At 43.3% G+C, this 70,867-nt stretch overlaps 7 protein-coding genes across 7 annotated transcripts; all 7 read right to left on the bottom strand.

Annotated features, from left to right (window-relative positions):
- Positions 1-188: 188 nt before the first annotated feature.
- Positions 189-743, bottom strand: LOC114112844 (interferon tau-10). Its single transcript, XM_027963945.1, has one exon. It carries the CDS (start codon positions 741-743, stop codon positions 189-191), a length of 555 nt encoding a protein of 184 aa, XP_027819746.1.
- A 24,373-nt stretch (positions 744-25,116) lies between these two features.
- Positions 25,117-25,686, bottom strand: IFN1 (interferon-alpha 1). Its single transcript, XM_004005319.6, has one exon. The coding sequence runs from the start codon at positions 25,684-25,686 to the stop codon at positions 25,117-25,119; it is 570 nt and encodes a 189-aa protein (XP_004005368.4).
- Positions 25,687-36,005: 10,319 nt separating this feature from the next.
- LOC106990900 (interferon omega-1-like) lies at positions 36,006-36,569 on the bottom strand. The gene has a single exon (XM_027963944.1). It carries the CDS (start codon positions 36,567-36,569, stop codon positions 36,006-36,008), a length of 564 nt encoding a protein of 187 aa, XP_027819745.1.
- Positions 36,570-45,003: 8,434 nt separating this feature from the next.
- LOC114112843 (interferon omega-1-like) lies at positions 45,004-45,561 on the bottom strand. Its single transcript, XM_027963943.2, has one exon. It carries the CDS (start codon positions 45,559-45,561, stop codon positions 45,004-45,006), a length of 558 nt encoding a protein of 185 aa, XP_027819744.2.
- Positions 45,562-54,041: 8,480 nt separating this feature from the next.
- LOC114112842 (interferon omega-1-like) lies at positions 54,042-54,629 on the bottom strand. Its single transcript, XM_027963942.2, has one exon. It carries the CDS (start codon positions 54,627-54,629, stop codon positions 54,042-54,044), a length of 588 nt encoding a protein of 195 aa, XP_027819743.2.
- Positions 54,630-57,462: 2,833 nt separating this feature from the next.
- Positions 57,463-60,219, bottom strand: LOC121818512 (interferon alpha-2-like). The gene is made up of 2 exons (XM_042242700.1): positions 60,193-60,219; positions 57,463-58,095 (listed from the first exon to the last, which is right to left on the bottom strand). Exons 1-2 carry the CDS (start codon positions 60,217-60,219, stop codon positions 57,463-57,465), a joined length of 660 nt encoding a protein of 219 aa, XP_042098634.1.
- A 5,399-nt stretch (positions 60,220-65,618) lies between these two features.
- Positions 65,619-70,604, bottom strand: LOC121818657 (interferon beta-2-like). Its single transcript, XM_060411001.1, has one exon. It carries the CDS (start codon positions 68,919-68,921, stop codon positions 68,361-68,363), a length of 561 nt encoding a protein of 186 aa, XP_060266984.1. The 5' UTR covers positions 68,922-70,604; the 3' UTR covers positions 65,619-68,360.
- Positions 70,605-70,867: the final 263 nt, after the last annotated feature.

Here is a 70,867-nt window from a genome sequence, read left to right as displayed (position 1 = left end):
GCTGAATACTTTTATATCTACTTGCTTCTTACTACTGACAAAGTTTCAGCCAAAGTAATTCAATGAATTCGGTGGCTGGAGCAGAAATCAGAGTCTTCTGAAATGAACACAGGCAAGTATATGAGGGTGATGTGGCATCTTAGTTGGCGAGAGTCATCAAGGTGAGTTCAGATCTCCACCCGTCTTTGTTAACCTTTTTTCAAGGTGGTTGATGAAGTGAGGGCTCTCATCATCTCCACTCTGACGGTTTCCCAGGCACAGTCGCTGTATCCCTTCTCTTGCAGGTAGTCATGGATGCCCTGGAAGTACTTCTTCACGGTCACAATGGGGTCCATCTTTCCCAGTTCAGAGTCTTTCTCTCCCATCACGGGACCCCTGCAGGTGTCCAGGTCCTCCAGCTGCTGTTGGAGTCCAGTGCAGAGCTGCTCCAGGAGGGTGGTGTTCCAGGCAGCAGAGGAGCGCTCTGTGTGGAAGAGGTTGAAGCTCTGCTGGAGCATCTCATAGAGCACACAGAAGGCCTGGGCCTCCTGAAGCTGGTCGCCCTCCACCATCTCCTGGGGAAGACCAAAGTCTTTTCTGTCCTGCAGACAGGAATGAGGTGACAGTCTGTTCATTCGGTCCAGGAGCCTGAGGTTCTCCCTGGCATCCAGCATGAGTCTCTGAGATAGGTAACAACCCAGAGATCCTCCTGGGCCATAGCTGACCAGCACCAGGGCCATCAGTAGAGAGAGCACGAAGGCCATGGGGAAGATGCGGCTGCTGCCGGGCTGGCTGAGATGGGGTCCGGGGGAACCTTCAGGTAGGTTCTCTGATGAAGATTGTTCTAAGCAAGGCTTTTAAATAGGGAAGACGGTACTCATTATCCGAAAATTTCTCTCTCACTTTCATTTGTGTTTTCATTTAGATATTTTCTACTTGACCTAGAAAATGTAGTCAATCTGAACTCTTAATTTTTACAGAGGAAATTTAATTTTCCCAATAAAATTTGATTTGTCAATATAAATGTATATCAATTAAATGAGAAACTAAATAAAGGCTGAGGTTATGTAAGTATGGAAAGACTTATAGACCTGTACATAGTCATTATGTACAAATTTAGGTATAATATATATAAACATTCCTTTTGTTTATCGTATGTCAGGAATATAATTTTCCCTCGATTCTTAACTGCATTTTTCCCTCCTTTTCTTACACATAGGAATGCAGAGTCACTCAGGCCATGTTGATTTTTGTATTTTCTTTTCTGTCTCACAGAGGATAAGCTTGTAATTAAGGGTGAATGAACTACTTGGGTGTTTCTGTTCTTTTGAGAACATTCATTCGGGTTCCTGAGATTACATTTCACTGGGGCCACCAGGTCACGTGAGTGAAGTATCTCCTGCCATATCAGTAAACCAGGATGACACATTCATCAAGAGTTTCCAGCCCTCCAGGGTGCTCAGGAAGGGGGAATACACCTGTGGGCTCAGTTCACTTCAGTCGCTCAGTCATGTCTGACTGTTTGAGACCCCATGAATTGCAGCATGCCAAGCCTCCCTGTCCATTACCAACTCCCAGAGTTCACCCAAACTCACGTCCATCGAGTTGATGATGCCATCCAGCCATCTCATCCTCTGTAGGCCCCTTCTTCTCCTGCCCCCAATCCCTCTCAGCATCAGAGTCTTTTCCAATAGGTTAACTCTTCACATGAGGTGGCCAAAATATTGGAGTTTCAGCTTTAGCATCAGTCCTTCCAAAGATCACCCAAGACTGATCTCCTTTAGGATGGACTTGTTGGATCTCCTTGTAGTCCAAGGGACTCTCAAGAGTCTTCTCCAACACCACAGTTCAAAAGCATCAATTCTTCTGCGCTCAGCTTTCTTCACAGTCCAACTCTCACATCCATACATGACCACTGGAAAAACCATAGCCTTGACTAGACGGAACTTGTTGGCAAAGTAACGTCTCTGCTTTTGAATATGCTATCTAAGTTGGTCATAACTTTCCTTCCAAGGAGTAAGCGTCTTTTAATTTCATGGCTGCAATCACCATCTGCAGTGATTTTGGAGCCCCTAAAATAAAGTCTGACACTGTTTCCCATCTATTTCCCATGAGTGTGGGACCAGATGCCATGATCCTTGTTTTCTGAATGTTGAGCTTTAAGGCAAACTTTTTCTCTCTCCTCTTTCACTTTCATCAAGAGGCTTTTTAGTCTCTTCACTTTCTCCCATAAGGGTGATGTCATCTGCATATCTGAGGTTATTGATAGTTCTCCTGGCAATCTGGATTCAAGCTTGTGCTTCCTCCAGCCCACCATTTCTCATGATGTACTCGGCATATAAGTTAAATAAGCAAGGTGACAAATACAGCCTTAATGGACTCTTTTTCTGTTTGGAACCAATCTGTTGTTCCATGTCCAGTTCTAACTGTTGCTTCCTGATCTGCATATAGGTTTCTCAAGAGGCAGGTCAGGTGGTCTGGTATTCCTATCTCTTTCAGAATTTTCCACAGTTTTTTGTGATCCGCACAGTAAAAGGCTTTGGCATAGTCAATAAAGCAGAATAAATGATTTTCTGGAACTCTCTTCCTTTTTCCATGATGGCAGTTTGGTTGTTGGCAATTTGATCTCTGGTTCCTCTGCCTTTTCAGCAGCTACCAAATTGCAGCTAGTCCTTAAGGTGAGCCCAAGGCAACTCAGGATGTGAAAAAAGTGCAAGATGCAAGAAAATGCAAGGAAAACTGCCCCAGGAGAGCTGAGATGCAGGAAAGGAATGTTTTCAGTGAGTGCAGACACTTGCTTCTCCCAGACAAAGGAAAAGTGCTAAATTCCTTAACTTGAGATAACTGGTTTTCTTAAATTCTCAAAAATACTTTGATGTTCACACTACATCCTCTTTCTTGCAGATTCCTATATAACCTTACTCTTTCCCTTTCCTCCTCGGAGCCATCTCTCAGGGTGAAATGATATACCGCCTCCCGAATTCCCACCAAATAAAGCATAACTTTTAACTTTTAGGTTGTCACTATTTCTTATTTTTTTTTAGTTTATTTATTTTAATTGGAGGGTACTTACTTTAAAATATTGTAGTGGCCATACATTGACATGATCACCCATGGGTGTACATGTGTCCCCCATCCTGAAACCCCTCCCGCCTCCCTCCTTGTCCCATCCCTCAGTGTGGTCCCAGCGCACCAGCCCTGAGCGCCATGTTGCATTCATCATACCCGGACTGGCGATCTACTTCACATATGGTAAATTACATATTTCAATGGTATTCTCTCAAATTATCCCACCCTCACCTTCTCCCACGGAGTCCAAAATTTGGTTCCTTACATCTGTGTCTCTTTTGTTGTTTTTCTTTGTGACTTATTTATTCCAATTGTTTAATAGGCTCCCGATCAACAGTCAGGAACAGTATACGAGAGAGAATGGTTTCTTTCAACCTGATTTTTATGGTAGATCTATAGTCTTCCACAGGTTGTTCCAATACCCCCACCAGGAATCCTGCTTCTTTTCTAATGCATGTATGTGTGAATATTCTAAATGCAAGATAATTAATTGCTTCTCCAGCACCACCTCACTCACAAGGTGGTTATCACCTCCAGTTGCACTTTTCCTCTGGAATGACAGTGTCCTCAGCCAAACTCTCTGGGCTTCACCCATGAGGGCAGGCTAACCACTTCCTGAGAACTTCAGAATTCTACTGTGGAGGGGCTTGTCTCTTTGTGTGCAAAATCATTCATCTTCCAGCATCCCCATCCTCTCCCGTGCAGTATTTGTGTGAAGGAAGGGAGTTCTCAGTTTTGACCTCCTCTTCTCCTGATCCATGTCCCCAGATATCAAGTGTCAGCAGCCCTCAGATGCTGAGAGCTAAAGTGTGAAGAGCTAAGTAGATGGAGGCATTATGCCATGGCAATTGTTACATCTTTGGTAGACAATTTTTATTTTGCCACTACAGCTTTTATTGTTCAAGTCTTTTACTTAAAGTGTTCAAGATTTGTTTGGCTCAGAATTTCTGCGTCGGGTATAGGGAATTCAGGGAGGGTGTGATGTATTGTTGAAAGCCTGTGTCACAGAATCGGTGCCCTGCAGTTGTTCATTCAGGCCACACCCTTCTGTTGGGCTGACTTGTCGATCCATCTCTGTCTCGTGCTCAGAAGGCAGAGCAGTGAGGCCCAGGCTGTGACAGGGGGAAATAGCCTTGTTTCTTTACTTACTCATGATGTTTTGTTTTAAATTTAAAGAACAGCAAAAAACATTTAAGAACTTATTTTTTGCATTTTGATTTACTGGCCAGTTTATTTCTCTCCTACTGCGTTCCTTTACATTTCATCCTAGGGTTCATACAAAAGGAAGGAACAGAATGGCAGAGGGCGTCAGCATATTGTCTGTGATTTTTAAGATGAGAGATTTTTTGTTTTTCATTTCAACTTTCCTGAAAGGCAAAACTTGATGGCTGTTTGTGGACAAAAATAAAACAAATATAATTTTGAATTCCATGTTAGAGAATATAGACAAATGTCTTTTTTGCTGACTCTATGGCAAAGTGTAAGTTAAATCTAAAGAAAGTCAACCAAAAAATGGAAGGAATGAGACTATTTGAAAGTTGTCAAACAGTCTCCAAGACAGCCACGTGCACATGCTAAGTCGCTTCAGGCTTGTCTGACTCTTTGTGACCCTGTGGACAGGCTCCCCTGTCCATGGGATTCTCCAGGCAAGAATACCTGAGTGGGTTACCATTTCTCCTTCAGGGAATCTTCCTGACGCAGGGATCAAACCCTGGTGTTTATGTCTCCTGGATTGGCAGGCAGGTTCTTTACCACCGGTGTCACCTGGGAAGCCTCCACAAAGATGGCCAGGTGAGACCAAAAATTATACATGTAGTCTTGCCCCCAAAAGGGGCCGCAAAGTGTTAAATGGAGAAGAAAAGTAAGGAAACTTATATAGCATATGAATTAGAGAGCCCTCTCCTTTGTCATTTGGAGAGAAGCAATCTAAAGACAAGTCTATAAACTGAGGCAGACATTTGATAGATCTTGGCTAAATTGAAGCCCTTCCCCACTCTCTGAGCAAATGCACACACACACACACACACACTCATGCACACGCACACACATACACACCATGGTTAATTCCTGAATTACAATTAGATTTCTTTAATACTTCTCAATTCTACCTAAACACATCCCAGGCTATTGGTTGGCAACAGTTGTGTTCTCTGAAATCCCTTTATTTGTGTCTGTGTTCTCTCTCACTCCTGAGAAAATTGGAAGGGATGCAAGAGCAGTTATTATTCAAAGGGAATAATAAATTTAAAGCAAGGCTTTCAGTAGGGAAGACAGTACTCATTTTCAGAAGTTTTCTCTCTCACGTCCATTTTGTGTTTTCATTTAGACATTTTCTCTTTGGCCCAGAATTGGTTTTAATTTTTACAATAGAAGTTCAGTTTTCCCACTAAAGCTTGAATTTGTCACTCCAAATGGATTTCAAATAAATGAGAAACTAATTAAAGGGTGACGTTATGTAGGGATGGAAAGACTTATACGTATGTACATTATGTACATGTTTTAATATATGTAAAGATTCCTTTTCTTTGTGTCAGGAACAAAATATTTCCTTGACTCTGAACTGAATTTTTTCTCCTTATGTTATACAGAGGAGGTCAGAGTCCCTCAGCCCCTATAGGTTTCTGTATTTTGTTTTCCGTTTTAATCAGAGCAGAGGCTTGTGAGGCTTGTGAGTATTAGTGCATAAGCTAATCAGTTGTTTCTGCTCTTTTGAGAACATTCATTCAGGTTTCTGAGGTTTCATTTCATGGGTCCACAGGTCATGAGGAATGGAGTGTTTCCTGTCATAACCAGGATGACACAGTCCTCAGAGTTTGCAGCCGCACTGGCAACCCACTTCAGTACTATTGCCTGGAAAATCCCAGGGTGTAGGAGCCTGGTGGGCTGTAGTCTATGGGGTCGCAAAGAGTTGGACACGACTGAGTGACGTCACTTTCACTTTCCTGCACTGGAGATGGAAATGGCAACCCACCCCAGTGTTCTTGCCTGGAGAATCCCAGGGACGGGGGAGCCTGGTGGGCTGCTGTCTATGGGGTCACACAGAGTCAGACATGACTGAAGCAACTTAGCAGGGTGCTCAGGAAGGAGGGATATACCTGTGAGTTGGACTGTGACTATAATGTGAGAGTTGGACTGTGAAGAAAGCTGAGCGCTGAAGAATTGATGCTTTTGAACTGTGGTGTTGGAGAAGACTCTTGAGAGTCCCTTGGACTGCAAGGAGATCCAACCAGTCCATTCTAAAGGAGATCAATCCTGGGTGTTCTTTGGAAGGAATGATGCTAAAGCTGAAAGTCCAGTACTTTGACCACCTCATGCAAAGAGTTGACTCACTGGAAAAGACTCTGATGCTGAGAGGGATTGGGGGCAGGAGGAGAAGGGGACGACAGAGGATGAGATGGCTGGATGTCATCACCGACTCGATGGATGTGAGTTTGAGTGAAATCTGGGAGATGGTGATGGACAGGGAGGCCTGGCGTGCTGCAGTTCATGGGGTCTCAAAGAGTCAGACATGACTGAGTGACTGAACTGAACTAAACTGGTCTTAATCAAATAGAACAATGTATTTTGCTTGAGGACATGTTTCTCCTTAACAAGAACTTTCTGACTTATTTTAAGACGTATATTATTGGAGTGAGTCTGGTAAGATATTTCTATTGTTAGTTCTAATCCCATTATCTTAAAATATATTTGATGGGAGTGGGTCTAGTAAAATCTTTAAACTTTGAGACATTCTTTTGATTTATTGTAATAACCAATTTAAAAAGTATATAGCTCTCTTGCTAAGGCTAGCGAGTGGGGCACTCTGCACCCTGCTTCTGATGTCTATATCAGAAGCTTTCTCTGTCTCTTTTTATACTCTAATAAAACTCTGCTATACAAACGCTCTTGAGTGATCAAGCATGGTCCCTGTTCCCGGAGCTAAATCTTCGGAGATAATGAATCCGACACTGTTCACCATAAGCTATCAGCCCTCTCATCCATTAATTGGAGTGAAGCAATGTAAACAACGCAGTGTATAACCTGAAGCAGAGATTTAAGAGATCTAGTCTATATTGACAGAGAAGGCAATGGCGCCCCACTCCAGTACTCTTGCCTGGAAAATCCCATGGATGGAGGAGCCTGGTGGGCTGCAGTCCATGGGGTTGTGAAGAGTCGGACACAACTGAGCGACTTCACTTTCACTTTTCACTTTCATGCACTGGAGAAGGAAATGGCAACCCACTCCAGTGTTCTTGCCTGGAGAATCTCAGGGACGGTGGAGCCTGGTGGGCTGCCATCCATGGTGTCACACAGAATCGGACATGACTGAAGCAACTTAGCAGCAGCAGCAGCAGTCTATATTGAAGCCTTTCCCTGCTACTTGATCAGTACACAGACACGCACACACACTCTTGCTCTCCCTGGTTTACTTCCTCAATTACTGTAGTTCATTACCTTCAGTTCTGTTCAGTTGCTCAGTCATGTCTGACTCTTTGTGACCCCATGAATCGCAGCACACCAGGCCTCCCTATCCATCATCAACCCCCGAAGTTCACTCTAACTCATGTCCATCAAGTCGGTGATGCCATCCAGCCATCTCATCCTCTGTTGTCCCCTTCTCCTCCTGCCCCTAATCCCTCCCAGCATCAGAGTCTTTTCCAATGAGTCAACTCCTCACGTGAGGTGGCCAAAGTATTGGAGTTTTGGCTTTAGCATCAGTTCTTCCAACGAACACCAAGGACTGATCTCCTCTAGAATGGACTTGTTGGATCTCCTTGCAGTCCAAGGGATTCTCAAGAGTCTTCAACAACGCAGTTCAAAGACATCAATTCTTCGGTGCTCAGCTTTCTTTACAATCCAATTCTCACATCCATACACGACCACAGGAAAAACAATAGCCTTGACTAGGTGGACCTTTGTTGGTAAAGTAATGTCTCTGGTTTTCAATATGCTATCTAGTTTGGTCATAACTTTCCTTCCAAGGAGTGTCCTTTAATTTCATGGCTGCTATCACCATCTGCAGTGATTTTGGAGCCCCCAAAAATAAAGTCTGACACTGTTTCTACTGTTTCCCCATCTATTTCCCATGAAGTGTGGGACCAGATGCCATGATCTTCGTTTTCTGAATGCTGAGCTTTAAGCCAACTTTTTCACTCTTCTGTTTCACTTTCATCAAGAGGCTTTTTAGTTCTTCTTCACTTTCTGCCATAAGGGTGGTGTCATCTACATATCTGAGGTTATTGATATTTCTCCCAGCAATCTTGATTCCAGCTTGTGTTTCTTCCAGTGCAGCGTTTCTCATGATGTACTCTGCATGTAAGTTATATAAGCAGGGTGACAATATACAGCCTTGACAGACTCCTTTTCCTGTTTGGAACCAGTCTGTTGTTCCATGTCCAGTTTTAACTGTTGCTTCCTGACCTGCATATAGGTTTCTCAAGAGGCAAGTCAGGTGGTCTGGTATTCCCATCTCTTTCAAAATTTTCCACAGTTCATTGTGATCCACATAGTCAAAGGCTTTGGCATAGTCAATAAAGAAGAAATAGATGTTTTTCTGGAACTCTCTTGCATTTTTGATGATCCAGTGGATGCTGGCAATTTGATCTCTTGTTCTTCTGCTTTTTCTAAAACCAGCTTGAACATCAGGAAGTTTATGGTCCACGTATTCCTGAAGCCTGGTTTGGAGACTTTTGAGCATTACTTTACTAATGTGTGAGATGAGTGACATTGTGCGGTAATTTGAGCATTCTTTGGCATTGCCTTTCTTTGGGATTGGAGTGAAAACTGACCTTTTCCAGTCCTGTGGCCACTGATGAGTTTTCCAAATTTGCTGGCATATTGAGTGCAGCACTTTGACAGCATCATCTTTCTAGATTTGAAATAGCTCCACTGGAATGCCATCACCTCCACTAGCTTTGTTCATAGTGATGCTTCCTAAGGCCCACTTGACTTCACATTCCAGGATGCATGGCTCTAGGTCAGTGATCACACCATCAGGATTATCTGGGTTGTGATGATCGTTTTTGTCCAGTTCTTCTGTGTATTCTTGCCACCTCTTCTTAATATCTTCTGCTTCTGCTTCTGCTTCTGTTAGGTCCATACCATTTCTGTCCTTTATCGAGCCCATCTTTGCATGAAATGTTCCCTTGGTATCTCTAATTTTCTTGAAGAGATCTATAGTCTTTCCCATTCTGTTGTTTTCCTCTATTTCTTTGCGTTGATTGCTGAGGAAGGCTTTGTTATCTCTCCTTGCTATTCTTTGGAACTCTGCACTCATATGCTTATATCTTTCCTTTTCTCCTTTGCTCTTTGCTTCTCTTCTTTTCACAGCTATTTTTAAGGCCTCCCCAGACAGCCATGTACCTTAATTGTTCTCAATTCTACTCAAAAAGATAAACCCCAGGGTAATGGTTGGCAACAGTTGTGTTCTCTGAAATCTATTTGTGTCTGTGTTCTCTCTTACTACTGAGTCGAAGTGGAAAGGATGCAAGTGCAGTTATTATTGAAAGGGACGTTGAGAGTTTTCTCGTAATTATAAATTCAAGCAACAGGATCTCATACTGAGAATGGAATTTAAAAACTGACAACATACTCTTAAGAAAGATATAATGCACCTTCCATCAGGATCTTTTTCTTCTGACTTCTCTTACATTTCCAGACCAGAATGCCAGGCTCTAAGCCTCCAAGGGTCTTAAAGTATGTGAAGTGAATGAGAAATCTGGTACCTTTGCCAGATGAGCAGCCTGGAAGCAAGAAGCACATCCTGATCTTTCAGGCTGCTCATCTGGCATAGGTTCCTTCACCCAAAGACATGTCCTGACTGAAGCTGGGAGTATTTTCCCTCTCTAATATGAAAACCAAGGAAGCAGGCTTATTCAGATTACTGGCATCAGTTCTTTCCAGTAAAGACCCTCTTTTAGTTCTGAAGAAAATGTTAATGGAAGAAGACAGACTTCTGCCTAGAGGAGCAAGATGCCTGTTCTACAGACTTGGTCAATGTCCTAGTCCATCTTGGCCAGTAGAGGGCACTCTTCCTGTGTAATTATTTCAGCAGCCTTGAGAGGAAAATGGATCCCGCTTTCCAGTTCTTTTTTTCCCACAGGTGTTGTTATTGTATTATAACAAGGATGTTCTCTTATTCCCGAAAATATTCATTACAAGAAAAACAATAACCTCTTACATAAGCATTTCTGAAAAACCTATAGCTTTCACTCAAACTTTTATTGATGGCTTTTCACTCTTCAGTTCAGTTCAGTTCAGTTCAGTTGCTCAGTCAAGTCCGACTCTTTGCGACCCCATGAATTGCAGCACGCCAGGCCTCCCTGTCCATCACCAGTTCCCGGAGTTCACTCAGACTCACATCCATCGAGTCCATGATGCCATCCAGCCAGCTCATCCTCTGTCATCCCCTTCTCCTCCTGCCCCCAATCCCTCCCAGCATCAGAGTCTTTTCCAATCAGTCAACTCTTCGCATGAAGTGGCCAAAGTACTGGAGTTTCAGCTTCAAAATCATTCCTTCCAAAGAAATCCCAGGGTTGATCTCCTTCAGAATGGACTGGTTGGATCTCCTTGCAGTCCAAGGGATTCTCAAGAGTCTTCTCCAGCACCACAGTTCAAAAGCATCAGTTCTTCAGGGGAACTTATTAACCAGAACCACAAAGAAACAGGATATAGCTGTGTGAATGGCTGGGGCATGTGAAGATGGAGAGAATGAGGAGAGCGTTCTGGGAATTTCTACATTAGAGCAGAAGTACAGGCGTACTTTGCTTTATCTTGCTTCACAATTAATTCCAATTTTAACAGATTGAAAGTTTGTAACAACCCCATGTCAAGCAAGTCTATTGATGCCATTTTCCAACATCCCTTGCACACTCTCTGTCTCTGTATCACACACTGCAGTAATTCTTAGGCTAGTTCATACCTTCACAAGCAAAAAAATCTGAAGGCCCAGATGATCATTGGTGATTTTTAGCAATAAAGTATTTTTTAAATTAAGGTTTGTATGTATGGTCAGTTCTCTGTTGTCTGTTCTCTTACTCTCTGTACATCCCCTGCCCCACCAGTACACCTATGCACATGACTGGCCTTTCTCTGTACTTGTGTCCCAGCTGGTTATCTTTCTTATCAAAGGACTGGTTAGAGTGGGGAAATGAGCTCCCCTATAACTGGCAAGATACCCCCAATCCCCACTTCCCCAACCTCCCAGTCCCCCCATCCCTCCCAGTGCCACCATGTACTTCCAGCCACCAGTGCACCACATATGGTGTAGTGTTACTCCAGGGCCTTGCTTCAGACGTGTAAGTGCCCCCATCCATTAAGCTAGTGACGTGTCTGTTGCTGACACCAGTTTCTTGCTTTGTCTTGAAGCTGGGCAAACGTAGGCTTTGCAGCCTGCAGTGTGCAGCCTAACAATTGGTGGCAGCAGCCAGGAGACCACAGAAACTCCCGTGAGCGTCAAGACATCAGGAAATACAGGATGGGGCTGGAAAGTTGTGGCGGGCATCCGCCAGCAGGTGAGACCCAAAAGTTGAAGGTATTATATAGAAGTTCTACAACAAAGGCTATCTGAACAAAGGTAACCTGAACATCAAGAGATTATTGTGAATTAAAGAACACCAGATATCCCGAATTAAGGAATTTAGCACTTTTCTGCGTATGGGAAAATGGAAGCTCCTGGGCTCACTGCAACCATCCCTTTGGTGCATCTCAGCTACTTGTGGTCACTACCCTGTATTTTTCACATCCTGAGTTCCTCAGGGCTCATCGTAGGGAGTGGCTGCAGCTTGATGGCAACCAGATCACAGGCATTCTTCTCCTTTCTGAGTGCCCTTAAGGCTCAGGAATTCACATTTGGAGGGTGGAATTGCTGATGACTGTGATATCCTTGCTTTACTGATATGGCAGGAAATACTCCAGTTCTTAATAGCAATTTGGGAAACTACCCCTATGCTAGAATTAAAACGTTTTTCTTTTCTCTCTGCCTTTTCTCTCCAGAAATTGGGGACTTGAGTTCCAAGCAGCCTAATCAGGTGAATGGGAAAGCCTGTCTGCTGACATGTGCAAGAATCTCAGTATTTGGGGAACCAAGAAATCCACTGAGGCAGAGCTGCCTCACCATACCTGCCTGATGGTTCAGACAGTAAAGAATCTGCCTGCATTGTGGGAGATGAAGGTTTGATCCCTGGGTGGGGAAGATCCCCTGGAGAAGGAAATGATAACCCACTCCAGTGTTCTTGCCTGGAAAATCCTATGGACAGAGGAGCCTGGAAGGCTACAGTCCATGGGGTCACAAAGAGTTGGACATGACTGAGTGACTCCACTTTTACTTTACCATATTTAAGCTCTAACTCTGTGGAAAACAACCTATGAAGTGTTTTTAAATGTTCGTTTGTATGATAATTCTTAGAACATTTTCACCTTATTGTACATTTGTGAAACCTGAAGCTCGGAGAAGTTAGGTGAATTTCTAGGATCACACATAATTGCTGGCAGAATCATGATTCTATACAGAACCCTATGTTGCTTGTTATAAGCAATTTTAAAAGTTTCATTTTAGAATTCCATTAAGTTTTAAAATAAGATTTGATCCTCAAATTAAATAAATGTCTTGTTTCCTTGTCTTCTTTTTATTGGTGCATACAGTTACATATATGTAGCTGTTTTCACCTACTGTTTACCTTAGGTATTGGAAAAGAGAACTTCCTTGATCCAGTTTTACTCCTCTATCTTATGAAGGAATCATCCCAGACTATTATAATCATTGTGACTTAGTTATCTGTGCATACCCAGGAGTTTGTGATTTTCATAAAATTGATGCTCCACACTAAGGATGAAATATAAACTTAAACAGGAAAAATGCAAATAATGGTAGGAATAGAAAAATTCTTGGCATACCTATATTTTCTAGAAAATGAAATGAGATTATAGTAGTAATACTAAAAACAGTGTAATAAAGGGAAAATTAGGTGAACAAATGATTAAATTTCAATTCTGAAATTGAAATATCTGTATCAATTAGATTTAAGATAGAACATATATATTATGTTAACATGATGAAAAAAAATTTCAGGAGATGGTTCAAGATGAATAGTTAGTAATCTAGAAATTGAGTGTGTGTGTTAGTGTCTGACTTTTGCGACCCCATGGACTATAGCTCGCCAGGCTCCTCTGTCCGTGAAATTCTCCAGGCAAGAATACTGGAGTGGGTAGCCGTGCCCTTCTCCAAGAGATCTTCACAACCCAGGGATTGAACCTAGGTCTACTGCATTGCAGGCAGATTCTTGACCATCTGGGCTACCCTTCTCATCTCATCTATCAGTTCAGTGGCTCAGTCGTGTCCAACTCTTTGTGACCCTATGGACTGCAGCACGCCAGGCTTCCTTGTCCAGCACCAACTCTCGGAGCTTGCTCAAACTCATCTCCATCAAGTCAGTGATGCCATCCATTTCATCCTCTGTCATTCCCTTCTCTTCCTGCCTTCAATCTTTCCCAGCATCGGGGTCTTTTTCTAAGGAGTCAGTTCTTCACCTCTGGTGGCCAAAGTATTAGAGTTTCAGCATCAGTCCTTCCAGTGAATATTCAGGACTGATTTCCTTTAGAATTGACTGGTTTGATCTCCTTGAAGTCCAAGAAACTTTCAAGAGTCTTCTACAGCACCGCAGTTCAAAAGCATCAATTCTTTGGCACTCAGGTTTCTTTCTGGTCCAACTCTCACATCATGCATGACTACTAGAAAAACCATAGCTTTGATTAGACGGACCTTTGTTGGTAAAGGTCCTCTTTCTAATATACTGTCTAGGTTTGTCATAACTTTTCTTCCAAGGAGCAAGCGTCTTTTAATTTCATGGCTGCACTCACCATCTGCAGAGATTTTGGAACCCAAGAAAATAAAGTCTGTCACTGTTTCCATCGTTTCCATCTCTTTGCCATGAAGTGATGTGACCTGATGCTGTCATTGTAGTTTTCTGAATGTTGAATTTTAAGCCAGCTTTTTCATTCTCCTCTTTCACTTTCCTCAAGAGGCTCTTCAGTTTCTCTTCACTCTCTGCCATAAAGGTGGTGTCATCTATATATCTGAGGTTATTGATATTTCTCCCTGCGATCTTGATTCCAGCTTGTGCTTCATCCAGCCTGGCATTTCATATGATGTACTCTGCATATAAAAGTACATATCATATATGATAGTAAAATCTTGATGGAATGGAGAATTGGCATTGAGATTAGGTTTAAAAAGGAGAGAGGGGATCGGGGGTAACATTGTAACCATGAGAAATAGCTAACCAAAAAAAAAGTTGGTTTTCTAAAAATATATATATAGGTTTTTAACTTCAAACGATAAAGGACGTGGCTATAGAGACTTACCTGGCAAGTTGACTGAATGAAGCCTGATCTCAGAATTTCCCCACCCAGAAACCAATAAAATAAGGAAATTAAGTAAAATATACAAAATATATAAGCATCCATCAAAGAAAGGAGAGGAATAATATTTGAAAAGCATTAGGTCTTGAATTAGGGAAGAACAGTGTAATAGTTCATTTTATGTCAACTTGGCTAGGCCACAGTACCAAGATACTTAGTCAAATATTATTCTAGATGCTTTTGGTAAGTAGGTTTTACATGAGATTATGGGAATTTGACACTTAAATCAGAATACTTTGAGTAGTGCATGCTACTACTGCTGCTGCTAAGTCACTTCAGTCATGTCCGACTCTGCGACACCATAGACAGCAGCCCACCAGGCTCCACTTTCCCTGGGATTCTCCAGGCAAGAACACTGGAGTGGGTTGCCATTTCCTTCTCCAATGCATGAAAGTGAAAAGTGAAAGTGAAGTTGCTCAGTCGTGTCCAACTCTTCGTGACCCCATGGACTGCAGCCTACCAGACTCCTCCATCCATGGGATTTTCCAGACAAGAGTACTAGAGTGGGGTGCCATCGCCTTCTCCGTGAGTAGTGCATATTACCCTCCATGTTATGGGTGGGCCTCATCCAATCAGTTGAAGGTCTTAATAGAAAAAGATTGACCCTCCCAGGAATAAGAAGAAATTCCTCCAGATATTGCCTTTGGACTCAAGCAGCAGCTCTTCCTTGAGTTTTCCAGCCTGCAGCCTTCCCTGCAGATTTTGAAGTTGCCAGGACTCCATAGTCACCTAAGCAAATTCCTTAAATTACTCCCTCTCTGGTCCCTGCTGGTTCTGTTTCTGGAAAACCCTGACCAATACAGACTGGGAAGCCAAATGTTTTCAAATCTTCTCCATCTACTAAATGTTCCCATCCTCCCTTCCTCCAGAGGGGAGAGCAAAACAGCAAAGGACAGAAGTCTGTTGAAATTTTACTCAGTGGCTGGCCAACCCCAAGCTGGAGAGCAGCAAATCCAGATGCTGAATGAGTAACCTCAGGAAAGGATTGGAGACAACCCCCCAACCTCTCCAACCACACACACACCCAGTGACAGCCCCTGCTACCTTAGCAATTCACACACACTTCCCAGTGAAATACCTCATTGAAAATACTGATTATAGAAATTCCTCTCAGCTTATACCATATTTAATACATTTGAATTAAGAAAATGTCACTAAACTCCCAGGTAAAAATGTTACTGTTAATTCACACTCCTTAGCTTATATCACACTTCTCTCTTTTGCTATCTGGGCAGAATTTTTACTACTGGGTAAAACAGATGTTAAGATTATTCATCTTGATTGTAAGTCAGAAAATTATGATTGTGTTTTCCTATATGTTTTCCCCTAGTTTGTCATTTGGATGGGTAAATGATGAAGCACTGATTGAATTTATGCTGCTACTGCTGCTAAGTCACTTCAGTCGTGTCCGACTCTGTGCGACCCCATAGACAGCAACCCACCAGGCTCCCCCATCCCTGGGATTCTCCAGGCAAGAATACTGGAGTGGGTTGCCATTTCCTTCTCCAATGCATGAAAGTGAAAAGTGAAAGTGAAGTCACTGAGTCGTGTCCAACTCTTTGCAACCCCATGGACTGCAGCCTACCAGACTCCTCCGTCCATGGGATTTTCCAGGTGAGAGTACTGGAGTGGGGTGCCATTGCCTTTTCCCGATTGAATTTATAGTTTAACTATAATACCTATAGTACTTCCCTGGTGGCTCAGACAGTAAAGCATCTGCCTACAATGAGGGAAAAGTGGGTTTGATCCCTGGGTCAGGAAGATCCCCTGGAGAAGGAAATGGCAACCTACTCCAGTACTCTTGCCTGGAAAATCCCATGGACAGAGGAGCCTGGTAGGCTACAATTCATGGGGTTGCAAAAAGTCAGACATGACTGAGCTACTTCACTTTCACTTTCATTATACCTATAAAAATCACTCCAAATGCTCAGAGGATGTAGACTTGTTGCAAATGTGTATGCTGACTCATAGAGAGGTATTAATATGATATATTCATATTTAATGCAGCAGGCTCAGGCATAAATATGTCATCATGGGAGGTTTTTTCTCTTTTTTTAAAAAAGATTGTTATTCAAAGTAGCAATGAGAGCATTTTTCTATTTAATGATAGTTGAAGACATATTTGGAATAAATCTGTGAAACTAAAATTTTACTGTTGAGAATTGTTTAATGCACTGCAAATCTGAGGTGTTCTTGGTTCTTATTGAACTCCATGTCCAGGTTGGCAGCTCTGCCTGTTGTGCAGTACAGGGAAGGAGTGATTCAAAGGGAGGCTCTGGTCTGGAGAGTAGTTTGTAGACCATGAACACATCTTTATCCCTTTAACTACTCCATCCCAAAAAGTCCGTGCCCTGTCTGAAGGCAGAGGCTCTGGAGACTCTTTCTGGTAGTAACAGACAAAGAACAAAGAAATAGCTTATGACAGCATCAAAATCTACTGGTGCCAAGAAAGCCTTTTTGTACCATGAAGGGACATCCCCAGAAAGTGGTAGGATTTCTGCATAACTCAGAAGCTTGTTCTCTGGTCTTGGGCACTGCTCTTGTTGCACTTGCCAGAGGGCTGTCTCCCCTGAAAGGGCTTTCCTCTTACACCCAAAAGCTGGGTCCTACTTTGTTTTCCTTTAGCTACAGCGACAGTGTTAGGAGGGGCCTTCCCAGGCAGCACCAGTGGTAAAGAATTTGCCTGCCAGTGCAGGAGATGTAAAAAGACACAGGTTCGATCCCTGGGTCAGGAAGATTCCCCAGAAGAGGGCATGGCAACCCATTCCAGTATTCTTGCCTAGAGAATCCCTCGGACAGGGGAACCTGGCAGGCTACAGTCCATGGGGTCGCAAAGAATCAGACATGACTGAGCGACTTTCACTCATTCATCATTCACTATGACACCATACTCAACAGAAGTTAAGGAAAGCATCTCTTGCAGATGTTTCTGCAAAGCCTAGACATTTTATTTAATATTTGCCTTCTACCCCTGTTGTTCAGGGAAACCTTTAAGTGGAAACCAAACAGCAGAAAGCAATTGCGTGAATGGTGGAGAGGTTAAAAAGAGAATGAGAAGGGTGCTATGGGGATTTCTGCCTTGGACGGGAAGGCAATATTGTGAAATAGCAATGTATCCTGGAATGCTGAGAAGAGAATGCACCACGCGCCAGACCATTAGATAACATGTTCTTCTGCCCTTTATTTAAATATTTATACCCCTCTCTCTAGATGAGTGATCACACCATTGTGATTATCTAGGTCGTGAAGATCTTTTTTGTACAGCTCTTCTGTGTATTCTTGCCACCTCTTCTTAATATCTTCTGCTTCTGTTAGGTCCATACCATTTCTGTCCTTTATCGAGCCTATCTTTGCATGAAATGTTCCTTGGTATCTCTAATTTTCTTGAAGAGATCTCTAGTCTTTCCCATTCTGTTGTTTCCTCTATCTCTTTGCATTGATTGCTGAAGAAGGCTTTCTTATCTCTCCTTGCTATTCTTTGGAACTCTGCATTCAGATACTTATATCTTTCTTTTTCTCCTTTGCTTTTTGCTTCTCTTCTTTTCACAGCTACTTGTAAGGCCTCCCCAGACAGCCATTTTGCTTTTTTGCATTTCTTTTCCATGGGGATGGTCTTGATCCCTGTCTCCTGTACAATGCCACGAACCTCATTCCGTAGTTCATCAGGCACTCTATCTATCAGATCTAGGCCCTTAAATCTATTTCTCACTTCCCACTGTATAATCATAAGGGATTTGATTTAGGTCATTCCTGAATGGTCTAGGGGTTTTCCCTACTTTCTTCAATTTAAGTCTGAATTTGGCAATAAAGAGTTCATGATCTGAGCCACAGTCAGCTCCCAGTCTTGTTTTTGTTGACTGTATAGAGCTTCTCCATCTTTGGCTGCAAAGAATAGAATCAATCTGATTTCGGTGTTGACCATCTGGTGATGTCCATGTGCAGAGTCTTCTCTTGTGTTGTTGGAAGAGGGTGTTTGCTATGACCAGTGCATTTTCCTGGCAAAACGCTGTTAGTCTTTGCCCTGATTCATTCCACATTCCAAGGCCAAATTTGCCTGTTACTCCAGGTGTTTCTTGACTTCCTACTTTTGCATTCCAGTCCCCTATAATGAAAAGGACATCTTTTTTGGGTGTTAGTTCTAAAAGGTCTTGTAGGTCTTCATAGAACCGTTCAACTTCAGCTTCTTCAGCTTTACTGATTGGGGCATAGACTTGGATTACCATGATATTGAATGGTTTGCCTTGGAGATGAACAGAGATCATTCTGTCATTTTTGAGACTGCATCCAAATACTGCATTTCAGACTCTTTTGTTCCAGACATCCTGGAATGTGAAGTAAAGTGGGCCTTAGAAAGCATCACTACAAACAAAGCTAGTGGAGGTGATGGCATTCCAGTTGAGCTATTTCAAATCCTGAAAGATGATGCTGTCAAAGTGCTGCACTCAATATGCCAGCAAATTTGGAAAACTCAGCAGTGGCCACAGGACTGGAAAAGGTCAGTTTTCATTCCAATCCCAAAGAAAGGCAATGCCAAAGAATGCTCAGACTACCACACAATGTCACTCATCTCACACGCTAGTAAAGTAATGCTCAAAATTCTCCAAGCCAGGCTTCAGCAATACATGAACCGTGAGCTTCCTGATGTTCAAGCTGGTTTTGGAAAAGGCAGAGGAATCAGAGATCGAATTGCCAACATCCGCTGGATCATCAAAAAAGCAAGAGAGTTTCAGAAAATATCTATTTCTGCTTTATTGACTATGCCAAAGCCTTTCACTGTGTGGATTACAATAAACTGTGGAAAATTCTGAGAGAGATGGGAATACAGACCACCTGACCTGCCTCTTGAGAAATCTGTATGCAGGTCAGGAAGCAACAGTTAGAACTGGACATGGAACAACAGACTGGTTCCAAATAGGAAAAGGAGTCCGTCAAGGCTGTATATTGTCACCCTGCTTATTTAACTTCTATGCAGAGTACATCATGAGAAACGCTGGACTGGAAGAAACACAAGCTGGAATCAAGATTGCCAGGAGAAATATCCGTAACCTCAGATATGCAGATGATACCACCCTTATGGCAGAAAGTGAAGAGGAACTAAAAAGCCTCTTGATGAAAGTGAAAGAGGAGAGTGAAGAAGTTGGCTTAAAGCTCAACATTCAGAAAACGAAGATCATGGCATCTGCTCCCATCACTTCATGGGAAATAGATGGGGAAACAGTGGAAACAGTGTCAGACTTTATTTTGGGGGGCCTCCAAAATCACTGCGGATGGTGACTGCAGCCATGAAATAAAAAGACACTTACTTCTTGGAAGGAAAGTTATGACCAACCTAGATAGCATATTCAAAAGCAGAGACGTTACTTTGCCAACTAAGGTCCGTCTAGTCAAGGCTATGGTTTTTCCAGTGGTCATGTATGGATGGGAGAGTTGGACTGTGAAGAAAGCTGAGCACCAAAGAATTGATGCTTTTGAACTGTGGTGTTGGAGAAGACTCTTGAGAGTCCCTTGGACTGCAAGGAGATCCAACCAGTCCATTCTGAAGGAGATCAGCCCTGGGATTTCTTTGGAATGAATGATGCTAAAGCTGAAGCTCCAGTACTTTGGCCACCTCATGTGAAGAGTTGACTCATTGGAAAAGACTCTGATCCTGGGAGGGATTGGGGGCAGGAGGAGAAGGGGACAACAGAGGATGAGATGGCTGGATGGCATCACTGACTCGATGGACGTGAGTCTGAGTGAACTCCAGGAGCTGGCCAGTCCTCCCTAGGACTGGCGTGCTGCAATTCATGGGGTCGCAAAGAGTCGGACATGACTGAGCAACTGAACCGAACCGACCCCTCTCTCAGATGATAATGTAAGCCACCATTTCACCTCCGAAAGTAAATGACACACTTCTTTGAAATGAGGGGAAAAAATGATATTTTTTCAGCCTTCTGTAGAATTCATTACAGAATTCTTTTTTTAGGCTGCCTCCTTTGGAGGATAGTTACTGAAAAGCAGGTCACAGTTCCTGAGAATTTTATAGAGACAAATAATATTCACTTAGATAGCTGTCTGAAGGAAAACAGGAAAATACCTACGATGTTTTAATTCCTTACTCTAATATATGATGCTAAATGCCTTTAAATGCTTAAGTTTATTTAATATTCACAAAAACTCTATAAATATTTTGAACTCATTTTATTTATGGAAAAGCTGAGGCTTAGATTAAGTGGGTTTCTCAATATCACACATGTGTCCAAATAGAATGGAATTTCAATGAAAAATGCCTTATTGTGAGTTACGGGTGATTCTGTGAGCTTTCTATTCTGGATTTCTGTTCCAATTATTAAATCTGTTCTTACTCCTGAATTAGACACAACACTCTCTCGCTCTACAGATTTTGATGGTTCATGTTGTTTTTGAGCTGATTTTGATCATTTTCTTTTCCTTTACATTAAGTTTTGAAAAAGAGGTTGCCTGATCCAGTTTCCCACTTGCCTTTTTGAAGAAAGTCTCAGTCTTTATATTCAGTATAATTTTTGTTATTTCAGAATCCATCACATCCTTTTAAATTACAAACTCACACATCCAACTAGCAAATGATATTTGCATATAAATGCCTACCAGTCAACTAGAGAGGATATCTACTGCTTTTGCTTTTGTTTCCTGCTCTTAGTGAGAGAATTCATTTGTTTTTCCTTCTTCTTACTATTGCATTCGTTGTTATTATTTTTGTTTAGTTGCTGAGTCATGTGCGACTTTTTTGCAACCCTATGGACTACAGCCCCCAAGTCTCCTCTGTCCATGGGATTTTCCAGGCAAGAATACCAAAAAGGGTTGTCATTTCCTACTCCAGGGGATCTTCCTGACCCAAGGATCAAGCCTGCATCTCCTGCATTACCAGGCAGATTCTTTACCACTGAGCCACCTGGGAAGCTCATTATTGCATTAAGTATGATTGCTATTTTTAAATTTCTTTTCCTTTAAAAATCAAAAATATAAGAAGTTTTCTATAATAAAAATTTAATAAACAGAAGAACAATAAGCTAATTATGGACACATTTTATTATAGTGTAAAGGTACACAAATATATAAATAAAAGTACTTTAACTCTTTTAAATAGCCAAATAAATATTTTTTAAAGGTAACTATTTAAGTAGATGAATAAAAAGATTGTCTTGAGCGTGTTTGAAGGACTAGTATGTCAGACTTCCCTGTCCTTTACTATGTCCTGTAGCTCACTCAAACTCATGTCCATGGAGTCAGTGATGCCATCCAGCCATCTTATCCTCTGTTGTCCCCTTTGCCTCCTCTATGTGTGTGTGTGTGTGTGTGTGTGTGTGTGTGTGTATGTATGTAACTGATTTACTTTGCTGTACTGCAGAAACACAACATTGTAAATCAACTATACGCCAATAAAATTACTTTTTAAAAAGATCCATTATCAAAAACAATACTTAAAAACTAGGAAAGTAGGCTTCCTCGACTATTAGAGATAGTTCTTTCCAAGAAAACACCTTTTTAACTCTGAAGAAAAATCTCCTCTTAGAGGACAAGCCTTTTGCCTAGAACAGAAACCAGGTTTTCACATTGGTCGATGTCATTATCCATCTTGGCCAATAGGTGGCATTCCTCCCTTATAAATATTCTAAGTGAAATGGATCCTGCTTTCTATTTCCTTTTTGCTACAGCTACCATTACATCATTGTAACATTCACTCACTTCCAAAAACATTCATCAAGAGAAAAAGAAAAGAACAATGCCTATCACATGAGAGTTTCTGAGAAACCTAGAACTTTCACACAATTTTTTATTTCATTTAGAGATTTTATGCTCAAGTAAAATAGACAGTGGGCTTCCCTGATAGCTCAGTTGGTAAATAATCTGCCTGCAATGCAGGAGTTGTTGTTAGTCACTCAGTCGGATCTGACTCTTTGCGACCCCATGGACTGTAGCCTGCCAGGCTCCTCTGTCCATGGGATTCTTCAGACAAGATACTGGAGTGGGTTGCCATTTCCTTCTCCAGCAATGCAGGGAAACCCCAGTTCAATTCCTGGGTGGGGAAAATCTGCTGGAGAAGAAATAGGCTACCCACTCCAGTATTCTTGGCTCAGCTGGTAAAGAATCTGCCTGCAGTGTCAGAGACCTGGGTTTGATCCCGAGGTTGGGAAGACCCCCTGGAGAAGGAACAGTCTACCCACTCCAGTATTCTGGCCTGGAGAATTCCATAGACTGTATAGTCCATGGGATCTCCAAAGAGCTGGACATGACTGAGCGACTTTCAGTTTCAAAATAGACAGCAAGAGACCACAAGGGAATAGGAAACAGATGTATGAAAGGATATTACAGGTTACTGCAGATTGAGTGAGCAGAGCACACAAGGCATTTTTTCACTGGGAGGGGAAGTAAGGCAGGTATCAGAATTGTTTATTGAAAATAGATATATATTTTAATATGTTCCATACAGTAATACATGCCATCAAACATTATATACTATATATTATTCATATATATATATATTTTTTTTTTCAACTTTACTTTAGGAGGCTGGTCTCTGTACCAGTGCTTGAAGCCCAAGATAGAATCAAGATTGCCAGGAGAAATATTAAAAACTTCAGATACACAGATGACACCACCCTTATGGCAGAAAGTGAAGAGGAACTAAAGAGCCTCTTGATGAAAGTGAAAGATGAAAGTGAAAAGCTGGCTTAAAACTTAACATTCAAAAAACTAAGATCATGGCATCCAGTCCCATCACTTCATGGCAAATAGACGGGGAAACAGTGGAAACAGTGAGAGACTTTATTTTCTTGGGCTTCAAGGTCACTGAAGATGGTGACTGCAACCATGAAATTAAAAGACACATGCTCCTTAGAAGAAAAGCTATGACCAACCTAGACACCGTATTAAAAAGCAGAGAAATTACTTTACTGACAAAGGTTCATCTAGACAAAGCTATGGTTTTTCCAGCATTCATGTGGGTATGAGAGTTGGACCATAAAGAAAGCTGAGTGCCAAAGACTTGATGTTTTTGAACTGTGGTGCTGTAGAAGACTCTTGAGAGTCTCTTGGACTAGAGGAGATCAAACCAGTCAATCCTAAAGGAAATCAGTCCTGAATATTCATTGGAAGGACTGATGCTGAAGCTGAAGCTGAGTCACCTGATGATCACCTGATGCGAAGAACTAACTCCTTGGAAACGACCCTGTTGCTGGGAAAGACTGAAGACAGGAGGAGAAGGGCATGACAGAGGATGAGATGGTTGGATGGCATCACCAACTCGATGGATATGAGTTTGCGCAAGCATTGGTGAGGGACAAAGAAGCCTGGCAAGCTGTTGTCCATGGGGTCACAGAGTCAGACACGATTGAGCGACTGAACTAAACTGATAGAGAATACTAAAATTGAGACAAAAGAAAACTATTAAGCCAGTGGAGATAAAACAGAAAATAGAATCATATTTAAGGTCAATTAATTCAAGAGAGGGAGTTTCCCTGCTGGCTCAGACAGTAAAGACTCTGCCTGCAATGAGGGAGAATTAAGTTCGATCCCTGGGCTGGAAAGATGCCCTAGTGAAGGGAACAGCTATTTCAGTATCCTTGCCTGGAGATTTCCATGGACAGAGGAGCCTGGTAAGCTATAGTCCATGGGGTCACAGAGAGTTAGACATGACTGAGCAACTAACACACACAACACACACGATCCAAGAGAAGGCAGGAAATTAAGAGAAGAACAAAGTCACAATAACAATTAAACATAAAATAAATAAAAGGAGAATAGCAAAAGTCAGGGAAATAGGAAATCTGTAAGAAAATAAGAAAAAGCAAGAATTTGTTTAAAGAAAAAGTTTAATAAATTATAGAACTCTAGCCAGACTGATCTAGCTAAAAAGAGAAAACAATTTACCATACTAGTATTAGTCAGCCCTCAATCTACACCAGTCTGGTTTCTGCCCTACTTTTCTACCAAACCAGATCTTACTAAAGTCACTAAAGGCATCTGTGCTTCCAGAGCCACTGGAGAGTTTAGCCCTGTGTGAAAGTGGTGGTTGCTCAGGTGTGTCCGACTCTTTACGACCCCATGGACTATAGCCCACCAGGCTCCTCTATCCGTGGGGATTCTCCAGGCAAGAATATGGGAGTGGGTTGCCATGCCCTACTCCAGGTGATCTTCCCAACCCAGGAATCAAACCAGGGTCTCCTGCCTTGTAGGCATATTCTTTACCAGCTGACCCACCAGGGAACCCCATATATATATATATATATATATATATATATATATATATATATATGCCACAATGTAATTTTTTTAAAAAATAATAAAAAATAGAAATTTTCTATACCCAAAAAGTTTAATGGACAAAGAAAATAATAAATTGACTAAATACAAAGAATGTATTTTTTTCTCTGAAACCACCGTGTAAAGCTTCACATATTATTATACGAACAAAGTTATTTAAATCTTTATAAATAGGTAAATAAATAGATAAATAGATCAGCTTGAGCATCTGTGAAGGTCTGGTGCCTGTAGAATAGAACATGATGTAGCTTAAAATTCTTGAAAACATTTGACAACCTGATTCAATTCAGGGAGCAATGACAGCAGAAATGAGTCTTCCACATGGCAGCGCAGGAGGAAGTGTGGTCTGTTGGTCCATGAGAATCATTTTCATGTTGAACCAGGTGTGTGTCAGTCCTTGCTCCTGAATCTCTCCTGCAAGTTTGTTGAGGAAGAGAAGGCTCTCAAGACTTCTGCTCTGACAACCTCCCAGGCACAAGGGCTGTGTCCCTTCTCTTGCAGATAGAGAGTGACTCTGTGGAAGTGTTTCCTCACAGCCAGGCTGGAGTCCTCCTTGAGCAGGGGAGCCCCTCGCAGCCCCTCCTCCTGCCTGAGACAGGCTTGCAGGTCAGTGAGCTGCTGATCCAGTGTGGTGCGGAGCTTGTCCAGGAGGCTCCGGTCCCACGCGGCGGCCGAGCCCTCTGTGCTGAAGAGCTGGAAGGTGTGCTGGGTCACCTCGTGGAGCACAGAGATGGCCTGAACCTTCTGCAACTGGCTGCCGCCCAGCGCCTTCTGGGGGAATGCGAAGTCTTTTCTGTCCTGCAGGCAGGAGGAAGGGGAGACCCTCCTCAGTTGTTGCAGGAGCGTCAGGACCCTCCTGTTGGCCAGGCTGTGGGTGTGAGGCAGGTGGCAGCCCCAAGAGCAGATGGCGTTGCAGCTGAGCAGCAGCAGGGCCAGGAGCAAGGACCAGGCTGCGGCCATCGGGGCCTTGCAGATGCTTCAGGCCTGGGGTGGTGTGTGACTGTGAACCTGCTTTCTAGGTTCTCTGAAGCCCTTCCTTCAGGCCTGTGTCTTAAATAGGAGCCCATGGGTTCCATTTTCTGAAAGTTCCCTCTTACTTTCCACTTTTCTCTTTGCTTTTCATTTTGTACTCTCCAAATGGGTTAGGGCAAAATTTCTCAACCATTTTTTTTTTTTTAATGTTACCCTTATTTCTTCTGCCCACAGAGCCTTTTCAGATTTTTTTTCCTAATCCCTCCCCACCCCATGAAAGCTTGATAACACTGATATATTGTGTATGTATTTATGTAACCTATAGATATCGCTATACTGTGGATAGAAAAAGAAAGTGTAAATCTTACTCTTTAAATTCAGTGCAGAGTTAAATTTCAGGTATAATTTAAATCTGAGAGCTATTGAATTTTAATTTAACTATAAAACTAAGTTTTCAGAGTGACTTTTGATGTAACGTATTTACTTATATAAGTAAGAATTATCAACTTACATATTCAAGTAAAATTTAGATAAATATTTTATAATAATACCAAAGTATAGACATATATAAAAGTCATTTGAAGCTGCTCAAAATCATTGAAAAACTTATTTCTTTCATATTTATTTTAGGTACTTAACATTTAATTTTGCTTCCTATCAAACAACAGTTGTTACTTCACTGCCTGCTAGATATTCATCTGGATATTGTTACCATTTTTTTCTGTTTACCACTCACCACAATTACGGATATGTTGAACAACTCTAGTAGAATTACATAATAAAATATAATTTTTAATTTTATTTACAAATAAAAATTTCTATTTGATTTTAATTTCCAGAGTCTAAATCACACTGAACAAGCAACATCCACAAGACAGCCAATGGTTGCTCATAAGTATGCAAAGGCCACCTCTCACAATATGACTTTGAGATCACGCAACTGAGGGAAGTTTCTCCAACGAACCATCAAGTCACCTTAGGTTGTACCACTGTTGGTGTATTGGTGTACATCATTTGTTTTTCTTCCTTGAACTCAATCTCAATGCTTCCCTTGTGCATAATATATTAGAAAGCTCAAATACAGAAATAAATACTAAGGAGTAAGAGTTTGTTATATCTGGTTGAGCTTTGAAATACCACAAATAATTGTAATGACAGGATTTTCTCATATTCCATAAAACAAACGTGTGCAAACGTGGAAGCATATCATCCCCAGTGAGAAAGCATGATTTAGGAATCACCATCCATTTGAATCTTTCTCTGTATTGTTGCATTAAATTTCAGATTTCCCAGCAGACATTCAAGGTTCCAATCCAAGTCTGTTCTTTTCTTTTTTATTTTCTTTTTTAATTTTAATTTTTACTTTATTTTGCTTTACAATACTGTATTGGTTTTGCCGTACATTGACAAGAATCAGCCACGGATGTACTTGAGTTCCCCATCCTGAACCCCCCTCCCACCTCCCACCCCATATCATCTCTCTGGATCATCCCTGTGCACCAGCCCCAAGCATCCTGTATCCTATATCGAACATAGACTGGCAATTCATTTCTTACAATGTTCTTTTCAAACAAAAGGAAACCACCTTTGTGATTTATTCAGAACTGGATAAATATTGAATTTTTTTCATGGGAAGAATTAGCTTTCAGTTCTGCTTCTGATTTTTACAGTGAATTTTCTGTTGCCTCAGCCTCTATGTTCCAACCTACAGGCAATAGGTTGTGAGCATCTTTGACAAATCAGCTCTGTAGTGACCAGACTCCATCTCACTGTCTCTGGGCCCTTTGGCACTAGGCCCAGTATAATCGAGTAACAAGCAGTTTCCACTAGAACAGTTTCTCAGATTTCCTCCTACCACTGGGAGGTATTTACAGATGACCGAGCTATTTTGCTTCCTTTTGAACATATCTGCTAGGATTGTAATAGACAATAGCTAATATTTTTACTCTACTCCTACTGGTATCAGCAATGCCTACTAGGGTCTTCCCTAGCGGCTCAGTAGTAAAGTATCTGCCTGAAACGCGGGAGACACCAGTCAAATCCCTGACCTGAGAAGATCTGCAGAGCAACTGAGTCCATGAGCCACAACTATCGAGCATGTGCTCTAGAGCTGGGGCACTACAACTGCTGAGCCCATGTGCCACATCCCTGAAGCCAAAGAGCGCTAGACCTGTGCTCTGTAATAAGAGAAGCTACCGCAAACCCGCACACTGCAACCGGAGGATAGCCCCGACTCACTGCAACTAGAGAAAAGCCCTAGCAGCAAGGAAGACCAGCACAGCCATGAAGAAGTAAGTAAAATTATTATTATTGTTTAAATGATGCCTGCTATGTTTATTGATAAAACCACTAGGATCCTCTTTCCTTGAAGGTGCATATAGCTCTAGGGATTCAAATGGCAAGAGCAGCACAATTTTCAGCTTTTGCCTGGGCTTCCCAGGCGGTGCTAGTCATAATGAACCCGCCTGCCAATGCATAAAATTCATGGGTTCAATCCCTGGGTCAGGAAGATCCCCTGGAGAAGGGCATGGCAAACCACCCCAGTATTCTTGCCTGGAGAATCCCATGAAGAGAGGAGCCAGGCAGGTTACAGTCTATGGGGTCACTAAGAGTCAGACACCTCTGACACACAGGAGGATGCCTTGTCTCTAATTTGTCCTCTACTAGGTCATGATAGAAAAGAACAAGCCTGGTGTCATCTATACAGCCATGTATCTGAACTCAAGCTCTCCCTGATTCACAGGGAACAGCAACCAGACAATTTACCGCATTACTGTTTAGTGTGTCCTTACTCATGTGGCGATTACTACCTGTATTCTGATATTCTTTGGAGATTCCTCACAAAGAATGATGAATGGCCATTTTCATCCTGTATCTTCATTCGCCTCCATGGGAAGGTGGGCTCCATTCCAGTCTGATTTCCAAAATTTGGCATATGAGAATTAAACTCACTTCACTTTCAAAATCAGAGTTTGGATTCTGAGTCCCTGGGTCGGGAAAGATCCCCTGGAGAAGGAAATAGCACCCCACTCCAGTATTCTTGCCTGGAGAATCCCATGGATGGAGGAGCCTGGTAGGTTACAGTCCACGGGGTTGCAAAGAGTCGGACAGGACTGAGCGACTTGACTTTCACTTTCACTTTTACTGTCTGCTCCTTTGGCAGAAATTGAGAAACGAGAAATTGCTCATTCTCCTTTATTTACTCCGCATGACTATATCCTCTCTTCTAGATGTCAAGTATGTAGGCTTCAGTTCAGTGACCTTTCTCCCTCTCCAGAAAGAACTCTACACTGTGAGACCTGAAGCAGGCGCTCACAAGAATTGGGCCAAGCTGACACCCAGATCTTAGAATTCCAGACTCTAGAACTGTGAGCAATACATTTCTGCTCTTTACAAACTGCCCAGTCTATGCTATTTTGCTGAAGAAGCCCAAACAGTGAGATCTGGCCTGATGTGTTGTGTCCTCAGAATACCTCTAGGAGTCTGTAAAATAGCTAAAGGGAGAGACACATCCAACTCAACCCCATTTCCTAGACGTCTAGTCTGGGCCCTATCATTGCTTGAGCTCAGTCCCTATTTATGTAACATCAGTTCACAGTGACTGCAATGATAGGAGAAAGAGCAACACCAACCTCTATTAGATGATAGGATGTGAGAGGACAAAAATATAGAGAGACTTTAAAGATTCCTCATGGTTCTACAAGGGAAGCTATAGTGGAATATTGTGAGAGGCATTTTTCTAAAGATCATTTATAGGAATATTTTATTCAAGTTTGTGTTTTCAATATTTGGAAGGTGTGGTGAGTGGAAGACCCACTGTCCCCTTTTAGTTCAGTGGTTCTCAAGTACTTGCAAGGAGCTGCCTGATCACTCTTTCCTTGTCTCCCTCAGGGAATAAGGAAACACTTTGTCTCACTTATAGATGTTTTCCTCATTAGCCTATGCCTTTGGGAGTCAACCTGAATGCTTCTTTCAAATTGTCTATGATGCTCTGAACTCTGAGTGACAGCTCTGTCATCTTCCCCAAGCTGAAACTGTGAAGAACCTTGGTTTTCCCCTTGCACACCCACCCAGAGCTCCATTAGGACAAATAGTGAAAAAATGAAAAAATGGTTTTGTGCATTGAACTTGTTTTCTCCTCTCTTAATCATCCAATTATTTCCAAACTTCCTTGCAATACGATTCCCATGAGGATAAGTCCAGGCCATGTAATGTGAGAAGTGCTATTACCCCATCTAGTCCTGGTCCTTGGAAGCATCCCATGTGATCCACCAGACTTTTCTTTTTGCCTTCAAGGAGAATAGACTCAAGTGCTACAGAGAAATTCAGAGTCACATGTTGATGATAGAAAGAACTCAAAACAAGGGGACCCATGTCCTCAACTCACTGCTTGGAGGAGTACAAGCTAGGAGATTCACCTGATCAAGAAGGCCTGCATTGTGCTCTCCAAAAAGGAAAGAAAAGTGTCCATTAGAATAAAATTCCTGACAATTTGCTTTTACCTCTTACAGAGACCAAGCGTTAGGTTAACTGACAAATACCTTTAACAACATACTCTCTTAAAAATTTTTCCATAAAAAATAAATTTCATATGTTCAAAATAGCAAATACCCACAAAACACATAAAAAGACCTTTTACATTATGTTATAAAATTGTTTATTAAAGAAAAGAGATTGTGTTATTCTGTCTAAATATTTTAGTAAAATTGTGATTTTCATTTCAGGCATTTTTCACCTTGTAAACAAACAGATGATCACTTTGGAGGCTTAAGCAAACAACAGTCCGATTGAATGGAGAGTGTCACAAGTATAATTTTCATTTTATCTGTTGACTTTTCTTGAGGATTCTTACATGAGGGAAAGGCAATTTTCAATTTCTACTCTGACAACCTCCCAGGCACAGAGGCTGTATTCCTTTCCCTTCAGGTAGAGATGGATTCCTTGGAATACTTCCATACAGCAATTCCCAAATCAGGACAATCCAGAGTCACTTCTTCCAGCTGTTCCAGGCTCTGACCCAGGCTGGAGAGTAGTTTGTGGAGGAGGGTGCTGTTCCAAGTAGCACAGCTGCTCTCCATGGTGAAGAAGTTGAAGATCTGCTGGAGTATCAGTTGGTGATAACAGGTGCCTTGAGTCATCTGGATTGGGGTGATATTCTCTCTTCTCCAAGAAAATGTGAAGTCATGTCTGTGCTCTAGGCATGACTGAGAGGGGATCGTTTTCATCTGTCTTAAATGTATGAAGATTTCTTTGTTGTCAAGAAGACAAGCAGGGATGGAGCAGAGCATCACTCCTGCCACTAGCAAATAGATCTTGGCTACACAGAGTCTCCACAGTTTATTGGAAAACTGTTTATAAAATGTGGGAAATTCTGAAAGAGATGCGAATACCAGACCACCTGACCTTCCTCTTGAGAAACCTGTATGCAGGTCAGGAAGCAACAGTTAGAACTGAAGATGGAACAGATTGGTTCCAAACAGGAAAAGGAGTACATCAAGGCTTTATATTGTCATCCTGCTTATTTAACTTATATGCAGAGTACATCATGAGAAATGCTGTGCTGGAGGAAGCACAAGCTGGAATCAAGATTGCCGGGAGAAATATCAATAACCTCAGATTTGCACATGACACCGCCCTTATGGCAGAAAGTGAAGAAGAACTAAAAGTCTCTTGATGAAAGTGAAAGAGGAGAGTGAAAAAGTTGGCTAGGAGCTCAACATTCAGAAAACGAAGATCATGGCATCTGGTCCCATCACTTTATGGCAAATAGATGGGGAAACGGTGGAAACAGTGTCAGACTTTATTTTGGGGGGCTCCAAAATCACTGCAGATGGTGACTGCAGCCATGAAATTAAAAGACGCTTAGTCCTTGGAAGGAAAGTTATGACAAACCTAGACAGCATATTAAAAAGTAGAGATGTTACTTTGTCAACAAAGGTCCGTCTAGTCAAGTCTATGGTTTTTCCAGTAGTCATATATGAATGTGAGAGTTGGAGTATAAAGAAAGCTGAGTGCCGAAGAACTGATGCTTTTGAACTGTGGTGTTGGAGAAGACTCTTGAGAGTCCCTTGGACTGCAAGGAGATCCAATTAGTCCATCCAAAAGGAGATCAGTCCTGGGTGTTCACTGGAAGGACTGGTGTTGAAGCTGAAACTCCAATACTTTGGCCACCTGATGGGAAAGCTGACTCATTTGAAAAGACCTTGATGCTGGGAAAGATTGAGGGCAGGAGTAGAAGGGGACGACAGAGGATGAGATGGTTGGATGGCATCTCCGATTCAATGAATATGAGTTTGGGTAGGCTCCGGGAGTTGGTGATGGACAGGGAGGGCTGGCATGCTGCGGTTCATGGGATCGCAAAGAGTCGGACACGACTGAACAACTGAACTGAACTGGACTGAACTGAACTGACAGAGTTCCCGTGATTCACTGGAAGGCCAACAGGGGGCGCGCGGACACCACTAATCAATGAGCGAATGGTTTCTTCGCCCGGTCCTGGGAGAGCGTTTCTCTAGGAGGCCGCAAGAGGGCGGAGGATGTCTTCTTATCGGTTTTATTTGGGAGTTTGCAAGTTCTGAGACTTGGTTTCAGCGGGTTTGGCAGCCAGAGAGGAAAGGCGTCGCTGCTTAGAGACCAAGTTGGTGCTCCTTTAATAGTGCACTAAGAAATCTGCCCACTATTCTACTGGAGATCAGTGGAGAAATAACTCCAGAAAGAATGAAGGGATGGAGCCAAAGCAAAATCAATACCCAGCTGTGGATGTGACTGGTGATAGAAGCAAGGTCCGATACTGTAAAGAGCAATATTGCATAGGAATCTGGAATGTTAGATCCATGAATCAAGGCAAATTGGAAGTGGCCAAACAGGAGATGGAAAGAGTGAACGTCGACATTCTAGGAATCACCTAACTAAAATGGACTGGAATGGGTGAATTTAACTCAGATGACCATTATATCTACTACTGCAGACAGGAATCCCTTAGAAGAAATGGAGTAGCCATCATGGTCAACAAAAGAGTCCGAAATGCAGTACTTGGATGCAATCTCAAAAACGTCAGAATGATCTCTGTTTGTTTCCAAGGCAAACCATTCAATATCACAGTAATCCAAGTCTATGCCCCAACCAGTAATGCTGAAGAAGCTGAAGTTGAACGGTACTATGAAGACCTACAAGATCTTTTAGAACTAACATCCAAAAAAGATGTCCTTTTCATTATAGGGGACTGGAATGCAAAAGTAGGAAGTCAAGAAACAGCTGGAGTGACAGGCAAATTTGGCCTTGGAGTATGGAATGAATCAGGGCAAGACTAATAGCGTTTTGCCAAGAAAATGCACTGGTCATAGCAAACACCCTCTTCCAACAACACAAGAGAAGACTTCACACATGGACATCACCAGATGGTCAACACCGAAATCAGATTGATTCTATTCTTTGCAGCCAAAGATGGAGAAGCTTTATACAGTCAACAAAAACAAGACTGGGAGCTGACTGTGGCTCAGATCATGAACTCCTTATTATCAAATTCAGACTTAAATTGAAGAAAGTAGGGAAAACCACTAGACCATTCAGGTATGACCTAAATCATATCCCTTATGATTATACAGTGGAAGTGAGAAATAGATTTAAGGGCCTAGATCTGATAGATAGAGTGCCTGATGAACTATGGAATGAGGTTCCTGGCATTGTACAGGAGACAGGGATCAAGACCATCCCCATGGAAAAGAAATGCAAAAAAGCAAAATGGCTGTCTGGGAGGCCTTACAAATAGCTGTAGAAAGAAGAGAAGCAAAAAGCAAAGGAGAAAAGGAAAGATATAAGCATCTGAATGCAGAGTTCCAAAGAATAGCAAGGAGAGATAAGAAAGCCTTCTTCAGCAATCAATGCAAAGAGATAGAGGAAACAACAGAATGGGAAAGACTAGAGATCTCTTCAAGAAAATTAGAGATACCAAGGGAACATTTCATGCAAAGATAGGCTCGATAAAGGACAGAAATGGTATGGACCTAACAGAAGCAGAAGATATTAAGAAGAGGTGGCAAGAATACACAGAAGAACTGGACAAAAAATATCTTCACGACCAAGATAATCATGATGGTGTGATCACTCATCTAGAGCCAGACATCCTGGAATGTGAAGTCAAGTGGGCCTTAAAAAGCATCACTATGAACAAAGCTAGTGGAGGTGATGGCATTCCAGTTGAGCTATTTCAAATCCTGAAAGATGATGCTGTCAAAGTGCTGCACTCAATATGCCAGCAAATTTGGAAAACTCAGCAGTGGCCACAGAACTGGAAAAGGTCAGTTTTCATTCTAATCCCAAAGAAAGGCAATGCCAAAGAATGCTCAAACTACCGCACAGTGTCACTCATCTCACACGCTAGTAAAGTAATGCTCAAAATTCTCCAAGCCAGGCTTCAGCAATACATGAACCACGAACTCCCTGATGTTCAAGCTGGTTTTAGAAAAGGCAGAGGAACCAGGGGTCGAATTGCCAACATCTGCTGGATCATCGAAAAAGCAAGAGAGTTCCAGAAAAACATCTATGTCTGCTTTATTGACTATGCCAAAGCCTTTGACTGTGTGGATCACAACGAACCTTGGAAAATTCTGAAAGAGATGGGACTACCAGACCACCTAACCTGCCTCTTGAGAAATCTGTATGCAGGTCAGGAAGCAACAATTAGAACTGGACATGGAACAACAGACTGGTTCCAAATAGGAAAAGGAGCCCGTCAAGGCTGTATATTGTCACCCTGCTTATTTAACTTCTATGCAGAGTACATCATGAGAAACACTGGACTGGAAGAAACACAAGCTGGAATCAAGATTGTGGGGAGAAATATCAATAACCTCAGATATGCAGATGACACCACCCTTATGGCAGAAAGTGAAGAAGAACTAAGAGCCTCTTGAAAGTGAAAGAGGAGATTTAAAAGTTGGCTTAAAGCTCAACATTCAGAAAACGAAGATCATGGCATCTGGTCCCATCACTTCATGGTAAATAGATCGGGAAACAGTGGAAACAGTGTCAGATATTATTTTAGGGGGCTCCAAAATCACTGCAGATGGTGATTTCAGCCATGAAATTAAAAGAAGCATACTCCTTGGAAGGAAAGTTGTGATTGACCTAGACAGCATATTAAAAAGTAGAGATGTTACTTTGTCAACAAAGGTCCATCTAGTCAAGGCTATGGTTTCTCCAATGGTCATGTGTGGATGTAAGAGCTGGACTATAAAGAAAGCTGAGTGCTGAAGAATTGATGCTTTTGAACTGTGGTGTTGCAGAAGACTCTTGAGAGTCCCTTGGACTACAAGGAGAGCCAATCAGTCCATCCTAAAGGAGATCAGCCCTAGGTGTTCATTGAAGGAGTGATGTTGAAGCTGAAACTCCAATACTTTGCCCACCTGATGGGAAAAGCTGACTCATTTGAAAGGACGCTGATGCTGGGAAAGAGTGAGGGCAGGAGGAGAAGGGGACCACAGAGGATGAGATGGTTGGATGGCATCACCGACTCAATGGACATGAGTTTGGGTGGACTCTGGGAGTTGGTGATGGATAGGGAGGCCTGGCATTCTGCAGTCCATGGGGTCGCAAAGAGTCAGAGACGACTGAGTGACTGAACTGAGCTGAACTGATGACCCAGTAACTGTCATAAATAATTAATTTCAGTTTACAAAATCCCTTTTTCTCTCATTTCTTTCAACCAAGGGTCTTCCCTTGTGGCTCAGACAGTAAAGAATCTGCCTGAAATGCAGATTCCAGATTCCATCCTTGGTTGGGAAGTTCCCCTGGAAATGGCAACAGACTCCAGTAGTCTTGCCTGGAGAATCCCATGGACAGAGGAGCCTGGTGGGCTATAGTCTATGGGGCCCCAAAAGATTCAGACTTGACCTAGCAACTAAACATAAAACAGTAAAAAATTCAAGAAGTTCACCTTGATAATATTTAATAAATAAAACAAGTTACAAATTTAATGAAATAAAAATGTGACTGTATTTGTTAAATTTTAATACAATATAAACAAAAATATTTTATATAGAAAAATAAATAGGAGGAGATCAAAGAATAAATATAACAAAATAAATAAGCAAACAAACAATAAAATCAGGGCAGTCTTCACTTCGGGGCTGATGCACCTGCAGCCAAGAAAATTTATATATCTTCAGTTACTACTGACAAAGTATTGGCTGAAGTAATTCAATCAATTTGGTGGCTAAAGTAGAAATCAGAGTCTTCTGAAATGGCCACAGATGAGTGTGCAAAGATGATGGGGCATCTTAATCAGTGAGAGTGATGTCAAGGTGAGTTCACATCTCCATCCTTTCTTGCAAGCTGGTTGATGAAGACAAGCATCTCATGATTTCCACTCTGACGGTTTCCCAGGCGCAGTTGCTGTATCCCTTCTCTTGCAGGTAGACATGGATGCCCTGGAAGTACCTCTTCACGGCCAGGGTGGGGCCCGTCCTTCCCAGGGCAGAGTCTTCCTCTCCCATATCCTGCCCCAGGCAGGCATCCAGGTCAACAAGCTGGTCCAGGAGTCCATTGCGGAGCTGCTTCAGGAGGGTGGTGTTCCAGGCAGCAGAGGCGCGCTCTGTGTGGAAGAGGTTGAAGCTCTGCTGGAGCATCTCGTGGAGCACAGAGATGGCCTGGGCCTCCTGGAGCTGGCCGCCCTCCACCATCTCCTGGGGGAAAGCGAAGTCTTTTCTGTCCTGCAGACACAAGTGAGGGGAGAGTCTCGTCATTTCGCCCAGGAGCCTGAGGTTCTTCCTGCCAACCAGCACATGGTTCTGAGACAGGTGACAGCCCAGGGATCCTCCCGGGCCGAGGCTGACCAGCACCAGGGCCATGAGCAGAGAGAGCACAAAGGCCATGGGGAAGATGAGGCTGCTGCTGGGCTGGCTGAGACGACGTCTGGTGGAACCTTGAGGTAGGTTCTCTGATGCCAGGCTTTCTAAGCAAGGCTATTAAATAGGGAACATGGTAGTTTTCATTTTCTAGTCATTTCTATGCACTTTTACTTCCTTTTTTGATTTTCATTTATGTATTCTGAATATGGTCAAAGAAATTGTCATCAGTCTAAACTATTAATTTTATCTATTTCCCAATAACTTCAAATGTACCCATCCAAATGGATATTTTTCAATCAAATGAGAAAGGTCTTTGTCAGACATCAGAAATGATGTAGGTTTCTAAGTACAAACATTACCACTCTTTCTCCTTCATGTGTAAATGTAGCTCTTCTCTGTTCCATGAACACATTTTTGGCCCTGATCCTAGGCTCAATTTCTGTTTCTTCCTTTACTTAGGAAGGCAGGCTATGTATTTATCAGGGATTTACCAGGTCACTCTAGCAACTAAACTGTTTGAAACAAAGGATGGGTTTTCTTTAGTGTCTGATTTAGAGAAGAGGCTGATTATTATGAGTCCATGAGCTCCCTCACGTTTCTCTTCCTTCTAGCACACATCCCTGCAGCTCCATGTGGTTGTGCTTCAGGGAACCACGAAGTCAGGACTATTACAGACATCACGCTTGCGTTTCACCGTTTTCATACTGGAGACCTATTCTCCTTTGCTGGCCCAGCCAATACTCCTACCAAGAATTCTGGTTCTTCTCAGATAAAATGGGTGGGGAGACTCTAATTCCAGGATAATTGATTGTATTTGCCCAGCAGCAGCTCACTCACACAGGAGAGATCACATGGAGCCACCCCCTGTCCTCTGGAGTGACAGAATCCCCTTGCTCACCTGCTGGACTCCCTCCCTTAGGGCAGGCTTTTATTGGAAGCTTATGTCACGGAATCTAGTGAGTTACAGCTGTTCATTCAGGCAGTAGATCCCACCAGGCATCTCTGTTCCTCTGAGAATGCAGGGCAGTGAGACCCAGCCTACTTGATCAGGAGAAACAGTCTTTTTCCCTTGACTATAATTTCTCATTTAAACTTTTTATATTCACTTTGTGACTTATTTTGGGTAGGCTCTGGGAGTTGGTGACGGACAGGGAGGCCTGGCACACTGCAGTTCATGGGGTTGCAGAGAGTCGGACACGACTGAGTGACTGAGCTGAACTGAACTGACTGACTTATTGGAAAAGATATGTCTCATTGATCCTGTTGAGGTTGTAATTGATGATGATGTGAGAACAACAAAGGGAAGTGAAGAAGCCAGAGGGGCTGCATCTCTATCCCTTTCAAGATGTTAGTTTTTTTGTTTCTCTTTGCAACTTTTCTAGAAAGTAAAATTACACATTTTTTTTGTGTGGGCAATAGAAAACAAGGGTAAGTCTCAATGTCATGAATATGAAAGAAGGGAAGTGGTTTTCCCCTGACCCAGTGACGTGTTCTGAGTTAGCAAACTTCAGTGCAGCACAGCTGGGGACAAGTCTGAGGCAGAGGGAAACGATGAGGCCAATATGAACAACAGAAAGGCTGGGACAGGGCTGCTTCTTACAGAAGCTCAAAGAAGGACAAGTCCTTGATCTGTTGACTGCCGTCTGCTTTGTAAGACCAGCCACCTAATTTTTCTTTTCTTGAATCAGCATGTGGTCAGTATAAGGGCAGGAGGAAGAAGTCACACTCACCAGCTCACAAGAGACAGGCAATCAGAGCCCCAGTTGCTCGAACACTAATGCTCTCTGGCAGGGTTGACGAGACCAGCCTTGCTGATCATCTGCGTAGGTGATAAATCCACCTGGGCAAAGAGAACATGCTTTGAAATAACTAGAATGAAAGGGAATTAAATGATTCCAAAAGAGCCTGATCTTAGTCTAGCTAATAGTAACTATGACGTTAAAAATAATAACTGAATTCTATTGATTACTAACCCTCATGATCTCCCTAATATTCCAGCTCTCGGTACTATCACATTGATGGGTTGGGTTTCTGTGGGTTTTTAAAGAATTTTTAAAATATTTATTTTATATGTTTATTTGGCTGTGGCATGTCTTAGTCGATGTATGCTGGTTCTTGGATCTTGGTTGCTTCATGCAGGATCTTTACTTAAGCCATGGGAAGTCCTGCTTGCCAATTAGAATCTAGTTTCCTGGGGAGAGATGCAGCTCAGGCTCCCTGCTTTGGGAGCATGGAGTCCTGGCCCCTGGACCATCAGGGAAGTCAAGGGGTAGTGTTTCAATACATGAATTTGGGGAACACACACACATTCAGTCTGTAACACGGTAGCAAGGAGATACCAAGGTATTGTGTTTATGGCAAGGATTCATTAGGATATATTTCATTCTTGATATTAGTGAGGAGTAAGAACACGTTCCCTGATGCTGCCCTCACTTTTTATGGCACCTCCATCCTGAATTGATTGCTAATTAAACGTTACAAGACTACCGTGGACATGATTACCAAGGACCTGCCAGACAAATTTCACAGACTATCAGTGTTTATCAAAAACGACAGTGACAACAACTACAAACTCCTTAGCCTTTGTGAGGGACTCACGCAATACTTCCAACATAGTTGAAACTGAGTTAATAGTTTTGTTTCTAAGAGCCTCCTGCTAAGACTTTATTGGAATAAAATAATCTAAGAATGAAATGGCAAATCCAGTTTTCAAAACCTAACATGTCAGATTCCAAACTGCTTATCTAGACTGTGACGCCTGCGCCCACTGCATGCACTGAGCCCTCACTTAATTTCCTAGTTTATTTCTAACACAAGATGCACCCTTGTTGTTTCATACCTCGATGTGACAAACCTCTTATTTCCATTAGTTCACATCTACCTCCAAATTCTAGATAAGCTGAGCAATTTACAACGTATCTGATTATTTTGTATAATAAGCAAAATGAAATTATCAACTGGTAGTTATTACTGACAGTCTAAATGTGATCGACAAAATAATAATTCTAATAATTATAAAATAATCATATTTAACTGTCCAAGATGATTCATATAGATTGTGCAATGAATCCTCACCATAAATTGGGGATACATGATGGACAAGATCCTTATGAGTTTTGACTCTAACAGGAGATTGGGTTAGAAACATTTCAGTGAATCCTCTGTAGATAACACCAAGCTGATGGCTCTTGTGACTGTAATTTAAAAAAATACTTAATGCTTTTGAGAGGGTAACAGACAGGAAAACTGGGGGTCTCCAAACAGAGGAAACAGGCTGCAAGTGTGAGACATTTTTAATCTCTTTACTCTTGCCTGGAAAATCCCATGGATGGAGGAGCCTGGAAGGCTGCAGTCCATGGGGTCGCTAAGTCGGACATGACTGAGCGACTTCACTTTCACTTTTCACTTTCATGCATTGGAGAAGGAAATGGCAACCCACTCCAGTACTCTTGCCTGGAAAATCCCATGGACAGAGAAGCCTGGTAGACTACAGTCCATGGGATCGCAAAGACTCAGACATGACTGAGCGGCTTCACTTCTCTATACAAATTTAAAAAGAGGTTTCTCTCAAAATTCTGTGTTGCCATAATGACACCTGGTTCCACCTGAACTTAACTTTTCCCAAACCTTGAGCTGACCAATGCATTTTTCTTCTGGAAATGTTTGTCTTGAGCTGTTAATGTACTGTGTATTTACCCTAGACTCTGTGTTTAAGTCAGTTCCACCCAAAGGCTCAGAACCGACTTGACAAACCAGTATGTTATACTCATACCCTGTTCTCCTAATCTGTGTTAATGAAACTGTATATTTGTTTGGAAATCTGCCTTTCTTCAAGATTCACGTCCATCACTTTGTGGCCGGGGATGACTCACCTGGTGCCAATGTTGTCTCCATGCATGTTGTGGGTGAGGGGCCCGGTGCCCTTCTCTGAGTTTTGAGACATTTCCTTTCTCTAATTAGCAGACTGCTAGTAGCTATATAACATCTGGCTGAAGAGTAGCAAGGGCACTCTTACTGCCCCCTTCTGATGTCTATGTCAGAAGCTTTCTCTATCTCTTTTATACTTTAATAAAACTTTATTACACAAAAGTGCTGAGCGATCAAGCCTCGTCACTGGCCGTGGATTGAATTCTCCTCCGGAGGCCAAGAATCCTGGTGTCTCGTGGTTCAGCAACAAACTTTTTCTTCCAAATTATATGAATTTGACAAATGACAAAAAGAATAGAAGACCACCTATGCTAACAGGTGAAATGTGAGGGATGGAGCAGAGCATCGCCATTGTCATCAGCAGGGAGACCAGGAGTGCAGAAATTCAGCACTTCACCTGGGCCTCTCTGAAGCAGTTCAGGTCCTGCACTTAACTCTGGAGCCCTCCAAACTCCTTTTGCTGCGCCCCAGCGGCCGGGAGGGGGCGCCCGATCTCTCAGTAACTGACAGACCCGCACCGCCCACCCAGCGGGACCTGCCTGCAGGGCCGCCCCCTGGGGCATCAGATCCAAGGGGGGAACTCGCGGGTGGCCGTGGGCAGGAGCCGCGACCGGAGCGAGGCGCCGCCGGGGCCCAGGGAGAGGTTGGGGCCACGGGAACAGAGAGGAAACTTGCTTTTCGGGCCCCACTGCCCAGGCGAGCTTTGCGCTGCGTCGCTCAGAGCCTTTGATTTCTGCACCTCCAAAGTCTAGATAAGCTACCATTGCGTCCATCCTCCCCTTCCTGGGAGAAGATTTTAGCCAGAGCGGTTCACACCGGTGCCCTTGAATGCCGCGATTGACGGCTGGAAATCACAGCATGCTGTGGTATGTTTTCAGATTCAGGGTTGTTTTGGAGTGAGTGGAAGTCGTTCAGTCATGTCTGACTCTTTGCGACCCCATGGACTACACAGTCCATGGAATTCTCCAGGCCAGAATACTGAAGTGGGTAGCCTTTCCCTTCTCCAGGAGATCTTCCCAATTCAGGGACTGAACCCAGGTCCCCTCATTGCTGGCAGATCTTGACCAGCCGAGCCACAAGGGAAGCCCTTGTTTATGGGGAAAAGGAGTAATTCAGGGAAAGGGGAAAGGTATCTACAATCTGGATGGGAATCTACTAGATATTGGGACCCTCCAGTGGGAAGACTTGGGGACAAAACTGAGACTTCAAAAGAAGCTCCTTAGTACAGGGAAAATTGTTTCATTGAACATTAATAGAAATGGTTCATTTCTCCTGTCATGTTCATTGGTTGGAAAATGTTTTAAAATGTATAAGTCTTCAACTCACATCAAATTCAAATATTTTCTTTATGCCACAACAGTACTTTAAGTTCCTGGCTTTAACGGAAGCAAAATCATCAATAATGTTTTCAATATTACTTTTTTGTATCTCTCTCTTCATCTGAGCGAAAGCCATATTTGACAAACTTATGAACCAGTAACTATTTTGAATAACTCATTTCAATTTACAAAATCCTTTTTTCCTCTCATTTCTTTTAACCAAAGTTCATCTATTAAGCATTTTTTTTTAGTCAGTTTTTCATTGGAGAGTTTCATGAACTTTTTCAAAATGTCTTCTCATGTGGATACGTTGTTTAAAAGTTACAATTAAAATACTTTTAATTTCAGCATAATGTGTACTCAGTAGACACCAACTGTGAAATAGGCAGTTGGATATATAATTCCAGCATGCATCTTTGGAAGACATCATCATCAGGATAGATTTTTAAAGGCCTGAAAACTAGAGCAGGTCATGACCTAGTTCATCAGTTTGGACAGAAGACAGTTCTGGGTTTTGAACACAGGAAAACCACAAACTCCTTGGTCACAAATGAAATTCAGACTGGATACCAGCCAGATGGCAGGAGTGCAGTGTGAGTGTGCAGCCTGGGATCTGGTTGAGGACCTTGCAATCTGTGTGTCTTCTAGCTGGAGATCACGGAGTTTGAACGAAAATGAATCATGAGCTCCTTTACCTGGGTAAAGAGACAGTGCAAGAGCAGTGGGTGCATTCTCTATGGATCAGAAATTCACAGAGGAGGCCTGCACTTCCAGTGGATATGATGGGGAAAGGCTGTCATCTGTTCTAGTGCAGTGGTCTTAAAACTAACGTCTCAGCTCCACAGCTCTTCTCCTCAACGCTACTCGGTGATGCTGGGGCTCTAGTTCCTTCCAGGACATTTCTCCTTTGCCTGCAGATTGTTTTTCTTTCCCATGCCAGTTCCAAGGGTGGGCTAGAAGGCTGGAAGGAATTTTCTGTTTTCCTGACTGGAGTATGACTGATAACAACTGCCATCAATTAGGAAAAGGACAACTAATGATTGCTGCTAGATGCTATGTGTCACCAGTCAGATGGGCAAAAACTAAAAAAGATGATAAGACCCTGTTTTGGTCAAGGTGTGAGAACATATAAGAGCTTATATAGTCTTGATATGGATTAATGTAGCCATTATCATGGACAGGTGGCAGTATGCATGTGCAAGATTTATGTGTTGACAAATAATATTGAGTTCATGCCCCTTATTCAGAGAAAGACTCTCACTAGGGTATGGCACCTGCATTCACTTGTAGCAGTCTCTCCTCTAAAGGCACTAATTTCTGAGAAGGAACAGCTCTAGGACGTGACCCTGCCAGCACTTAGGGACTGGAATCTTTATGGAAAACAACTAGGATCAAACCCAGGCCAGCCCAGGGTTGGAGAGCAGAACCTTACACTGCATGGCCCTTGCTCTTTTCTTCCTGCCTGTGCCTTGCTGCTGAAAGACGGAAACCCAGCAGAGGGTTGAGAAGGTGATTATAGAAATAGGTTAAAAAGTAGTACAGGACTACTCATACTAAAGAACAAGAAGCATTATTAATGAGTAATGTGTGTGATTCTCTGCAGTCCTAGGAGACCTCTCTGATTTCCCTATTATTCATTTTTATAGTAGATCAAAGCATTTTCTACTAATCCTTCTTTCTCAAAGAATTTCTATGACTTCCTAGAATGCTTCTAGAAGTCTGAAACACAGAAATTGGAATTGTCTTCAGCACTGAGCACAGAAGAGTTAACAAACTAAATTGTGAAACTAGCACCCAATTTAAATATTTTTACCAAGGACCAGCATTTTTCCAGTGTTGCCTTTCAGTCACTGCCTCAGGCCTGCTGTCCTCTCTGTTCCTTGTGGGCAGTTACTCTGGGACTCACTGTCCTGATCATTTCTGCCAGGCACACTGTTATGCTTCTTGTAATATGGGCCCATTGATCCTAACAGTAACCCTGCGAAAAACTACTGTTATTTTCCACATGTTAAAGAAGAGGATCAGGACAGCATGCGTGCCTGCGTGCATGCTAGGTTGGTGCAGAGGTGTCCAACTCCTGTGACACATGGACAGTAGCCCACCAGGCTCCTCTGTCCATGGGATTTTCAAGAAAGAATACTGGAGGGGGTTGCCATATCCATCTCCTCAGTGTTTGTGATATTTTTCAGGGTCACACTGCTGTTAAATAGCAGAGCTGCATTCAAAGGTTTTGAAACTTCTAGAACTCTCCCTTCACTTGTGCTCTCTTCCAGTGATTTCCACTCAGAGAAACTTGGAAGCCAGAAACCATCACAGAACAGAGCTCCTGTGTTGGAGGCAGTGAAGATATAGTGTAAGGGAGTGGATTGTTCAGTAAAGCAGGACCGAGGAGAAGGCGGGAGGAAGAGTAACAGGTGTCAGGCTCAGCCAGTCAGCACCACATGTTGGCAACTTTTCTGGAGGAGATGAGTCTTACCCCAGATACTGACACCAACAGTTCTTTGTTGACTGGGTATAAATTAGTTTATCTGTGACTTCAGGACTAATCATTTTCCACAGTTTCAGAACTCCTTTCTACCTTTTTTTTTTTTTTTTCTTGGAGGGGTGGAATGGAGGGCTGCACTCCGTAGCTTGCAGAATCCATGGTCCCTGAGCTCCTATACTGGAAGTGTGGAGTCTAAACCACTGGACTGCCAGGGAATTCCAGTAATTCCACCTTCTGACAATCAAGTGCTGAGAAGTAGTAGAACCATTCCATAGTATAAATGAACAAATGCTATTCCACAATAGGTTTATGTAGACAAAATAAAGATTTAGGTCTTCAGAATGAAGAAACAAGTTTTCCCTCATAAGAATTTAATAAAAACAAATTAGAAGATTAAGGAAATGAACATGTTATCTAAATTTTATTACAATGTAAACAAAAAGTTTAAATGAAAATATAAATATCATGAGATAAACTAATAAGTGAAAATATGTACATAAAGAAACATAAATAACATCAGGGCAGTCATCGCTATGCACAGATTCCCATGCAGCTGAATACTCTTTATACCTACTTGCTTATTACTACTGAGAAAGAATTTATTGATTTATTCAATAAATATTTTGGCTAAAGCAGAATTCAGAGTCTCTTAAATGACCACAGGTGGGAGTGACGTGGCGTCTTAGTCAGTGAGAGTCATGTCAAGGTGAGTTCAGGTTTCCATCCATCATCTTAACTTTTCTTGCAAGCTGGCTGATGAAGAGAAGGATCTCATGATTTCCAGTCTGACGATATCCCAGGCACAGTCGCTGTATCCCTTCTCTTTCAGGTAGACATGGATGCCCTGGAAGTACCTCTTCACGGCCAGGGTGGGGCCTGTCCTTCCCAGGGCAGAGTCTTCCCCTCCCATCACCTGCCCCAGGCAGGCGTCCAGGTCGTCCAGCTGCTGATGGAGTCCAGTGCGGAGCTGCTCCAGGAGGGTGGTGTTCCAGGCAGCAGAGGCACGCTCTGTGTGGAAGAGGTTGAAGCTCTGCTGGAGCATCTCGTGGAGCACAGAGATGGCCTGGGCTTCATGAAGCTGGCCGCCCTCCACCATCTCCTGGGGGAAAGCAAAGTCTTTTCTGTCCTGCAGACAGAAGCGAGAGGAGATTCTCATTTGGCCCAGGATCCTGAGGTTCTGGCTGCCAACTAGCATGTGGTTCTGAGACAGGTCACAGCCCAGGGATCCTCCCGGGCCATAGCTGACCAGCACCAGGGCCATGAGTAGAGAGAGCACGAAGGCCATGGGGAAGATGCGGCTGCTGCTGGGCTGCTGAGACGGCGTCTGGGTGAACCTTGAGGTAGGTTCTGTGATGCCATGCTTTCTAAGCGAGACCATTAAATAGGGAACATGATAGTTTTCATTTTCTAGTCATTTCTATACACTTTTACTTCCTAATTTGGTTTTCTGTTATGTATTGTGAATATGGTCATAGAAATTGTCATCAATGTAAACTACTAATTTTACCTTTTCCCAGTAACTTCAGATGTGCTTATCCAAATGGATATTCATCATCAGATGAGAAAGGTCTTTGTCTTATGTTAGAATTGAAGTGCATTTGTGATTACACACATCATTGCTCCCTGTTTCTCAGGCATAAATGTTCCTCTCCTCTTTTCCGGGAACACACCTGTAGCCCTCATCTTGGGCTCCGTTTCCCCTCTCACTCTGCCTCAGAAGCCAGGACCCTCAGCCCCGTGGTTTCCGTATCTATTTAGGGATTTAGCAGATCACTGTGGCTCCTGATCTCACTGAAACGAAGGATGGGTTTTCCTTAGTGTTTGATATAAAGAGCAGGCTGATTATTATCAGTCCATGAGCTCACCCCACGTTTTTCCTCCTTCTAGAACACATTCCTGCAGGTCCATGTGGCTGTGTTTTAGGGAACCACAAGGTCAGGGCCATTACAGACATCACCCTTTCTTTCCACCATTTTCTTGCTGGAGACCTGTCGTCCTCCACAGACTGGGCCAATACCTCCACCAGAATCCTGGTTCTTCTCAGGGAACATGGGTGAGGAGTCTCTAAATCCAGGATAATTGTATTTTCCCAGCAGCACCTCACTCACAAGGGAGAGATCACACGGAGCCTCCTCTGTCCTCTGGAGTGACTGAGTCCCCTTCCTCACCTGCTGGACTCCCTCCCTGCAGACAGGCTCACCACATCCTGTGGCCTCAAAATCTCCTTTCTGTGGAGGGCTTGTTGATTTGTTGGGAAAATAAATTCTCTTCCTGAACCCCATCCTCTCTCCTGGAGTGTTTCTGTGAAGGACCCTAGTTCTCGGTGGTGACCTCCTCTTCTCCTGACCCCAAGTGTCCAAAACATCAGCAGTGCTCAGATGCTGAGAGCAGAAGTGTGTTTGTGTAAGTTGGTGAAGGAATTTCCAACTGCAGTCGTTTTGCTTTTAGTAGATAAATAATATCTACTTTGCCAAGTACAGTTATTATTAGTCAACTCTTTTACTTAAACTGTTCAACACTTGTTCTGCTCAGAGTTTCTGAGCTGGAGGAAGGAGATTCAGTGCTGGCGTTGTCTCTTGTTGGAAGCTTATGTCACAGAATCTAGTGAGTTACAGTCGTTTGTTCAGGCAGTTGATTCCACCCGGCATCTCTGTTCCTCTGTCTCTGTCTCCTCTGAGAAAGCAGGGTGGTGAGACCCAGCCTACCAGATCAGGAGCAATAGCCTTCTTTCCTTGAGTGTAATGTTTCACTTAAGCTTTTAGATTCACTTAGTGACTTATTGGACAGGATTCGTCTCACTGCTCCTTCTCTGGTTGTAATTCATGATGAAGCGAGAGCAAGAAAGGGAAGGAAAGAAAGCCCAAGGGGCTGCATCACTTTCAAGAGGTTAGAATTTTTTTGGTTTCTCTTTGCAATTTTGCTAGAAAGCAAAATTCCACAGTTTTTTTGTGGGCAACCAGAAAACAAGGGTAAGTCTCAATGTCATGAATATGAAAGAAAGGAAGGGGCTTTCCCTGACACAGTGATATATTCTGGATTAGCAAACTTCAGTGCAGCATAGCTGGGGCCTAGGCTGTGGCAGAGGGGAAGGATCAGGTCAATATGAAAGGCTGGGACAAGGCTGCTTCTCACAGAAGCTCAAGGAAAGCCAAGTCCTGAGTCCGTGGACTGCCCTCAGCTTTGTAAGACCAGCCACCTGATTTTTCTTTCCTTTAATCCATATGTGGTCTGTATAAGGGGAGAAGGAAGAAGTCACACGCACCAGCCCCTGGGAGACAGGCAATCAGAACCCCAGTGCTAGAACACTGACCCTCTCTCACAGGGTCAAGGAGACCAGCCTTGCTGAGCATCTGTGATAAACCCACCCGGGCAATGAGAAGTTGCTTTGAAAAAACTAGAATGAAAGGGAATGAAATGATTCAAAAGATCCTGATCTTAATCTTGGTAAAAAATAATTATGTTCTTAAAAATGATAACTGAATTTTATTGATTGTAACCCTAATCTCCCTAATATCCCACCTTGTGATATGATCACATTGATGGGATGGGTTTCTATGGGTTTTTTAAGCATTTTAAATGCATTTATTTGGCTGTGCCAGGCCCTGGTGGCGGCATGCTGGATCTTCCATATTCCTTGCCGCAGATAGGATCTTTACTTGTGGCATGGGAAGTCTTGGTTGTGGCCTATAGGATCTAGTTCCCGACCAGGAACAAAACATCAAACTTCTAGGAGAGTGGACAACTTTCCTAGAATCTCTTCCTCAGCAAAGAACTTCAAGTGCTGTAGGATTTCTCTCCATTATGTACAAGGCCCTGCTCAAAAGGGAGGAAACTTGGGCTCCTGGGCTCGTCACCATCCTGCGGGCACTCCCTCTCCTAGAATGAACACATAGGGATTCAACATGCAGACCCTTGCCTGTCTTAAGGAACTTGCCCTCAAAGCTTCTCTTGGTTGGACTGAGGGTGGAGTAAAGAGGTTACTATTGGTTGTATTGATATGAAAGACTGCTATCATTCACTCAGTTCCACATTTTCAGGCTAATTTGCAAACTTTGCATTATTTGAATTAAAGGATGTCCTCTGTGACTGCTACTAAAGTTGTCTCGATGTTTTAGAAGACGAAAGGGAAGTCTGGTGTCGGCTGCACTCGGGAGCCCCAGATAGTGTGAGAGTAGAGCTTCCTGCTGCTCCCAGTCCCTCCTCTTCATCAGCTCTGAGTCCTGGCCCTCAGCTGCTCTGAGCACGTGCTGCCTCCTTCCTCCTCTTCCTGCCTCCAAAGTCTTGTCCCCTGCTCCCAGGAGGGCAGTCATCATCCCTTCCTGACGCTCCTGGAATCCACATCACCAAGCACATTGTCACATATGTGTGTGTGGTCAGCACACTCTGGTGAGAGAATGAAGAGAACGCTATGAATTAACCCATGTTCATTATTATGCCACTAGTATCTGTAGACCACCAGAATACAGGAGCTATAGACCTGTAAATAACTGGAGAATTCAAACCTCATGTATTAGGCCCTTAGAAAGGAAATGCAGAGAGATGTGGCAATTTAAAAATTGGTGCAATTTAAAAACTGTCACAGAGACTATGGAGTCACAGCTCTCAGTTCTCTTTTGGACTAAAGAAGAGAGATTGAGCCTCAGGTTTCTCTTTCAAGCTGAGTTGACTCATGTAGATGAATATCTCCTTTTGGATTGAGACTTTTCCATGAGTATATTTCATTTCCAGTATAATAACACAAAAGAAGCACTGAAGCTGTGACATTCTCTGATGCCCAGGATAGAAGGGAAAAGTTTTTCAGTGGAGACAAAATTGAGAAAAGTGCAGAAAGTGACAATTCTGACCTATTTAAAGATCTTATCTGGGGGGAAGTTGCGGGGAACAGCTGGATAAAGGCTGGCACAGCCCCACGTCTGCAGCATCACCAAGCTCACCAGATGCCACCCGCTTCCCTGATGACAGAGAGGGTGATGTTCTCCAGCCCTGGAGAATGGTGATCATCACCATTGCCACCCTCTGGGAGACCAGGAATCCCCCAAAATCAGCACTTGAGTGAAATTCAGTCCCACGGCTCCAGCTCAGCAAGATGCTCAAATCTGCCTTTCCTGCGACCCAGCGACCGGGAGGGCACCACAGCACTCTCTGTAACAGAGCAACTGACCCTGCTCTCCCAGCAAACCTGTCCAGGTCCAGCGCCTCGAACTCCAGTGCCACATCCACCGGGAGAACCGGGGAGTCCCTGTAGGCAGGAGCCTGCAGCTGAGCTAGGTGCTTCTGGGGCCCAGGGAGCGCGTGGGGGCCCCAAGAGCAGTGAGGAACCCCCGTTTTGGGGCCAGACTGCCCAGGGGAGCTTTGCAGGGGTTTCACTTAGCACTTGATTTCTGCACCTGCCCCTGCTTCCATCCTCCCCTCCTGGGAAGAGGTTTACCCAGAGCGGTTTACACTGATGCCTGTTTCTGCTGCCACTGAGGGCTGGAAATCTGAGCATGTTGTGGCATGTTTTCAGATTCCGGGTTGTTTCTGGGGAAAAAGACTAATTCGGGGAAAGGGGAAAGGCATCTACGTTCTGGGCAGTAATCTAGATATTGGGACCATCCAGTGAGGAGACTTGAGGACAAGACAGAGACTTACAGGAGCCCCTGGGGAAAGGGGAAATGATTTTATTTAATATAAATGGTTAATTTCTCTTGCAATGTTCAAGTAGTTGGAAATATTTTAAAAGGTACAAAGAAGTCTGAAACTCACAGCAAGCCTAAATATTCCTTATGCCAAAACAAAACTTTAAGTTCCTGGCTTCATTGGAAGCAAAATCATCTGTAAAGTTCTCAAAATTACTTCTTTGTTCATCTCAGTTCAATTGAGGGAAAGCCATATTTGAGATATTTATGACCCAGTAGCTACCGTAAATAATCTCAATTTTCAAAGTCATTTTTCTTCTCATTTCCTTTATCTAAGGATCTTATGTTAAGCTTTCAAATTTATCCATAGTTTTGCATTGGAGAGTTTTATTAACTTTTTCAAAAGGTCATTTCCTATAGATAAGTTGCTTTAAAATTCATAATCAAGATGAGTTTTGTTTCAGCATAATGTCGATTTTCACTTAATATCCGATTTTCTACCCAATAAGCATCTTATATGCCAAATGCACTGACTGCATGTTGATTTGATGCCACTAAATATCGCGGTGTGCTTGGTACAGTCATGTGAGTATTTTATTTGCTAGTAAAATTTCAAAATGTATAGATATGCTGTGTACAATACTAGAAAAGATTAACTTATTCTAACTTGCAGAGGTAGAGTTTTTGCATTAACAACTGAGTTGAGCAAGTCGCAGATATAGCATGATCATCTTTAGGGTAGACGTGAAATAATGGTGAAACTTAATATACACCGGTCACAGTAACAACTCTCACAGCTGTTTAATGTGTCCATGATGCTTTATATAATCTACTCATTTAAGATAATTGTGTAAGTTGTTATATTAATATCATATAGAGTACAGAACATGAGATGGTATGTTGAATGGCGTACAATATTCTCATTATCCCTGTTTTGATTTTAATTGGAGAAAAATTCCTTTACCATGTTGTGCTGGTTTCTGCTGTACAACAATGTAAACCAGCTCTAAGTACACATGTATCCACTCTCATATCCTTATTTTAAAGCTGAGAAAACTGTAGCATAGAACAGAAAAATCGACTGGACTAAATGATTCAGGAACTTGAGGGAAAACTAAAGAGATGCCCAGCATAACAAATATACTGGTCACCTGAGAAGACAAGAGTAACCCACAGAAAATAAAAACAAAAAATGTAGAAAGATTGTCGTTTTCAAACAGTTTAACTGGTAAAACCCTTTTAAGCTTATCATTGTTATACTTACACTTTTATTGACAACTCTGAGGACCAGCAGTATCCTACCATTGTGCAGGATGCTGGGTGGGAATAGGAAATGGAGACATGCTCCTGCTCTGGGGAGTCAATTCCTCCCCATTTAAGGGGCTCTCAGTTAGAAGATCCTGGTGGAGGATGTGTGAGGGGGAGGGGTGTTTAAAATGAAAAGAAATACTTTGATCTTGAAAAGTAAAGATGATAGGAAATTCTTAAGATAATAAAAGTTGAAATCTGGTGAATGATATGTATAAATTAGTGGGATCTTTGTTGATCAATTTTTATAAATGATCCCACTTGTTACTGTGGGAACTTGGATATACCTCAATAACAATATTTTCTGTGCAGCGGATTGACATGTTGATTTTTAACATCTTTCTTAGAAAATCATACTATTTGAAGACAGACAACATACCTATTTCCAGCAGTTAACCACGTGTTCAAATCTCAGCCACACGTACGTCCATGGTGGTGAATAAAAGATATGGTGGGTGTGCCTGAGATAGTTCAGCATATTTCAAATGGTCAAATATCAAGATTTTGGCTTAGCTTCTGGTTCATGATGGCAGAGTTGAAGGACATGGACTTATCTCCTCACGCAAGAGCAACGAAATTGCAACTAGCTGTTGAAGAGCCATCCAGAGGAAGACTCTGAAGCCCGCCAAAAGAGATGTCCCACGTTCAAACACAAAGAAGAAACTACAACGAGACGCAGGAGGCGCTCAGGCACAATAAAAATAAATGCCATACCTGCCAGATGGGAAACCAACAAACTGGAAAACAATAATACCAAAAAAGTTCTCCCACTGTTGTGAAGGTTCTGAGCCTCATGTCATGCTTGCAAGCCTGCAAAGGGACTGGGAATCCCCAGGCAATCTGACTCTGAGGATCAGTGGGAGTTGATTATAGGACTTCCACAGGACGGGGGGAGAGACTCTTCTTGCAGGCGACAAACAAAATCTTGCATGCACCAAGACCCAGGGGAAGGGAGCAGTGACCCCACAGGAGACTGAACCAGACCTACCTCCTAAAGTTGGAGTCTCTTATGGAAGTGAGGTTCAGAAGTGGCTTGCCCTGGGGACAAGGGTACTAGCAGCAGCAATCCTGGAAGGTGGCCCTTGGAGGTTGGTCTCCTTGGAGGTTGCCGAAAATCAAGCACTTCATTCATTAATAATGTTTCTCACTTCTTTAGTATGAGAAGAGGTAAAACTGGCTTCTGAACCATTTGTTGGGTTTTGTTCTTTCAGTAGCAAAACAGAGGCTCCAGGAGGTGACATTGCCAGCAAATATGGACAAGGGATTTTATGGAAAGGAGAGCTAGGATGCAACCTGGGACAGCCCAGAACTGGAGATTGGAACCATACCCTTCACAGCCCCCGCCCTTCCTTCCTGCCTCTGCTTGTGTTTGATTATCTGCACTGATGTGCGATCTCTATTCTTTCCCTATTATCGTATTTACGTTAGATCAAGTATTTTCTACAAATTCATCTTTCTCAAAGAGTTTTCATAGGAATGCTGTTAGAAGTATGAAACCCAGAAATTGGAATTCTCTTCAGCATACAGCAAAGGAAGGTTCTCACACTGAAAGCACTCTGAAACTAGCACCCAAGATGAAAAGAAAATACCTTTGTCGGGGGCCAGCACCTCTCCATGCTGCCCTCCAGGCGCTGTCTCAGGGCGGCTGTCCTGTCTCCTCCCTGAGGGCAGCCACTCCGTGCCTCTCACGGTCCTGATGATTCCTGCCAGGAGCGCGTGATGCCTCTTGTGTGATATGGACTCACTGAATCCAAACAGTAATTGTATGAAAACCACTCTTGCTGTCCTCATATTAAAGATGAGGAAACTGACCTGTTGTGTTTGTGAGATTTTTCAGGGTCACACTGTTGGTAAATAGCAGAGCTGGGATTCAGAGGTTTTGGAATTTCTAGAACTCTCCTTTCACTTGAGGTCTCTTCCTGGGGCTTCCACTCTGACTACACCATGCAGCTAGAAACCAGCACAGAACAGAGCTCATGTGTGGAGGCTGTGAAGTTACTGTGGAAGGGAGTGAATTGCTCAGTAAGGCAGTCCTGAGGAGAAGGCGGGAGAGAGAGCAACAGGAGTCAGGAGCAGCCAGTCAGCAGGGCGTGTCCTCAGCTTTCCTGGAGGAGGTGACTGCTTCCCTCAGATATGTACATCAACCATTCTTTAACGAGTGGGTATAAATTAGTTATGCCTGTGACATCAAGACTAGCCATTTTCTACAATTCATAATCTCCTTTCTACCTTTTTTCTCTTTGGCATCCTCCACAGCTTATAGGATCTCAGTTCCTCAACCAGGCTCCCTGGAGGAAAAACTCAGAGTCCTAAGAACTGCACCATAGAAGAGTCTCAGAATTCCACCTTTTGACAGACATTTGTTAGAAAGTGATAGAGCTGTTTCACCGTGTAAAGTGAACAAATACCATTTTGTGATAGGTATTTGAAGACAAAATAAGGATTTAGGTTTTCAAAATAAAAACTCAAGAAATTTATCTTGATAACTATTTAATAAATAAACCAAATAACAATTTTAATAAAATAGAGAAATATATCTTCTAAATTTTAATACAATGTAAACATACACATTTTTATATGAAAATATAAATATGATGAGATAAAATATTCCATTACCTAAATAAATAAAGAATAAATAAATAACATCAGGGAGGTCATCGCTTATGGATTGATACCCCTGCACTTGATTTCTTTTATATCTACCTGCTTATTACTACAGACATGTATTGGCTGAATTAATTCCACACATTTGGTGGCTAAAGCAGAAATCAGAGTCTTCTGAAATGACCCCAGGTGAGTTTCCAAGGATGACGGGGCATCTTCATCAGAAAGAGTCATGTCAAGGTGAGCTCAGGTCTCCATCCATCATTCTTAACCTTTCTTGCAAGCTGACTGATGAAGACAAGGATCTCATGATTTCCACTCTGACGGTTTCCCAGGCACAGTCGCTGTATTCCTTCTCTTTCAGGTAGACATGGATGCCCTGGAAGTACCTCTTCAGAGCCAGGGTGGGTCCCCTCCTTCCCAGGGCAGAGTCTTCCTCTCCCATCACCTGCCCCAGGCAGGCGTCCAAGTTGTCCAGCTGCTGATGGAGTCCAGTGCGGAGCTGCTCCAGGAGGGTGGTGTCCCAGGCAGCAGACGAGCGCTCTGTGTGGAAGAGGTTGAAGCTCTGCTGGAGCATCTCATGGAGCACAGAGATGGCCTGGGCCTCCTGGAGCTGGCCGCCCTCCACCATCTCCTGGGGGAAAGCGAAGTCTTTTCTGTCCTGCAGACAGAAGCGAGGGGAGAGTCTCCTCATTTGGCCCAGAAGCCTGAGGTTCTTCCTGCCAAGCAGCACGTGGTTCTGAGACAGGTCACAGCCCAGGGATCCTCCCGGGCCATAACTGACCAGCAGCAGGGCCATGAGTAGAGAGAGCACGAAGGCCATGGGGAAGATGCGGCTGCTGCTGGGCTGGCTGAGACGGCGTCTGGTGGAACCTTGAGGTAGGTTCTCTGATGCCATGCTTTCTAAGCGAGGCCATTAAATAGTGAACATGGTAATTTTCATTTTCTAATTGTTTTAATACACTTTCACTTCCTTTTTTGATTTTCATTTATGTATTCACAATATAATCAAAGAAAGTGTCATCATTTTAAAGTATTAATTTTACCTATTTCCCAATAATTTCAAATGTACCCATCCGATTGTATATGTCAATTAAATGAGAGTGTTTTTATTATTCATCACTTTTATTTACACTGTTCAGCACTTTTCTGCTCAGAGTTTCAGAACCGGAGGAAGGACATTCAGTGATGGTGTCTCTCACTGGAAGCTTATGTCACAGAATCTAGTGAGTTTCAGTCATTCATTCGGGCAGTTGCTTCCCACTGGGCATCTCTGTTCCTCTGTCTCTTTCTTCCTGTGAGAACGAAGGACGGTGAGAACCAGGCTACTCGTTCAGGTGATACTATAGTATTGAATGAAAGGTTATTTAGAAAATAATCTGTTAATGAAATGGTATTTTTAACAGTAATATCGGAATGTATTTTACTTGTTTAGGACCCTAATCCTCAGGAAGGTTTCCAAACCTCTCAATGTACTTTAAACGTTCCCTTAGGGGCTTCCCTGGAGGCTCAGTGGTGAGGAGTCCACCTGCCAACAGGACCCCATGCGGTCCTAGAGGATGCGCGTGCTGCAGGACAGTGAGCCCAGGGGCACAGCTCCTGCCCTGTGCTCTAGACCCCGGGCCCTCACCACCGAAGCCAAGTGCACTGGAGCCTGTGCTCCCCAACAAGAGAGGCTCCCACAGTGAGAAGCCTGTGCCCCACAACTAGAGAGGACCCACCTCTGCCACAACTAGAGAGAAGTCCGTGCGGCAGTGAAGACACAGCACAGTGAGAAATGAATAAATGAATAAAATTATTTCAAAAGTCCCTCTGACTGTGCATATAGCTACTGAGTGCGGCATGTCCCAACTGGAAGGAAGAGAAAGATGATTGATCCATCAATGTCCTGAAGATTGCCTACATTAAATACATGAATTCCCACAAAGATCTTTGTTACTTTGAGAAATTGTATTCTTCCAGTGTTCACTTTACTAACATATGTCCTGCGAGGAAAGCTCTGTCCCCCTGTTGCTAAATGTATTAAATGTATTAAAAGCCCTGCACATGGAATAACCTAGGTGCACGCACAGAGGAGCCCCTGGTGTCTCCACCATTGCTCACTGTGGGGCGGGGTTCCCTCTATTTACTATGTTTCTCTGGGAGGCTGGACAGTCTGGACCTGCAGTGCTTGGCAGGCAGAGCAGGTGAAGTCACAGGAGAGTGTCTGACAGAACTAGAACTTTCACTCTGGTTCTGCTTTGAGTTGGTGGTTTGCAGTCGTAAGGGGAAATTGACAACCAGAAACCGTAATGGAGAAGGACACAGCTGTATGAATGGAGAGGACGCCTTCATGCAGAGTGAATGAGGAGAGCACGCTGGGGATTTCTACACTGGGAGGAAGTGCTGGGGATTACAGTGCATCCTCCTAGAAGTCAAGGGAATTCACTCCTTTGAATGAATTATTCAAAGTTTAGTGATGGCATGTGTGTTTAATATATATAAATAAGCTTGAGAAACCCTCTTACTTCCTTAGAGTCACGTTTCTCATGGCAGCTACTGGTTCTGCATGGCCTCTCTTAGCTGTCTCTGCAGTCCCCAGCCTGCCTTGTTCTTCTTGCCTCCATTGAAGAGTTCAGGAAGATTCTTTTCTCAGGAATGGCCAAGTGTAGAAAACTTACTCCCCCTTCCTCATCCTACTCCAGGATCCTAGACTCCACATATGCAGATTGACCTCCCATGATGGATGTGCTGCTGCTGCTGCTAAGTGGCTTCAGTCGTGTCTGACTCTGTGCTACTCCATAGACGGCAGCCCACTAGTCTCCACCGTCACTGGGATTCTCCAGGCAAGAACACTAGAGTGGGTCGCCATTTCCTTCTCCAATGCATGAAAATGAAAAGTGAAAGTGAAGCCACTCAGTCGTGTCCAACTCTTAGCGACCCATGGACTGCAGCCTACCAGGCTCCCGCGTTGCTGGGATTCTCCAGGCAAGAGTACTGGAGTGGGGTCGCCATTGCCTTCCCCGCATGATGTATGTGGTTCTCCACTAACCCTTGAAGGTGCTCCGGTTCTCACAGGCCCCAGGCAGGCACCTGAGTCCATGACCTGGGCTTTTCTCCACCCATCTCCCTCCCTCCTCTAGTCTGTGTCTCAAGAATCACATTCAATCCCCACTCAAGTTGTCCATTGTTCCTTCTATGACCCAGGGTGGGCAACCCCGTTCCCTCTTCATTAAGAAGAACTCAGTACAGGCTTATCTTGTAGGATCAGGCTTTGGGTTAGGTTTTATTCAAAGATGTGTGCAAGCCCGTTTGTTTTTTTCAAATTACTTTTATTTTCTCTACTGAAAAACAAGAGTAGTCTTGTACACAATATAGTACAAAGCAAGTATCTTATGAATGATAAAGATTTAAATTCTATGAACAGCCTAAATATTTCCAATAATTTAAAGAAATAAATAAATGTGACAACTTTTTAAGATATGGAAAATGGATTCTTAAATCTGTTTTAAACAGTTATAGTAACAAAACCTTTAACATATATTTGAATAATCCCATACATTAGCTATTACTTATATTTCATCTGACACAAAAATAGAGTTAAAGGTTGCACTTTGAGTCTTAGAAAATAGCCATTTAGTTGACCAGATGAACTGTTTTCAGATTCAACGCCTTCTTTATTTCCTGAGTTTTCCGATGAGCTTGTTGGCAAAGACCAAGCACCTTCTGATTTCTACGCTGACAACCTCCCAGGCACAGCGGCTATATTCTTTCTCTTTGAGATACACACTGGTTCGCTGGAAGTAACCCTTCACAGCCAATCTGGAGTTCTCAGTCCCTAGAGGTGACTGTTCCAGTGTCTTTCCCTCCCTCAGACACGCGTCCAGGTCCTCCAGCTGCTGATCAAGTCCCACGAGGAATCTGTCCAGGAGGCTCTCATCCCGACCTGCAGAAGAGCCCGTGGTGCTGAAGAGCTGGAAGGTCTGCTGGAGCAACTCATACACAACAGCTGTGGCTTCTGTCTTCTCAAGCCTGGTCCCGTGCACCAGGGTCTGAGGAAATCTGAAGTCAGTCCTGTCCCTCAGACAGGACACAGTGGGCACTCTCTCCATCTGACTCCAATGTGTGAAGCTTTCCAGATTGCCGTGGCTGGCAGGCAGCTCACAGCCCAGGGAGCACGTGGGGCTGGAGCAGAGCATCACCAGGGCCAGCAGCACAGAGACGGGGAGGGCCACTGGGATGCTGGGGGCTTGCAGGACTGCCTGCAGGGGAGGTCTAGGCAAGTTCTGAGGGCTTGGGGTGATGGGTGGCTCTTAAAGAGTGAGTCGAGAAACTTTCATTTTCTGGGTTTTTCCACATTTTCCCCTTTCCTTTCTTTTTCTCCTCTTTGTAATGAAATCAATAAAAGTGCTAATTTTTGCCATGAGTGCCTAGGTGGGGGACATCAAATCATGCGTGCCACTGTGGTTGATAGCTACACAGCCATATATTATGCTTTTCACACATCCTTTGTTGCTCCTCGGAGAAGAGTCTGATCAACGTCAGAGAAGGGACAAATATTCATACAATTGTGGCTTTTCCAGGTCACCAAGAAATGTTCAGTATGAAAAGAGCTTATGAGAGAAGCTTTGGATTTTTCTCATTTTTCCCTCATTTACACTTTTCTCCCTTCTTTAAAAAATTTTGGTTCTCTATGTACCTTTATGATGTTACCTGAGTAGGCCTAAGCTCCCTGGAGACATTATAGGGAACAATATCACTGATATCATTTGTTAAAAATGAGTTATTTTGCAAGTATAATCCACAAGGCACTTTTTACGGTGCTGGTTGTCCTAAACACTTCATGTTTGCCTGTGTTTATTTCTCTTTCTCCTCCACCACTGCAATATTTCAGAGGATATTTTGCTTCAGTCTTTGTGTGATCGTGCAGATAATCTCATCTCCTTAGATATTTCACAGGGAAGTGATAATCTACCATGCACTCAGGGATACTGAGGTTGCAATTACATTTCTCCTTGTAATGCATGTCTTTACCAATTCTGTAAGGTACAGATAATTTTTAATAATATTAATGACAGAAATTTTTGCATGCAGCCTCTCAACAAAGTATTTTTAATAAATATGAATTAATCTTCACAGCTTTCCTATGAGATAATTACTATAATTATTGACATGATTGCATATACTGCTGCTACTGCTGCTAAGTCGCTTCAGTCGTGTCCGACTCAGTGCAACCCCATAGACGGCAGCCCACCAGGCTCCCCCATCCCTGGGATTTTCCAGGCAAGAGTACTGGAGTGGGTTGCCATTGCCTTCTCCAGTTTGCAAATAAGGAAACTGAAAACTCAGAGAGATTACTTAACTTGCTAACAGTCAAGATTAACTGTATAAGTGGTACTTGACCACTGTACTCTTCAGCCTCCACATTATTCCTCATTAACCTTAAGCATTCTCCATAAGCTACATAACATACAGTTATAATTAAGTAATCCCTCTAATTATGTAACATTTGACTGCCCTGAGAGATTGTAAGCTCCCTAAAGGCAGTAATGGCACAAGTGGAGAACCTAGGAAGGTGTGTGTCCCTGGACAGAGGGGTCTCTGTCCCATTGTTGTTTGTCACTAAGGCATGTCTGACTCTCTTTCATACCATGGACTACAGCACACCAGGCTTCCCTGTCCTTCTCTATCTCTCAGAGTTTGTTAAAATACCTGTTCATTGATTTGACCCAAAGTGATCGAATCATCTTATCCTCCGTTGATCCCTTCTCGTCCTGCCCTCAATCTTTCCCAGCATCAGCGTCTTTTCCAGTGAGTGGGCTCTTCCCATCAGGCAGCCGAAGTATTGGAGCTTCAGCTCTGTCCCAGAAGTAGTTCTAAGAGAACTATCCACACCAAAGTTTGAGTAGACCTAGTATTTGAAGACTGTTTCAGAAAATGAGAATCTTCTGAAAACAAAGACTGTAAGAGTAAATTTAAATGGGTTTTTTAACTTTCTGAATAGTTTCTCAAAATATTATCTCAGGTGGAAACAGAGACTGTCAGAGTTGTGGTTTAGTTGCCATAGTCGGCCAGGCTTCTCTGTAGGTCTCAAAAAAAAAACACCACTTGAAATACAGGATTGGAACTTATCAGGTGCAAAGGGATCTGTGTACTCAACTGTTGTCACCCAGGAATGAGCGAATGGCACTTTTGTGACATTGAGTAATAGGAATTGGAGAGGAAAACTTACTAAGTGTTCCTCTAAAATAGGAAGCACATTGTCAGAGCAGACAGCTCGGTCCAGTGCATGAGACAGTGGACATGGGGCAAGATCCCTGGGTTGATGTCACAGCTCCAGCCTGCACTGCCTGTGTGGCACTACGGTTTCTCCTCTTAAATGGAACTGATCATCATAGAAGTCTCACTGGATTTTTCTGAAGATTGTAGGACATAACGTACTTCTGACAATGCTTGGACATATAAGCTTTCAGTGTCTGTTAACTGTTTCCATGAGGCAGAAAATTCACACATCCATCTATGGAAACTGGATAGAATTTCCCTGAGATGACCTGTTTCCCTTCCCTTAATGCTCAGCTCACTGGTCAACATTATCACATCTAATCTCCTCTCTGCGTGAACATGATGTGCTGTCCAAACACTACATCTAGTAGCTTCCAGGGAACAGCTGACCTCTCACACATGAATACGGTGACTGTGCAGTCTGTACCCCAGTCTCTTTTCAGGGTGAGTTAATAGGTCTATATCCTCAGAATCTCATAACCTCCACGAATAGGGAGAAATGTGAACAGACAAATAAAGATACAAATAAAGATAAATAAATAGATACTGGGAGTTAGCAGAGCGGTCCACTACCCTTTTAGGCAACACTGTGCCTAAGAGCCTGCCACCCTCCTTGGCTCTGTCTGCAGCTAAACAGTGTCACATAAGCTGCTCTGAAATCTGTCATCTGTAGAGCTCTGCGTCCCTGTTTGTGTAGTTAAGTGACATTTTGTCATTTGCCAGAGATGTCACTGTAGGTTTTTCAACTACATCATTTACTTTCTCTTGACCTTTGTGCATTACTTCTTCATTCAGTGCTTACTTTTACTTTCTAGGAATGTTGAATGAGTGGAAAGTTGGATCTCTTGAAAAATCATGGAGGAAATACATTAACTGTTCTATTCATTTCCGTTTTCTGTTCCTGTTTTTGCAATAAACCTCAAAATGGAAATAGAAAAGATTGTAGGAGCATTAGCACAGCTTTTACAAACTGAAATACAAATGACGAAGAAGAGGCAGCAATATGAAAACTGTATAAAAGTACCTAACAAAAAGTGGGTTGCTTGGACATGACAGGACACTGGCCTGGGCTAAGAAGGCACATTCTAACCACTTGAACACTTGGACAGGAGCGGTGGTTACACTTGATTTTATTAATTTGAACTTAGACGAGCATCAGGATTTAAGATGGAAGTGTTGTAGTCCCAAATTCTATTTAAATGTTCTAATTGTTGAAACATTTCTTTTGTATTTAGAATATTTCATTTTGTGTATCACAATTCAGATTGTATGCATGGAAAACAAAACAGAGAGGATTTTTTGGAATGAATATGCCAATCTCAATAAATAAATTTTCCATGATAATAGCAATTTCAAAAATTCAAATTTTGAAAATCTTCAGCCATCATGTAAAACAGACTCTCTAGAACATCTATTGTTTCCCTGACCTAAATTAACCACCTTTTTAGGGAAACAATTTGAGGCACAGCTAAACCAGACCTCCCCCATAAAAATACATATACATATATAGTTGCATCAACATTCAAAAAACAAAGATCATGGCACACAGTCCCATCACTTCATGGCAAATAGATGGGAAAGAAGTGGCAACCCTGTCAGATTTCATTTTCTTGGGGTCCAAACTTACCACGGATGGTGACTGCAGCCACAAAATTAAAGACTCTTTCTCTTGGAAGAAATTATATGAGAAACCTAGACAGCGTGTTAAACAGCAGAGATGCCACGTTGCCAACAAGGGTCCACCTAGTCAAGGCTATGGTTTTTCCAGTGGTCATGTATGGATGCGATTTGGATCAAAAAGAAAGTGAGCGCCGAAGAATTGATGTTTTTGAACTGTGGTACTGAGGAAGAGTCTTGAGAGTCCCTTGGACTGCAGGGAGCTCAAACCAGTCAATCCTAAAGGACATCAACCCTGAATATGCATTGAAAGGACTGATGCTGAAGCTGAAGCTCTAATACTTTGGCCACCTTCTGAGAAGAAACCGACCCTTTGAAAATGACTCTGATGCTGTCGAAGATTGAAGGCAGGAGGAGAAGGGGGCAACAGAGGATGAGATGGTTGCTTGGCATCACTGACTCAATTGATATGAGTTTGAGCAAACTTGGGAGATAGTGAAGTATGGGGATACCTGGCATGCTACAGTTCACAGGGTCACAGACAGTCGGATACAACTAAGCGACTGAACAAAAATACATACACATATATAAATACACACACTTGTACAATATATATTAAATAAGTATATACATATGTGTTGCTACTTTAACATAACAGGGTGAACAGCAAATGTTTATTGAATTGCTACTGTATCCTGTATTATTTATTTTGCTGCACCATAAATGTTACCTCATCAGCAGGATAACGGCTAGACTAATAAGTGACTGTTTGTGGTATTAATAGACTGAGCATAGTAATGTGTCAAATCCTTTATATACTGTTCCATCAATTGCGATTAATTTTATCTCTGAACTCTTTGTGGATACAAAAATTTGCTTTTGTTTTTTTGTCCTCGCACACAGCATGTGTGAGTTATTTTTTGAAGATCATTATTAGGAAGACTGTCTTCAACTTTCCATTTGCAATATGTAGAAGATCAGGATGAGGCTCTTGGGCCTGGACCCAAATGGAAGACTCACTCATCACTTTTTCTTCAGTCATCCTCACCTAGTTGCAAGGAACTGCCTGATTATTCTTTTCTTGTCTCCCTCAGGTAGTAAGGAAACAGCCTGTAATATGTCTGCACTGTGGATATTTCCCTGCAGGCAATGCCTTCAGGGATCAGCTTTGAAGTTTCTTTCAAACAGCTGATGATACCGTGAACTATGACAGGCATTGTCATTCTCCCCAAAGCTGAACTTGGAGAGAAAGCATTTGGTTCAGATTGTATTTTAAGGAAGTGTGTGCAAGCAAGAACAATCCTTGTTCCCCTCGACCCCTACCAGAACTTCATTTGAACAAATAGTGCAAATGTGAAACCTGGCCTCATGCCCTGTCAAGTACAAACTAGCACGTTCCATTGGCACTTGCCACCTACCTACAAGGATTAAATCATGTGCTCTTGCAGCTGCTGATTTTCAGCACCCCTGGAAAGGAATCTCAGGTGGAAAGCAGAAGTGAGGCATTCTGTGTGCAGGGAAAACTGGCAGAGCAAGTCTTCAGAAGGTGAGCTATTTTCAGGAGCCCATTTTAACTCAATTGTTCTTCTGTCTCCTCATAGCTAGAAAAGCATGGAAACCCTTCATGGTGACGACTGCTTCTTGTAACTCCAAGAAACCTTCACGACACTGGCAGAAAACGTCCACAAAAAATAGGCACATGATTGCATGTATTGCCTCTTCACCAAAATCACATATATCCCTCTGTGTGTCTTTGGAACAGCTTCTCAGAACTATCTGAGGTGCTGTCTCCTGGGCTGCAGTCCTCATTTTGCTCCCCAAACACTTAACCTGCAACTTTCGTGTTGCGCATTTTTGAAAGTCAGCACCCTGAACTTATCTCTTCATCCATTCATCACCCAACAGTTTCCCAACTTGCTTGCAGTGAGATTCCCATGAGGATAAATCCAGGCCAGGGAACGTGAGAGGAAGGGCTCTCACCCTGCATAGTCCTGGCGCTTGGAAGCATCCCCTGTGAGCCACCAGACTTCATGTCTTTACTGCCGCGTGTACTAGATCCAGGTACCACAGACAAACTTGGAGTCACATATTGATGATGGAAAAAGTCGCAGAACAGAAGGTACCCATGTCCCTGAATCACCCTTTGAATGCGAGCAAACCAGAAGATTCACCTGATCTGGAAGGCCTGCATTGTGTTCTTCAGAGAAGGAAAGATAAGTTCCTATGATGATGAAAATCCACAGTTTATTCTTTATCTCTATAGCACCTAGACTTAACTGAAAAAGATATTGAAGAACAGAGGATCCTGGACACCTGTCCATGGAAAGAAACTCTGGACTCTGAGTATAGAAAATACCAGCCCCACAGACATCAAGAGATCTTTTCAATGATGATCAAAAGATCTTTATGCAAGAAAAGACATTCTGTTCTGCTGTCCACACCTGCTTCTGAAAAATCATGATTTTCATTTCAGTTTTCAGTGCCTGAGAAAGTACGAGCTGCAATTGCTTTGGAACAGGAAGCAAACAATAATGGAATTCATTAGCGAGTGTTACAAATATAAACACCCTTATCGTTGCCATTTCTTTCAGGATTCGTACATGAGGGAAAGGCACTTTTCATTTCCACTCTGACAGCCTCTCAGGCAAAGTGGCTGTATTCCAGCTCCTGAATAGAGATGGATGCCCTGGAAATACTCCCGGGCAGGAAGTCCCGTGAGAACTGCACAGACTGTCTCCTTCCATGGGCTCCAGTTGTTTCAGGCTCTGATCCTGGCTTCAGGGTAGCACGGCTGTCCTCCGTGGTGAAGAGTTGAAAGCTCTGCTGGAGCATCAGATAGTGGTTGCAGGGGCCCTGAGTCATCTGCACTGGAGTGATCATCTCTTTTTTCTGAGGAAATCTGAAGTCGGCTTTGTCCTTTAGGCGCGACTGAGAGCGGATCCTTTGCATCTGTTTCAGGTGTTTGAAGATTTCCCTGTGTTTCTGGCGGTGGATCCCAGGCTCGTTCCAGCGAAGAGAGCAAGCTGGGATGCAGCAGCTCCTTCCACCAGCAAGTGGATGTGGGCCATAGAGAATGTCAGTGCTTCTGCTGACGGCCGGCAGGGGGCGCGCGAGCACCGCGAAACGATGAGAAAGAGCGCTGAGACGGACCCCCAGACCGCCTGCTTCTCCAGGCGACCGCGAGAGCTCGAACGCTGTGGATAGATATTTTTTGCTTTCGGATCGCAGTCGTGGCAGAGTTTGCAGTTGACTCTCGTGTGGCTGCTAGAGAGACAGGACGCAAAGTTTCCACAGAGCTTTTAATAGGAGCACTGATTCAAGGGTGCGCATATCATTAGGCCTGGTTTCCGCTGTCCTGAGTAGGGAGAGAGAATATTGCATTTTCGGAAAGATCCCCTGAGTAGTGGCCTTTCTTCCACATGTCAGCTCGAACTGGCCATGTTTGAGGAAAGGAACCCCCAAGGTGGGGTTTCTGAGTGAGATAAGGCTGATTTTACAAATTGGGGCTCACTTCCGGCGAAGGGAACCCACAGCTCAGAGAAAGGGACCCGGCAGCGGTGGTGGGATTATTGGCGATGCGAGGATGTTCAGCGCTGTGCCCTAAAGTGAAACTAGAGGGTGAGCAAGACACTACTGGCTGCCGGCTCATATGGGCCGTTGCTGACCTAGTGAAACAAGGTATCCGGGAGGAGACAACCAGCTGTGCCGCGTTGATGGAGGGTGGGGGGAGCGCGGCGAACACGCTGGAGTCCCGCGTTGGCTTAAAGAGGATAAGCTGAGGAAGGATGGGAGGGGGTCGTGCACCAGGTGAAACACGGGGGAGTGGGTGTTGCGCACACGGAGCGCGGCGGCTCAGAGACTATTCGCTGTGGGACCTGCTGGGGCGTTGCTCACACGGTCGAATCCCGCGGTGGCTAGGAGGCGCTCTGCTGTGGGATGATGGCAGAGCGTTCGGCACAAACGGGAACACAGTGGCCGCGATGAGACTATTGGCTTTACCACGATTAAGGGGCGGAGTAGGGGCCAGGATGGACGGTCGATCCCGCGGTGGAGCCGAGACTACGTGCTGTGGGACTATGGCAGGGAGTTCAGAACAAAATGAAACACAGTCGCGGCAATGATACTATCGGCTACGGGGCGATACCCGGCGGTGGCGATGAGCCCATTTGCTATGGGACAGTGTCAAGAGTTGAGGTGAAATTTAAACCCGGCGGTGGGGATGAGGCCTTGGGTGATCTGAGTACCGGGCAGCTTGGAGGAAAAGTGAAACACCGCGGGGGAGATGGGATTCTTGGCGATGGGAAGGCAGGACAGCGATGTGGTGCACAAAGGGGAAACCGGAGGCGGCCGTGAGCCTATAGGCGATGGGACCACGGGCGGACGTTGGGCATAAAGGGGAAAGTGGTGGTGGCTCTGAGAAGAGTGGACGGCGCTGCGGACAAAGTGAAAGGCAGCATCGGCGATGAGACATTTGTTACGGGAACTATGCGAGGGCGTTGCTCATGTAGGGGAGCCTGGCGCTGGCCAGGAGACTCTTCCCTATGGCAAGATGGGAAGGCGTTATCCACAAAGTGAATCAGGGCGGTGGGATGAGACCTTGCGCGATGTCCTTGGGGTTGAATTGAAACACCGCTTTGCCGATGAGCCTATAGGCGCTGGGACCATGGGAGGTCGTTGGGCAAAAAGGGGAAGTCGGCGGTGGCAAGGAGTCTTGGTTTTCAGAGGATACATAGCGTTGGGGACAAAACGAAAGCCAGCGTGGGGGTTGAGACAGACAGCTTTGAGACTATTGGCTTTGGGACGATGCCTATGGGCGATGAGACCTTGTCAGAACATCGCAGACTGTTGGCTGTGGGGCGATGGGAGGGCGTTTCTCACACAGGGGAGCCCTGCTTGGCTCTGAGACGAGGAGTCCGCGGCGGACAAAGTGAAACCGGACGGTGGCGAAAAACTGCTGGTGGTGGGACGATTGGACAGCTCTGAGACAAAGTTAAACCCTGCGGAGGGATGAGACCACCGGACGACGGATGGGTGTGGTCCACACAGGGGACCCTGGAAGTGGCGACGAGACTATTCGCTGAGGCAGGATGGAAAGGCGTTGGGCACACAATGAAACACGGTGGCAGCGCTGAGGCTTTTGGCTTTGAGTTGATGGGAGGGCTTTGCAGACAAAGTGAAAGCGAGCACAGGTGATGAGACAATCGGCTTGGGGCGGTGGCACCGCGGTGTGGACAGAGTTAAACCGGGCGGTGGGGGTGAGACTGTGAGAGATGGGACGATGGGAGGACCTTGAGCACAAAGCGGAGCCAGGGGGAGTCAGTGAGGCTATAGGCTTAGAGCCATTTTGGACAACGTGAGAAACAGCCAAGGCGATGAGACTGGCCATGGGACCTGGAGTGCGTTGCAGCCAGAGGAGAAGTCAGCGGTGGCCAGGAGACAGATAAGCATAGGACGGTTTGGGGGACTTTCTGGGGATGAGAAGGAACGCGGCCACCACCTGGGTCAGGGATCAAAGAAGTGTGCGCCCCTGGAATGCTCTGGAATTTTCAGGGTCTCTCAAGGATTCGGCATTGAAGTGGGGGAGTAAGTCTTGAATAGCTGAAAACTAGGACTATTTGAAAAAGCAGAGCACTTTATTTGTTTGAATTAATTTTATATTGAATTATTTACTTATTTTAAAAGAAATATCTCACGTTTCCAATTTTATTATGAATTTATAGAAGGCATTTTAAATATTAAGCATAGAATATTAAAATATATTTTGTATATAACAGTACATTTTATTCAACTTTATTTAAACTATATTTTCTGTGTACTAAAACAAGTATTTAATATCGTTTTACTTTTCTTTTATGGATGTAAATTTAATATTTCCAAGATCACTTTTCACTTATTTTTAATTGAGTGAATTAGCATGTTTGACAATTTCTAATGACCCCCAAGACAGTCTTAAGTAATTTTCGACTCATGTTCCTGAAACCTCTTTCTGAGGACTGCGTTGTTGGAAATAAGGGTTGGAGTATACAAGCAACTGAGGACATTTAGAAGGTCAGAATTTTTCATTTACTTTAGTAAGAATTTTATAAATTAATTGGAATTTGCCCAAATTTTATTGGCTTAAAGAAGTCTTACTTTGTAAGACTCTCAAATGTAAGGTGGTGTATATTTTACCCCAATTGGAAAAAAAAAGAGAGGAAAAAACGCCCACATCATATAGACGGGCCCTCTGGCCTGAGCTCTTTGGTACATTTAAAGAAGTGAACAAGACAAGCGCAGCTAGACTGTGTGGATACATGGAGAGCATGCATATAACTTGGACATTCCACAGGGCTGCCATGTATTTTAAATTCCTCAAAGGCAGGGGCCAGAAACGCTAGTACTCTGCAGGCTTGTTTGGCAATGAATGTCTCCAAGGTGCTCTGCAATTTTTAATATGTGTTGTCACAAAAATCAAATTGACATTGAAACTGCAACATTGACTTTTGTTTCATAAATAATTTATTTCTCATATAAAAGTTTAAATAAATAGTGCATAAATCAGTTTAAAAATAGGTTAGTCTTTAACTGTCCATTGAAATCAGTGCCTTGCGTGTCAGTTACTTCAAGAGCCTCTGCTGCTGAAGAGTCTCACCTCAAAGTCACATTGTCCCTTCCCAGAGCCACAGGTGGGAGATGTTCAGTCCCGGAGGTAACCTGTTAGGCTCTTCAGGAAAGAAAAGTTCCTGAGCAATTGCACTTGCACGACTGTCCAGGCACACCTGTTGTGCTCCTTGGCCTTCAGGTACTGCCCGAGGTTGAAGTAATATTTCCGCAGGTGAAGATCGGTCGTGTCTCCCATAGTGGAGTTTTGCTTCTGCATTATTTCCTTCTGGATTGGCTCCAGACGATTCATCTGCCCATAGAGTTCCTCACGGAGGTGCTCAATGATGGTCTCAGACCAGCCAGTGCTGGAGAAGTCTCTGGTGAGAATATTGAAGATGTGCTGGAGCATCTCATACATGACCAATACGGCATCTTCCTTCCGGAACTGCTGTGCTTGCTTCATCTCCTCAGGCATCTGGAAGTCCATCCTGAACTCGAGGCAATGTTGAGGAGTTGCAGGTAACTGCCACAGGAGGTTCTGGCACACCTCAAGGCTCCACCCTTGTTGGAATCGAAGCAAGCTGTAGCTCCTGCAAAGAGCTGTGGTGGAGAGACACAGCAGGAGAACCATCTGGAGGAGGCACTGGTAGGTCATGGTGAAATCAGGCCCAGGGCTGCCTGTTCTGCTAGTAGGTGCTGAAGCTGAGTCTTCAAGAGTTTGCAGAGTGAATGTCCTTCCTCCTTGAGTGTGGGCTACTTATACAGGGTGGCCCTCCATTCTTTCTATTTGAGAGGAATTTCCAACTTTCAGGTCTCCCTTTCACTTTTCCCATGTCATTTGAATTATTAGTTGCCTCTAAAACTCTTTTTCTTTAAGCTCCTTGCTATTTTAATTTATATGTACCATGGGGAAAAAAGATATAGAAACTGAGAATTTCTAATGTTTGTAAAGTTTCTCTGAATTGCTGAATGTTAAAGAAAAATATAAGCCACATCTTTTCAACTTGATTATTACAGGATTCGTTCATTTCGAAAGATTTTTCTTTTCATATTATGAGATTTGTGGAGAGGGGGGCTTGTTTGTAAGAGTTTTCTTTCTCATAAGAATTAGGTTTCATTCTCAAATCTGCTATTACCAAACATTAATACTTGCAGTTTATGATTTTAACAAAGGCACCTATTTTTTTCTATCTACAATAGAGTGATGTTCCTAGAGGGGTGGGAGAGGTTCCAGAGGGAGGGGAGATATGTATACCTGTGGCTGATTCATGTTGCTGTATGGCAGAAACCAACACAATATTGTAAAGCAATTATCATTCACTGAACTAAATATATTTAAATAAAAGGAAAAAATAATGTATATAAAAAACAAAATAGAATGTTGTTAAACTAAGTTGTTCTGAATTGTTTTGGAGGCCTTAGCCATAAGGAGCAAGACATCACATAACGTTATCAACCTTGTTGTTTTTCAGTCGCTAAGTCGGCTCTGACTTTTTGCGACCCCATGAAATGCAGAATGCCAGGCTTCCCTGTCCTTCAGTACCTCCCGGAGTTTGTTCAAACTCATTATCACTTCATGGTAAATAGATGGGGAAACAATGGAAACAGTGACAGACTTTCTTTGCTTGGGCTCCAAAACCAGTGCAGATGGTGACTGCAGCTAGGAAATTAAAAGATCACTTCTTTTTATATGAACGTGCAATTTACAATTTTCTGGAGGCCACATCAAAAGAGTAAACAGAAAAAAGATAATTTTAACAGTATATTTTACTTAACAATATTTCTAAATGTTATCATTTCAACATGAACCAATACAAAATTAGTAATGAGATAGTTACATTCTTCTTTTTCATAGTGCCTTCAAAATAGAGTACACGCTGTTAGTCATACTACAGCTCAGGCTGGACTAGTCAAGCGCTCAGCTGGCCGGCCACATGGGATTGTCAGCTCCATGGTGACCAACACAGCTCAAGCTGGAGGGAGCAGTACGAAAACAAGACTAACATTAAAAGTCACCCACTTCTTTTTATATGAGCAATTAAAAGTTGGAAAATGACATTTACAAATGATACCATTGACAATAACATAAAGTGTCTACCACTGAGAAACTGTCGTACCAGAGGGGGCCAAGAAGACGTGGCAATTACAGGTAACGGCGCATCCTAAGTGACATCCCAGAAGAGAAAAAGAACATTAGGTAAAAAACGAAGGAGACCTGGGAATTCCCTGGAGATCTAGGGGTTGGGACTCTATGCTTTCAGGGCAGGAGGCCCGAGTTCCTTCCCTGGTCAGAGAACTAAGATCCCACAAGTCTCAGAACCGAAAATAAGAAACTAAATAAAAAGTTGCTACAACCAGAGTGTGTGTGTGAGGGGGCGGGGTGGCGGGAGGGAGAGGTATTAGGAGTTCTTCATAAAGTGTAGACTGGGTAATTTTTAATAATAGTTTGTGACTGGACTGGCTCTTTGTGGCAGCAGGCGGGCTTTCTCCAGTTGGAGCAAGCGTGGGCTGCTCTCTAGCTCAGCTGCTCGGGCTTCTCCCTGCGGAGCTCTCTCCTGCTGCAGAGCACAGACTCCAGGGCCCAGGTCAGTAGTTGTGGGG

This window comes from Ovis aries, chromosome 2, assembly GCF_016772045.2.
Source record: "Ovis aries strain OAR_USU_Benz2616 breed Rambouillet chromosome 2, ARS-UI_Ramb_v3.0, whole genome shotgun sequence".
Taxonomy (NCBI): Eukaryota; Metazoa; Chordata; class Mammalia; order Artiodactyla; family Bovidae; genus Ovis; species Ovis aries.
Note: the sequence above shows the minus strand (reverse complement) of the source record. Positions and strands in the feature narration are given on the sequence as shown.

Bases quoted from the DNA above. Each gene is read 5' to 3' on its own strand.
- LOC114112844 (XM_027963945.1), bottom strand. From the start codon at position 743: ATGGCCTTCGTGCTCTCTCTACTGATGGCCCTGGTGCTGGTCAGCTAT.
- IFN1 (XM_004005319.6), bottom strand. From the start codon at position 25,686: ATGGCCGCAGCCTGGTCCTTGCTCCTGGCCCTGCTGCTGCTCAGCTGC.
- LOC106990900 (XM_027963944.1), bottom strand. From the start codon at position 36,569: ATGGCCTTTGTGCTCTCTCTGCTCATGGCCCTGGTGCTGGTCAGCCTC.
- LOC114112843 (XM_027963943.2), bottom strand. From the start codon at position 45,561: ATGGCCTTCGTGCTCTCTCTACTCATGGCCCTGGTGCTGGTCAGCTAT.
- LOC114112842 (XM_027963942.2), bottom strand. From the start codon at position 54,629: ATGGCCTTCGTGCTCTCTCTACTCATGGCCCTGCTGCTGGTCAGTTAT.
- LOC121818512 (XM_042242700.1), bottom strand. From the start codon at position 60,219: ATGTCCTACAATCTTCAGAAAAATCCA. The intron at 58,096-60,192 runs GTGAGACTTCTA...ACTCTTTAAGAG, and splicing joins ACAATCTTCAGAAAAATCCA to CCACCCATCACCCCAAGCCC.
- LOC121818657 (XM_060411001.1), bottom strand. From the start codon at position 68,921: ATGACCTACCAGTGCCTCCTCCAGATGGTTCTCCTGCTGTGTCTCTCC.